Raw genomic sequence first — 72,089 nt, forward strand, 5'->3', positions numbered from 1 at the left:
AGTTAGCCAGAAAATACAATTAATACTATGGGCTTGATACAAAGGCCATTAAAAATTCAGTGGAAATCCACATACTGATTTCATTGAATTTTGAAACCCAGTGTGCCGGCCTCTGTGCCAATGCTGTTTTACCTAGCCGACCACACCATATGACAGCTGCCTAATTTTGGGGAGTCATAGAACGGATTAATTAGGCATAATGGGAGAAAGAAGGATGTCTCATCACTTCCCTTTTTGCCAAGATACACAGAAGGAGAAAAGGATACAACAAAAGATGATTTAACTCTGGGCATCTTCAGAATTAATGCTGTGAAGCTAAGACTACATATCTATTTCCAGGAAGAAAAAAAAAAAGGAATACATGGTATTGACACAAATGATGAGTTACGAATATTGGTCATTTCAAAGGCTGCAATGGTGATAGAAACCAGAAATGGTAAAGGATTTACCCATAATGGAGAGCTACAGTCCGAAGGGGACTACTAAACAAGTCAGAGTTCTTTTCTCAGAGAAAAACAAGTTGTGCAGCTGTTGCCACATAACTGAAGAATTCTAAAGCTTTCTCACAGTCTGTGCATGTCCTGCTGTATTTCCCCATGATATCTTGTGAATCACTGGATGCCTATTGACATCTTTTATTTTGTGGGCTTTCTAGATTTATTAGGATTAAAAAAGGCACATTGTTGAAGTTATGTGAGAGGAAACACTTGGACAATTACAGCAATGACATTTTTAGGTATTCACTGTACTCCTGAGAACTCAGAATATAAGACGAGACTATTCCTTGCTTTAGATTTTTGGTGAAAAAATTACAATTCCTTCAAATATTAGTTCAACGTTTTCAGTGTGGGAGAATGTGGATATATATATATATATATTTTAAATCTCACCATATTGGAGATTTCTTTTGCTTCTTGTTTCCCAGTACTATGCAAACTTTTCCTATGGGTTCTGTTCTCAACGTCATCCCTTTATTTCCTTCATGTGATGCAGCTGAAAGAGCTGAATGAATGGCATTTTTTAAATCTTAAAAATAGTACACATCAAGCCTAAACTGATTTTTGCATGTGTTATCAACATTTTTAAAGAGAAAAATAAACATATTGGACAGCCCCAGATCTTTTTCTTTCCCTTTTCCTTTTCCATTTTGAGTTTTATACCCCCTCTTTTAAAATCAAACTAAAAATTTAAATTAATCAGGTTTTCTTAACAGAAAACCAAAATATTTTGTTTCAAAAATGTTAAAATGTAATGTTTCTATTTAAAAATATCCTTGTGAATTTAGGACAAGAATGGTAAATAATTACAATTTGAAAACAAATAGGTTTGATTGACCCAAAACTGCATTTTTCATTGCATGAACTTGTCATCCTTTTTTGTTCACAGGACTGACCAGGCCAGGAGAATGTGTTCCTTTGTTCAACACATTTCAGGTTCTGGCTAAACATCTGGGGGTACATTTAATGGAAGGAAAAAGAGAGGCCCCTTCTACTACCTTGACCTATTTAGGGAATGAGTTGGCTGTCATGTAGGACATATCATAGAACCCTCCGGATAAACTTCAGGAGCTATTGTGTTTGCTCAGGAAAGCAATAAGAATTTAAAAAATACCCTCATGCTGCAAGTTCTGCAATCTGTTCTGCGGCTCCTGAACTTTTCCTGCAGGGTTGTTGCTCCAGGGTTGGCATTTTGTACCCAGGCAAGCATCAGCTACAGCCAGAATAATCGAGTTACAACATTATACATTAGAAGTATCAGAGAGGTAGCTGTGTTATTCTGTATCTTCGAGAACAACAAGAAGTCCTGTAGCACCTTATAGACTAACAGATATTTTGGAGCACAAGCTTTCCTGGGCAAAGACCCACTTCATCAGATGCATGAGTCGGGAGGGGGGTTCAGAGAAGTATTTAAAGAGTGGGGTCCCAGTAAAAGTGGAGGGCAGAGCTGACAAGTTCTATTCAGTCAGAGTGGAAAGTAGGGCTGTGAATTATATGATTTTTTGAGGATTTTTTTCCCATTTCAGTTGTGGGGGTTATTTTGGGATCAAAGCTGACTAATAAGAGGGTGTGACAACTTAGCAGGGGTACAACTTATCAGTCAGCAAACATCCAGATCACACAGGGTTATGAAATTGGTGAAGGCATTTGTTTTACACTATTTCACCATCAACATCTGTTGTTGTTGTTGGTTTTTTTCCCCCTTCTGACTACATTCCAGGCATAGATAATGGAATAGCGGGTGTCTTGTCTCATTTCCAATTTGATAGATTTCAGGAGCTTGCACCAGGGTCTAGCAGTGAACTCAAGGAGATGCCACTGGCCCTCTGGAACCTTGGAACGTGATGTGGTCGGAGGAATGGAGAAGTTGGCTCCAGGTACATAAATTGGTTGTTTTGTTTTCTGTTAATGAGTTCTGACAATTCAAGGTTCCAGGGTACAGGTCACCCATATAGTTCACCATGGAGTGCAGTTTTTGCAGTTCTGGGGTCAAAGACAATGAACCAGTTGGCAACCCTTACTGTTCTTACATGGAATAATGAGTATTTTCTCCCAAAAGAATCATTTGCCTATCAGGATCACTAAGCAAGAGGCCATTGTGAGATATCTGGGAACCAGTCTGGGTGGCGGGGAGGAAGTAGATGAGCAAATTGCTGGCATCTCCTTGTGGCAGATGTTCAGTGCAGGTACTCCGTAGGGAAGACAACCAGGAACTAAATAAATGACCTGGTAAAGGACTTAAAAAGAGATGCAGGAGAAAGGAACAGAAGGGGGAAAGGGGCTGGGAGATCCTCAGATTGGTATGGCAGGGAGTCAACCCCGCATCCTCATTTCCCACCTTAACCCACACACAAGGGCAGTGGATGGTAAGATCCAAGACATGGGTTGGCCTGGGGACCTGGAGGAAAATTAGCAAGGCAGGGTGGATTCCGCGCAAATGCTCATTTTTACATGTATCATTAGTATAATTACTCAAATTGTTAGAGTCAAATTGAATCAAGTTGACTTTATCAAAACAATTCAATAAGTTTCTGTTGAGAATTTGTACAGAATTGCCCGTGTTCCTGTATGAAGTTTCAATTTTGTTAAATTGGTATTTTCAAAGGGAATACTGTCCAACTAGAAAAAGATGAATTCATTATTTCAGCTGCAAGACTGTTTGCCTAACTTAATCACTGAAATATTTAGGGAGAAAAAGGAACTGTACATGTTATGGCAAGATCCTCATCATATCTTTATTAAAACCAAAGGAATTGCGATGATTGATGCCATTTGAGGATCTGGCCCATGTTCATACTATTACGCTGTAATGAACTGGCTACTTTCTCTGTGTTTGCATTTTCCCTTCAATTCAGCAAGTTAAGTACACTACACAGTTTGTCATGATAAATTGGATGTCAGGATTTGTCAAGCAGATGACTACTAGCATGTTATAGCTGGTTCTGGCTATTTATTTTAACACGTATTGCTACCCTAATCAGAACAGCTCAACTGTATGTCCTTGTTCTCATTCTGCCAGATGCTAGTGGAGATCCTCCTTTAATCTTATGACTTAATATTCTGTGGTTTTGAAGAAGGAGTAAATGAATTCTACCCTAGCTCTCACACTGAAATTGTAAGATGCTTCAGTATGATGGATAGTGACATGTGTGAAGATTCTAGGTGGTTTGAATTTGTTACAACGTATTGTATGAGAAGTAATGAAAAGAAAATATAGCGTCATTTGAGAAACATTGAAAATCACGTGAAACAGATTTCTGTGTAGCACATCTTGATAGAAAGTTTTATATGTAAATGAACTATGGTAGAGATGGTGAAAGATGCAAAGTATTATGATTAGCATATTAAGATGGTAAATGCATACTCTCACTATAGGCTTATATAAATATCAACATACAGTGTAAAGTTTCTGTTTTTCTTACAGGTCTTTTATTTACTCTGTATTTGGAAAAATCTGATATTTTAGGCACACTTGAAGAGAAAGAAGATGAAGAAATGAAGTTATTAATTAAAGAAATGGTTGATGTAACTACAAACTGCACCACCTTGCAGAAATACAAAATAGGCACTATAAAATGAAATAAATAAATAGGAATACATTTTCAAGTGTCTCAGTAACTGAGATCCTGTAAAACACCAGTCGTTAAACCCTCAAACTGCAAGCTCCCTCTGAATTATGCTATGAAATGAAATTAATTTGGTAGGATCTGCTCCAGTGCACGAAACAGCAAATGGCTCAACCCTCGGTGATGTAATTCAGCACAAGTCTCAATACCTGCTCAATAAGGCAGCTGAATCAAGTTGCTTTCAGAGAACCTTATTTGTTGAGTGTTGGGTTTTGAGAAATTTTGAAAATACAACTTGTCCCTTGACCTTTAATAGCATAGATCCTTTTCCCATTCTGGAAAACAATATGCCAGTTTGGTGACTTAGCAGTATCAGCAGTGGGGTTTGCTGTGCGGGGAGGTGCTTAGACTCTCATTCTGTGAGCCAGTGACGCCTGAGTGCTTGCAGATGTAACGCAATTGGCATCAATAAAGAAAGGTGATGATTACACAGTGCAATGTGTTCTCTCCTGCAATCTGAACTACAGTCACATTAGTCTTACTGTGGGAATGAGATGGCTTTCCCCACCCTCACATCTCCCTTGTCCTTGTAGCTGAAGGCGGTCTTTATTCATGATCCAGATTAGAAGCAGAATGCACAGCCACAACAGGAGGTGTCTGAGCACAATGGTCAGGATGGAAAATCTCTGGTGTGTCACTCTGGCTCCATTAAATGACTAAACTCCCATTGACTTGAGTAGGTTAGGTGTTCACTGAATTGATTTTTGATCTGAACAGAAACCAAGGCTGCACATAATCCATCTGCCCTTGCCCACATGGTGCACAGTTAAGTGTGGTGGCAAGACTTCTCCAGAACTAATGCTTTCTATGCACACGTGCGCCCCTCAAAGTGGCCCCCGACTGCCTTTAATTAAGAGAATGACATGCCAATTAGTATAGTACATTAAACAGAACTGGAGTCTGGTTCATCCCGCAGGCTTCCCAAACATGTGCTCTGCCTGATGAGCTCATGAAGCAGATGTGACAGCTCATGCTGACAGGCAAGGCAGCCTTTTATCAATTGCCTATGCATTCCATTACCTCAACTGCAGAACCAGTGAAGGGGAAGCAAGTTAAGGGAAAAGTCCACTTGGAGTTGGCCTGGCTCTGTTTTTAGAAAAGCCATGGATTCAAAGGCAAACATTTTGTTCCAGAAGTACTTGGGAGATTGTGGCACCAGAGCTCCTCCTTTTTAAATGGGCAATAAGTTCAAAAGGGCAATTAGTGTCATTGGCAATCTGGGAATTTACCAGTGAAGCCTCTGTAGGGGGAAGGATGAGTCTGAAAAAGTGAAACTGTAAGTGGGAGTGAAGGAAGCAGCACTGGCCATGGCTGGGACTGAATTGGCTGTTTTCTTCCCTGGTGTCCCTGGCAGTCTGGGGACACCTGCCTGCAGCTCCTGGCAGCGGCTGGTGGGCAGCACATTGCTGAAGGAGCCAGGTTCCTGCTCTGCTCTAACACTGCTGCCTCTCCCGCTTTCTGCTTCTCATCCTGGCTCTGTCAGGGGAACCCTGCCAGCTTCCCCTTCCAGGTCTCCCTACTGCCACTGACTCCACTTGTGGCTATAGAGGCTGCCACTGCCTAAACAAACAAACTAAATTCCATTTTAACTGTGGACATTGTTTAAGCAGCGGCAGACTCTGGAGCTGCAAAAGGAGTTGTCAGCAGCAGCACTCAGAACTGCAAGTGGCTCCTTAAGGAGCTGCATGTGGCTCCGAAACTGCAGGTTGCCAACTGCTGGTCTACTCCAATGAATATTTAAGCTCTAAACACAAAATGGAACAGCTTCAACAGGGGAGGATTTGACCTCTTTTCCTCTTTCTCTCTCCATAGAAAATACCCCACACCTCTCAGTCAGGGTCTCTCTAACAGGAGCTAAACAAACTTGGGTTCAGTTTTCTTCTCTACATGTGAAACATCCGTCAAATAAGCTATAGATCAGGATGTAGTTTTTTTTTCAGAGAGTGTTTTATTCTCATGTAGTTCAATAGGGAAACTGAGGCACGGTGAGATTAAGTGATTTACAGAAGGCTATACAGTGAGTGCGCAGCAGAACTAGGATAATCACTGAGGACTCTTAGACTCCAGCCCCAAATTTATTGGACTAGCTTATGCTGACTCTATTTTCAAATATGCCCTTAAATCATTTAATATTTGCCCAGTGTTTGAAAATGTAAGAGGCCTACATAACTTAATGGCCAAGTGCTCTCACTGTGTCCCAAAATACAGCTGAAACATAGAAATCCATATATACTGTTATAAATAAACATAGGCCCTGGTTCTCATGGGAGACATTGATCATTCAGACATTTGTTGGGAGGCCAATACAGCACTGCACAGACAATCCAGGAAGTTTTGAGAGAATGTTGGGGATAACTTCCTGGTACATGCACTGAAGGAGCTGACCAGGGGCCATACACAGCTTGACCTGCTGCTCACAAACGGTGAAGAACCAGTAGGGGAAATAGAAGTGGCTGGCAACCTGGGCTGCAGTGACCATGAGATGGTAGATTTCAGGATCTTCACAAAAGGAAGAAAAGTGAGCAGTGAAATACAGACACTTGATGTCAGAAGAGCAGACTTTGACTCCTAGAGAGAGCTGATGGGCAGGATCCCTTGCAATGCTAATATGGAGTTCAGGAGAACTGGCAGTATTTTAAAGAAATCTTATTGAAGGCACAGGAACAAACCATCCTGATGTGCAGTAAGAAAAGCAACCATGGTAGGCAACCAGCTTGGCTTAACAGGTTAGTCCTTGGTGAGCTCAAACTCAAAAAGGATGCATATGAGAAATGGAAACTTGGACAGGTGACTAAGGAGGAGTATAAACATATTGCTCAGGAATGCAGTGGAGTGATCAGGAAAGCAAAAGCACAATTGGAACTGCAGCTAGCCTGGAATGTGAAGGGTGACAAGAGGGGTTTCTACAGGCATGTTAACAACAGGAGGGTGATCAGAGAGAGTGTGGGCCCATTACTGGATGAGGAAGGTAACCTAGTGACAGATCATGCAGGAAAAGCTGAAGTACTCAATGTCTTTTTTCCCTTCAGTCTCTATGGACAAGATCAGTTCCCAAACTATGGCACTTGGCAATGCAGTATGGGAAGGAGGTGGGCAGCCCTCGTTGGGGAAAGAACAGTTTAGCTGTGTCTACATGTGCACGCTACTTCGAAGTAGCGGCACTAACTTCGAAATAGCGCCAGTTGCAGCTACACGCGTCGGGCGCTATTTCGAAGTTAACTTCGACGTTAGGCGGCGAGACGTCGAAGTCGCTAACCTCATGAGGGGATCGGAATAGCGCCCTACTTCGACATTCAATGTCGAAGTAGGGACCGTGTAGACGATCCTCGTCCCGCAACGTCGAAATTGCTGGGTCCTCCATGGCGGCCATCAGCTGGGGGGTTGAGAGATGCTCTCTCTCCAGCCCCTGCGGGGCTCTATGGTTACTGTGGGCAGCAGCCCTTAGCCCAGGGCTTTTGGCTGCTTCTGCGGCAGCTGGGGATCCATGCTGCAGGCACAGGGTCTGCAACCAGTTGTCGGCTCTGTGTATCTTGTGTTGTTTAGTGCAACTGTGTCTGGGAGGGGCCCTTTAAGGGAGCGGCTTGCTGTTGAGTCTGCCCTGTGACCCTGTCTGCAGCTGTGCCTGGCACCTTTATTTTGATGTGTGCTACTTTGGCGTGTAGACGTACCCTCGCAGCGCCTATTTCGATGTGGTGCTGCGCAACGTCGAAGTTGAACATCGATGTTGCCAGCCCTGGAGGACGTGTAGACGTTATTCATCGAAATAGACTATTTCGATGTTGGCTTCACGTGTAGACGTAGCCTTTAAGAGCTACTTAGAAAAGCTAAAGGTACACAAATCCTTGGGTCTGAACTTAAGGGTGCTGAGGGAATTGGCAGGTGTCACTGCAGACCCTTTGACCATTATATTTGAAGATTCACGGAGATCAAGTGAGGTCCTGGCTGATTGGAAAAAGGCAAATGTAGTGACCATTTTAAAAAAGGAAAGGACAATCCAGGGAGCTACATATCAGTCAGTCTTACCTCAGTCCCCAGGAAAATAATGGAGGAGATCTTTGAGGAATCCATTTTGGAGCACTTGGAAGAGGAGTAAGTGATCAATAGTGGTCAACATGGAGTCACCAAGGGCATGTGATGCCTGACCAGTCTGATTAGCTTCTGTGATTGGCTCTGTGAACTTGGGGAAGTCAATGGATGTGATATAGCTTGACTTTAGCAAAGTTTTTGATACAATCTCCTACATCATTCTTGCCCATAAGTTAAGGAAGTGTGGAGTGGATACATGGATTGTAAGATGGATAGAAAGCTGGGTAGATGGTCCAGCGGATTGGGTAGTGGTCAATGGCTCAATGTCTGGTTGGCAGTCAGTTTCAAGTGGAGTGCCCAAGAATTGGTTCCGGGCAAGTGCTGTTCACATCTTTATTAATGACCTGGATGAGGGGGTGTATTGCACCCTCAGCAAATTTGCAGATGACGCTAAGCTAGAGGGTCAGGTAGGGAGAGGATCCACAGTGACCTTGATAAATTGGAGGATTGGGCCAAAAGAAATCTGATGAGGTTCAACAGTGGAGAACTGCAGAGTCCTACACCTGGGATGAAAGAATCCCAAGCATTGGTACAATCTGGGGACTGGCTGGCTAATTAGCAGTGAAGCAGAAGAGAACGTGCAGATTATAGTGGATGAGAGGCTGGATATGAGTCAACAGTGTGCCCAGGTAGCCAAGAAGGCTGAGAAGATACTGGGTACAGTAGGAGAAGCATTTCCAGCAGATCTAGAGAAATTATTATTCCCCTCTACTCAGCAGTGGTGAGGCCACATCTGGAGCATTGCATCCAGTTGTGGGCCCCCAAGTATAGAAAGGATGTGGACACCTTGCAGCAGGTTTAGCATAGGGCAATGAAAATGATTAAAGAGCTGAAGTATATGAGATATGAGGAGATGCTGAGAGATTTGGACTTATTTAGTTAAAGAGAAGACTGAGGGGTGATTTGATAACACCTTTCATTTTCCAGTTCCAACCTTTGCATTTCAATCTCCTGTGATGATCAACACATCTCTCTTCAGTATCTCCTCCAGCATCTTTCTCAAGTCTTTATAGATTAATTCAATATCTTCCTCTGTACTGTCCGACATGGGTGCATACATCAGAATGACTGAGATGTTGAACAGTTTTGCTTTGAATCTCGCTAACATCATTCTTGTACTCACTGGTTTGTATCCTAATAATGCTCCTCTAGCTCTTTTCCTAAGAAGGAATCCGACTCCTGCTTCATGCTTTGTTTTGTTCCCAGACTAAATGACTTTGCAACCACACAAATCTCCTGACGCCATCCAACACATCTCCACCAGTCCAATTATATTGTATCAGTATGTCTACATCTCCTTCCAAAGCAGCTCTAATTTTCCAGTCACTCACAGTATTCAGCCATTCCATGTTCCAATTGACAGCATATAGGTTAGTTGTAATTTTCTTTTGGTAGCCGACTGATTGACTCAACTCCAATTGCTTTATTGGTGTTGCTGACTTTGTTTATCTGGGTGAAATCTAAGCTGGCATCTTTTATCATTTAGTCATACTGACATCAGATTTCATTCATATTGTTTTGTCACAGTCAGCGCATCATCACTGATCCAACCAACTCTCCCAATTTATCTAGGTTTGGGACTGGCATGAAACCCCCTGGAGGAATGGTATTTGGAGATAAGGAAATAGGAAGGAAGATCAGTGTCAACGGGATTGAAAAAGAGAACATAGAGAAGTTCACATATCTGGGGAGCAACATAAAGTATGGACTAGACTGTACAAAGGAAATAACGACTACAATAAAGAAAGCAAGGGCAAGTTTGAAGGCAATGGATAAGATCTGGAAAAGCAAAATGATTTGTTTTGGAATGGAGCTGAGAATCTTGAATATGTATATATTCAGCAGCATGTTGTACAGATGTGAGACGTATGATAACAAAAGATTTGAAGAGAAGAATATTGGTGTTCAAGAGGAGTTGTTATCAAAAGATCCTGAGAATAGGATGGATGCAGAAGGTCACCAATGAAGAAAGTTATACAATGGAAGTTACAGCTATTCAGACATATTTGCAGAATGAACGATAAATGAAAAATCAAGACCCTGCTATTTGTCATAATGGATGGTTCAAATAGGAGAGGCAGATCCCACAGAGAATGGGTAGATGATATGGTAGATTGGTGCAGAGCTAGTCTATAGAAACTAAGCCACTCTGCACTGGACAGGCAAAAATGGAAGGAACTAGTGAGAGAGGCATGAGACACCAACCAGCACTGAGCCCATGGTTGTTGTTGTTGATGATAATGATGATGATGATGATGATTCAACTTCCTGAAAGGCAGCTGCAAAGAAGATGAAGAGAGGCTGTTCTCAGTGCTGACAGCAGGCAGAACAAGGGTCAATGGTCTGAAGTTACAGAAGGTAGGGTGTAGGTTGGATATTAGGAAAAGCTATTTCACTGGGAGGGTGGGGAAGCACTGGCATGTATTACTGAGAAGAAGTGGTGGAATCGCCATTCCTGTAGGTTTTTAAGTCCCATCCTGACATAGTCATGGCTGGGATGATTTAGTTGGGGGTTGGTCCTGTTTTAGGAATGAGGCTGGACTCGATGACCCCCTGTGGTTGCTTCCAACCCTAGAATTTTATGATTCTATGATACTCTAACCGCAAATAATTTAAACCAGTGGCATAGTTATAATCAGCTATTTTCATCCATCAAAATCTCCTTGGCTGCAACTACACTAGCAAGTTCTTTCAGAAAATCAGGCTCTTTTTTTGAAAGAACATGTGGAGCATCCACAACAAAATGAGCTCTTTTGCTCTGAAATTGAAAGCATGTGGCACTTCTTCCAGATGAGGAGTACAAAGTATGTGTAGCGAGTCCTTATTTTTTGTATTTTTTTGAAAAAGCAATCCTCATGGTACTAGATTTTTTGATCCCTGGTCCATTCTTTCAAAAGAGCAGAGGCTATGTAGACACTCTGGCTGGGTCTACACGAGCCCCTTCCTTTCAAAAGGGGCATGTTAATGAGTGGGTTCGAAAGATGCTAATGAGGTGCTGCAATGAATCTGCAATGCCTTATTAGCATAATGACGGCAGCAGTGATTCGAAAGTGTGGTTTTTCAAATTGTGAGCCACTCGTGAAGACGGGACCTTCCGAAAGGACCCCCCCAGTTTTTGAAAGCCCATCTTCCTATCTGGTGTTGGGAAGAAGGGCTTTCGAAAACTGGGGGGGTCCTTTTGGAAGGTCCCATCTCCACAGGCGGTGTGTGATTTGAAAAGCTGTACTTTCGAATTGCCACGGCTGCCATTATGCTAATGAGGCACTGCATATTCATTGCAGTGCTTCATTAACATATTTCAAACTAGCTCATTAACACGCCCCTTTTGAAAGGAAGGGGCTCATTTAGACACAGGATCTCTGTCAAAAGGGTGGATTGACCTTTCATTTCCTTTTTTTGCGAGTGGATGTGCTTTTTCCAAAGATGATCTTCCGGAAGATTTTCTTTTGAAGATTGCTGTAATATAGATGTGGCCTCTAAGAAAAATCAAATTAGCAAAAACAGTGTAGTTGTAATTTTCACCAACAGGTGATGCTAGCAATTTCGTCACTGACTGCTACACTGAATTATATACTGACAATATTTTGGCTGTGTTTTCTATTCCTTCACATCCCTTGTGGCTCACTCTCTCAACTTTAACTTAGCAGAGGAAATGAAAAACCTATCTTTATTTGTTGTATTTCTCCTGAACAAAAAAAGTGTCTTCACTGATTTTGAAAAGATCTTTTCTTTTGAGTCATATTCAATAGGTTTTCAGATATTACAGAATTGTAGTGTTAATGATTGTGAACTATTTTAAAGCATTAGAAGCTTCTTAATTCATCACAACCATGTTACCATAACCTTTCCATTCTTTTCATAGTGTTGAACCCTTGGCTGGCTATTGAAAAAATAGAATTTGCTTGACATTCTGTAACCCTAATTTGTTTCTTCCTCCTTTCCTGTCTTATTAAGTTCCACAAAGGCTTTTGTGTCTCTGTATGAAAGGATGTTGCTGGAGATATGCTTACACCCACAAATACAACCACATGATAATATGAAACACTCAAACCACCTTTCTGGAAATGTTATTTGTTTCAGAATGTCTGAACAGATTATTAGTTAATGGCATATTGGCAAATAATATAATACCAGTGTCTGACATTTCCCAAAATGTTATATTTTGGAATGAGAAATTACATGTTACAATTGATTTGACTGTCATTTTACCTGTGCTGTTCTAAATTTTTTGCTGGGTTTCAAGTATAGGAAAAATAGTTCACTGATAAAAGCCCTTAAAGAATAAGGCTTCCTACAATTACATGTGTATTATCCAGCACTTTGGGGTTTTCCAGAAGCATTCCCATTCTGTCTTTCCCCATGTGTGCTTTTTTTTTTTTCCCTTTGGGCAGGAAACTCTTCAGGTACCAAGTTTTCCAAAAGAAGCTCAGATTCTAATTTGCTCTGCTCTGGTAAATTGACTAAAAGAAAACTGTTGTCATTGCCAGCAGATGCAGAGATCATTTGGCTCTGACTTTTATGCAGCATTCTCCTCCACATAAATCTGTCTCTGTACTCCCCTTTTCTGTGAATTCCCCCAAATTCTGCAAGGCCTCTCAGAGGAATAAGAACCTGAAAGAAAACTCACTGAAATAAAATGTAGCACTCCCACCGACTTCAGTGGTCTTTTAATTATGTCCAGTAGTATTCCCTGTACGAGTAGCACAGAAAAGATATCAAGGAAAGAGAAATTTCAAGCTGTCAAGGTAAGAATAAAGTGCTCAGTTTCCTCGAGATAAGGCTAAGCAGCTGAGACTAGAAATACAGAGTGGTGACTAAACCTTGGAGGATGTTGAATAGTAACAGAGAGGAAGCCGTGCTAGTCTATACACTACCAAAACAAAAAGCAGTCAAGTAGCACTTTAAAGACTAACAAAACAGTTTATTAGGTGAGCTTCCGTGGGACAGACCCACTTCTTCAGACCATATCCAGTCTGTTCTGGTCTGGATATGGTCTGAAGAAGTGGGTCTGTCCTACGAAAGCTCACCTAATAAACTATTTTGCTAGTCTTTAAAGTGCTACTTGACTGCTTTTTGTCTTGGAGGATGTTATGTGCTCAAAAAAGCTGCATCTACACTACAAAGTTCTATCAACAGAAGTCATTGTCAACAGATATTTCCCAACAGAACCTCTGTCTATAGAACATGTCCACACCTAATAGAGGCTCCCCTGTCAATGCCTTCTGTCAACAGAGAGTGGCCAGAATTTTAAGCTCTCTGTCGACAGAACAGCCAACCAGAAGCTCTGCAAACAGGGCAGCCTGGTGAACTAGGAGCCCTCTCTTTCAACAGAGGGTCCCCGGATCATTTACACTATTTTTTTTGTCAATAGAATCTGTCAGCAGAGGCACTATGACTCATACAAACAAGACATAACTATGCTGGGAAAACTGCTGTGATTTGTTGACCGTTCTTGGCAGAATATATTTGTAGTGTGGATGCTCCTTAGTTTTGTGAACCAAAGGACTCTTTTATTGACAAAACTCGTGGTATAGACCCAGCTAAAATGAACCAGGTTTGCACTGTCTCATTTAACTCAGTTTGACCTTGTTCTCTGTGGCTACACATCTACATTAGGGTTGTGTCTACATTAGCAAGGTCTTTTGAAAGATTTTTTTGAAAGAAGGGAGCGCTTTCAAAAGATCCCAAGGAACATCTACACACACAAAGGCTACGTCTACACGTGCACGCTACATCGAAATAGCTTATTTCGATGTAGCGACATCAAAATAGGCTATTTTGATGAATAACGTCTACACGTCCTCCAGAGCTGGTGCCATCGATGTTCATCGTTGACGTTGGGCAGCACCACATCGAAATAGGCGCTGCGAGGGAACGTCTACACGCCAAAGTAGCACACATCGAAATAAGGGTGACAGGAACAGCTGCAGACAGGGTCACAGGGCCAACTAGTGCTTCCGAGGCAACAGCTAGCCGCTCCCTTAAAGGGCCCCTCCCAGACACACGCAGACTGCACAGCACGCAGTCTGCAGAGCCATAGTCTCGCACACCTCGAGCGACGCAGTCATGGACCCCAAGCAGCAGCAGCAGCAGCCAGAGGTCCACCCACCCACCCCTGTAGGAGCAGTGGTCGCCCTGCTCCATGCCATGCAGGAGGCAGCTGAGCACATCCTTGCCACAGAGGAGGAGTTGCCCGCAGGGGAGGAGGACGCAACCCCCAACCCTGCAGCACCCTGCTCCCTCCCCGCCTCATACGCCACTGGCTATGGAGCTACCCCACCAGCACCGACTGGTGTAAGCGGCTGGTGCTCAGAGAGTGGGACGACGACCGCTGGCTCCAGAACTTTCGCATGAGCCGGCAGACATTTCTGGAGCTATGCCAGTGGCTCACCCCCGCACTCAGGCACCAGGACACCGCCATGCGGTGTGCCCTCAGCATGGAGAAACGGGTCGGCATCGCTGTCTGGAAGCTGGCCACTCCAGACAGCTATCAATCCATGGGCCAGCAGTTTGGCATCGGCAAGGCCACAGTCAGGGCTGTCCTCATGGAGGTAAGAGGACCCACGTGGGGATGGGGAGGCAGCCCTGGCAGGGGAGGGGAGGGGAGGGGAGGGGAGGGGGGTCCTGGAAGGGAAGGGGAGGGGAGGGGAGGGGAGGGGACCCCTGGCAGGGGAGGGCCATACACACCCTGCACACCCCTCACTGGTGCTCTCCCATGTGTTTCCCCTGCAGGTCGTCCGCGCCATCAACGCACTGCTCCTCCACAGGCTAGTGAGGCTTGGGGACCCAGATGCCGCCATCGCGGGCTTTGCCACCCTGGGCTTCCCCAATTGCTTCGGGGCTCTGGATGGGACCCACATCCCCATCTGCGCCCCGGAGCGCAGTGAAGGACGCTACCTAAACAGGAAGGGCTACCATTCTGTGGTCCTCCAGGCCCTGGTGGACAGCCGGGGCCGTTTCCTGGACATTTATGTGGGCTGGCCTGGCAGCACCCACGATGCCCGGGTATTCCAGAACTCGGGCCTGTGCCACCGGCTGGAGGCAGGGAACCTACATCCCCCAGTGGGAGATCCCTGTGGGGGACACCACCATGCCCCTCTGCGTCATCACAGATGCGGCATACCCCCTCCGGCCCTGGCTCATACACCCATACACGGGCCACCTGTCAGCCAGCCAGAAGCGCTTCAACATGCACCTGAACCATGCGCGCCAGGTGGTGAATCGCACATTTGGCCGCCTCAAGGGGCGCTGGAGGTGTCTCCTCACCCGCCTTGATGCGGGCCCCACCAACATCCCCCAGATTGTGGGCGTGTGCAGCGCCCTCCACAAACTGGTGGAGAGGAAGGGGGAGGCCTGCTTTCAGGGCTGGGCTGTGGAGGCCGGCAGGGCCGATGTGCAGCCACCCGCTGTCCCCAGTCACCAGGTGGATCCCGAAGGGTCCTGGGTCCGGGAGGCCCTGCAGGCCCAGTTCGATGAGGCCGTGGGGTGACCGCTGGCAGACCCCCCACTGCACCCCTGCATCCTCCACAACACTCCCTGCCCCTACGCCCACACCACAGAGCACCCAAGAGCACCCCCCCCACTTTTATTGTAAATAAAAGCAGACATTTGTTTGTCAAATCAAATATCTGTTGAACTCTTATTATTATTATCATGACTAACTATTTACAGGCAAAATCAAAATATATATATGTATTATAAATAAGATAAGATGAAAGGGGAAGACAAGGAAGGGGAGAACTATGTACATGGGGGGGCAGGGATCAGCATAACAACAGGGGTCTAATAGAAGCTATTTACAAAAGAAGATTAAACAGAAGGGGATATATACAAAGGGGGGGGCACATCCTGGGCCCCACATCCCCTAATGTCCAGCACTGGGGGTGGGCGGTCACGATCCACACCTCGGCCTCAGCCCTGGCCGGGGCTGGCTGGGGGCCGGGCGGACCGGGAGATAAGCCCAGCAGGTATCAGGTGGCCCCAGGTCCCCCTCGGCGGAAGGGCCCTCGGTGGCGGGTGGCAGTGCGACGGCGGATGGCGCAGTGGATGGTGCAGCGGGTGGAGCAGCGGGTGGAGCAGGCAGGGCGGGCACAGCGGCGGCCGGCGCGGTATGGGGGGCCAGGTAGTCTGCAATATGGCTGAATGTCCGCATAAAGGCCCCCCATGCCTCCTGGCGCCAGGCCAGCACCCACTCCTGGAGTTGGAGGCGCCGCTCCTCCACCCGCAGCTGCTGCTTGGCGACCTCCAGCTGCTGACGATGGATGGCCAGCAGCTGGGGGGTCCATCGCCGTCCGGTGGTGGTGCTGGCTCTGCCGTCGTCCCTGCCATGGGGCTGGTCGGTCCTCCGCCGAGGGGCTGGCCTGGAGTGATGGCCCTGGTGGGCTGTCCGGGACCACTGACACCTCGCTGGCGCTCTCCGGTCCTTCCGATGGTGCACCTGCGGAACACGGGGGGGAAGAAGAGTGGAGACAGCCGTTAGTGTTGGCCCCGAGCCGTGGCCCTTGTCCCCCCACCCCTCTGCTGCTGGTTCCCCATCCACGTCCCCGGGAGATGCTCCTGCTGATGGGGAGGGGGTGTCCCACCCCCTCCCCCCGGGGGACCCTAGAGATTCCGCTCCCCCCGTCCCCAGGCACGGGGCATGGCACTGTCGTGCTGGGGGGCACGGGCTGATGCACTCTTATGAGGGACATGCCACTGCTATCCTTGGGGCCATGGTCATCTGGGCATGTGGAGGGCCCTGGTCATATCTATTACCCCCGCCCCTCAACCCCGGAAGTGTGCACCAGGGGGGTACATACCTGATGGTCCACTCCCACGGTTGGGGGACACCCGGTGGGCGGACGCCTGGCTGGAGCTCCTCGAGGCCATGATGATGTGCAGCCCCCCATCACTCGAGGAGGACTCCCCCTCCTCCTCCTCCGGTGCCCTGGGGGGGGCTCCTGGGGGGGACCCCGGGGTGCGGGGCTTACCTCCGGGGTGGACTCCGCCTCCGGGGCCTGCTGGGGCTCGTCGGCTGAGGTATCAAGAGTGGCCTGAGGGAAGGAGGTGTGCCGGGGGCCCAGGATGGCCCTGAGCTCCCTGTAAAAGGGGCAAGTGATGGGGGTGGCCGCAGATCAGCCGGCCACATCCTGGGCCCGGGTGTAACCCTGCCGCAGCTCCTTCACTTTACTGCGTACATGATCCGGAGTGTGGGCAGGGTGACCCCGGGCGGCCAGGCCCTCGGCCAGCTGAGCGAAAGCATCCACGTTCTGCCTCTTGCTCCCCATTACCTGTAGCACCTCCTCCTCACTCCAGAGCCCCAGCAGGTCCCGAAGCTCGGCCTCCATCCAGGAGGGGCCCCGCTGCTGCTTCCCGGCCTGGCTGCCAGCCTGGGAGCCCTGACTCCCCTTGGGGGGGTGCCCTGGGGGCGCTTAGGGGGCTGGGGTGTGGCCATCGCAGCACTGGGGGGTTTTTCTGGCTGCAGAAGAGCGTGCAGGCTGGACGCATGGCTGGGCTGCCGCCTGCACGCTCTCTCAGCTTCCTGCACAGGAAGGCAGGGGGCAGGGAGCTTTAAGGTGCAGCTGCACGGGGCGACCATAGAGCTCAGGGGCTGGGAAGAGCATCTCTCAACCCCTCAGCTAATGGCCACCCTGGCAGACCCCGCTATTTCGATGTTGCGGGATGTGCAACGCCTACACGTTCCCTACTTCGACGTTCAACGTCGAAGTAGGGCGCTATTCCCATCTCCTGATGGGGGTAGTGACTTCGACGTCTCGCCGCCTTTCATCGATGTCAACTTCGAAATAGCGCCCAACACGTGTAGCTGTGATGGGCGCTATTTCGTAGTTGGCGCCGCTACTTCGAAGTAGCTGGCACGTGTAGACGCGGCCAAAGTGTTCTTTCAAAAGTAAATTGAAAGTGCAGCATTCCTTTCAAAATCACTCTTCCTTTACAGTTTCAGGAAGAACTCCTACTTTTGAAAGCTTCTTTTGAAAGAAAACATGTAGGCGCTCCACAGGCTAGTGGGTTTTTTTGTTTTTTTGTTTTTTTTAAAGAGCGGCCCTCATGGTTTTATTGATCCCTGGCCCATTTTTTCAAAATAGCAGGGCCTGTATTCACACTCTCTTTCAAAAGAGCAGATCACTCTAGATCCACTTTTTTTTTGTGTGGATGGATTCTTTTGAAAAAAGTTCTTTCAGAAAAGATCTTCCGGAAAGGCTTCTTTTGAAAAATCTCCATTGTGTAGATGTAGCCTAGAAGTAGCTGTCTACAGAAGTTACTGTCAGAAAAGATATTCTGACAAAACTTCTGTCGATAGATCACATCTACCCAAAAAAGTGGATCTAGCTTTTGATCTTCTCTGTCAACAAAAGGGCCCCCTGGAGCATCTACACAGCTTTTTTTTAACTGTTCCTGTCAACAAACACTTTGGCTGTGTCTACACTTGTGTTCCTCTTTCGAAAGAGGAACGCAAGGGAGGGAAAATGAAAATGAAAATGAGGCACCGATTTACATATCATGGGCTTCATTTGCATAATCTCTTTTCAGAAGAGAGTCTTTCGAAAGAAGGAAAAAAAAGCAGCATAGTCAGTGCTCTTTCAAAACTAAACCTCGTCTTCAAAAGTACCCTTCTTCCTGGAACAAAATAGGAAGAAGGATTCTTTCAAAGACTGGGTTTATTTTCGAAAGAGCCGCATCTACATCACTTTTTTTCTTTTGAAAGAATCTCCTCTGACAAGAGATTATGCAAATGAAACATGTGATATGTAAATCAGTGCCTCATTTGCATTTTTAATTTCCCTCATTTGTATTCCTCTTTCAAAAGAAGAATGTAAGCGTAGACCCAGCCTGCGTGCATACATGCTCGATAAGTTTTGTTGACAAAAACATTTTGTCTAAAAAACTCTCTAGCATAGATGTAGCCTGCTTGTATACATAAAATGGCAAAACTTCTATACTGATTTACTTCTCATACAATTCAATTAACTTCAGTGGGAATTGTGAGTACTTATCAACTCTGGAAAACTGGACACTTTTATATAGGGGCCTACAAGTGAATTTAAGTGCCTATGTTTGGACACCAATGGCCAGACACTTGTTTGATGTAAGTCTTCATAACTCAGCACCATTGATTTAAAAATGTAGACTTGTAGGACTGGAAGAGATTTCAAGAGATCTTCTAGTTCAGTTCCCTATATTCAAGACAGGACTAAATATTGTCTAAATCCTTCCCTGACAGGTGTTTGTCTAACCTGCTGTTAATCTCCAATGACATAAATTCTACAAGCTCCCTAGGCCAGTGTTTCCCTAACTAATTTGGCCATGTAACACTTTTGGGCTTGGTATATAGTGATGGAACCCATGTGTGCTGGTCGGGTGTGAGGAGAGTGGGGAAAGAGGTTCATACAGAAAACCTGACATATGTAATGCTCAAAAGTTGACTTGAGGGTTAGTTTTTTTGGATATCTTTTATTTTACAAACAGCAACAACAAAAAGAGAGAAAATTATCTGAATGAATTAATGTCCTTGTGATAGAAGGACAGATAGGAACCCTGGAATTAAGTATTAAAATTAAAAAGTAAGTGCAAACCTAAACCAAAACATCAGTATAACAGCTGAAAGAAGGATGGTTAGTGTCATTCTTTTCTACAAAAATAGAAACGAAAATATTTTTCAAAAAAGGCTTATCCTTCCTTTAAGATTTTTTTTATGAAAAAAGGCAAAACAAATTAGGTATGAAAAATAATTTTAAATTTTGTGTTTTTATAAATTTGCTATTTTTACAGAAAGATACTGGAAAATAAAAATAAGTAATATTTGATTTTTTTTTAAAGGGATGAGTGGTTTTTGCATCTCTGTTTTGGTACAAGTTGCATATGTTATAAATGCGTTATAAATATTAAAATACCTACAATCTAAGTACTATTTAAATACCTTAGTATTTTAGTTGCATACATAATTTCTTATTTAATATTTTAGAAGGAAAAATGTCTCTAGCACTGACATTTTTTCATGGAACAACTATTCAGAACACAAGTACTCCGTGGAACATTGTCTGGGAAATGCTGCCTTAGGCAATTTATCTCTATGCTTAACCGTCTTAAAAGGAAGTTCCTCCTAATGTTCAGCCTAAACTGCCCTTTCTACAATTTAAGCCCATTGTTCCTTTTCCTCTCCCCATACATTAATGAGAATATTTTTTTCTCCCTCCCACTTGTAATAACATTTTATATACTTACAAACTGTTATCATATCCCCTCTCAGTCCTCTCCAGACTAACCCATTTTTTGTCAATCTTCCTTCATAGATCTTCTTTTTCTCAATAATTATTCATATTTGTTGCTCTCCTCTGAACTTTCTCCATTTTGTCCACATCTTTCCTGAAATGTAACACCTAGAACTGGATATAGTTCTCCACTTGAGGCCTATTCAGTGTGCAGTAGAGCAGAAGAATTACCTTTTTGGTCTTGTTTGAAACACTCCTGCTAACTTCTCCTTTCTTGATATTTCCTTTCTCTTCCAATATTGTTACACTGTTCAGTTATATTCAGCTTGTGATTCACTGAGCCTCCCAAATCGCGTCCCTCGGTACTTCTCCCTTGGCAGTCATTTTCTATTTTGTATGTGTGTATGTGATTGTTCCTTCCTAGCTGGAGTACTTTGCATTTGTCCTTATCGAATTTCATCCTGTTTACTTCAGCCCATTTCTCCAGTTTGTCCAAATCATTTTGTATTTTAATTCTATCCTCCAAAGCACTGGCAATTCCTCCCTGCTTGATATTATCCACAATATTTATAAGTGTACTCTCAACACCATTACCTAAATTGTAGAACAGACCTAGTCTCAGAAATGATCCCTGCAGGACCCCATTTAATATTTCCTTCCCTCTTGATTGTGAATGACTGAGAACTATTCTCTGGGCTTGGTTATCCAACCATCTATGCACCCATCTGATGGTAGCTCTGGCAACACTTGCTTACACTGCCTGATGATTTGATCTTGAGTTTGAGAAAGGTCATCTTTTATGTAGGCCCTCTGAGAAATCTATTTCCTTGATACAAATGCTGAATGAACACTTCCAACTGATTCCTCTTCTTGGTATTCAAAAAGTCAAATCCATTTTCATTAGGAGTTGGTTTTATGATATATAAATATTGAGTGTCACTATATGACAGGGTGTGCATACAAATACAAACCCCCTAGGACTCATAGGCTTACGTTCATTTAAATGAAAGTTTCCAAAAATACTAATCAATCTTGTTTTACCTTTCCAAACATAATACATTGTTTAGCGTCATAGCATACTATGAATTTCCATTCACTTGGACTTGTCCGACCAATGAAAGGACTCCATTGCAGAGTCAACGAATGAAAATCTACCTGAATTTGAGCTACGTCTGTGGTTTTACCTCCTTCCCCAAGACCCATTTTGATTTGTATTTGCTTCTAGTATAATCTAGCTACACATATCCTCACTTTGCATAAAGTGGGATAGAGAAGCATCAAAATAAAGGCTGTTTACATGTTATTTTTCTTTGATCTTTCGAAATATTTTAACTTCACCCAACAGTATAATATTAAAACATTGGGGTATCTGAATGCCTAAGCTTTGAATCAGATGATAATACTAGTGGAAATCTTAGAAGGGTATGATTTTATAAGACTGTCACAAAAAAGATCTGCTTTTCATGTCTGGAAATGGATTTCTAAACCAAACCTCTAAATGTTTTGTCTATGTCTACACTAGAAGCAACTGTCTACAGAAATTGCTGTCAGAAGAGATGTGCCAACAAAACTTTGGTTGACAGATAGTGTCTACACATAAAAGCAGATTGATCTTTTGACTCCCTCTGTCCACAAAAGGGCCCTTCAGTGCATCTACACCACTTCTTTGTTGACAGTTTCTCTCAACAAAATGCATTTTGGATGAGTCAAAAAGGTCAAGTGATTTGGAGTCTGGAAGACGCTCTTCCAGACTCCAAAACGGTATGTAGAAGCACAGCCCCGGGGGATCTTCTGGAAAGAAGTCCTCCTTCTGGAGGTCCCTTCTTCCTGAAAAGTTTCAGGAAGAAGGGGCCTCCAGAAGGAGGACTTCCTTCTGGAAGACCCCCCCCCGGGGGCCACACTTCTATACATCATTTTGGAGTCCAGGGCTACGTCTACACGTGAAGCCAACATCGAAATAGCTTATTTCGATGTAGCAACATCGAAATAGGCTATTTCGATGAATAACATCTACACATCCTCCAGGGCTGGCAACGTCGATGTTCAACTTCGACGTTGCGCGGCACCACATCGAAATAGGCGCTGCAAGGGTACATCTACACGCCAAAGTAGCACACATCGAAATAAGGGTGCCAGGCACAGCTGCAGACAGGGTCACAGGGAGGACTCAACAGCAAGCCGCTCCCTTAAAGGGCTCCTCCCAGACACAGTTGCACTAAACAACACAAGATACACAGAGCCGACAACTGGTTGCAGACCCTGTGCCTGCAGCATGGATCCCCAGCTGCCGCAGAAGCAGCCAGAAGCCCTGGGCTAAGGGCTGCTGCCCACGGTGACCATAGAGCCCTGCAGGGGCTGGAGAGAGAGCATCTCTCAACCCCCCAGCTGATGGCTGCCATGGAGGACCCGGCAATTTCGACGTTGCGGGACACGGATCGTCTACACGGTCCCTACTTCGTCGTTGAACGTCGAAGTAGGGAGCTATTCCGATCCCCTCATGAGGTTAGCGACTTCGACGTCTCGCCGCCTAACGTTGAAGTTAACTTCAAAATAGCGCCCGACGCGTGTAGCCGCAACGGGCGCTATTTCGAAGTTAGTGCCGCTACTTCGAAGTAGCGTGCACGTGTAGACACAGCTCAGAAGAGAGTCTTCTGGACTCCAAATCACATGATATTATGCTAATGAGATGCAGTGAATTTGCATCTGTGCCTCATTAGCATATTTTGGACTGTTTATTAGCATGCCACTTTCAGAGAATGTGGTATGTGTAGAAACAGCCAATGTGTGTAGACTCTCCTCAGGGCCCTTCTTTTGAAAGAGCAGTCCTTGTGGCACCTGGTTTTTCAGTCCCTGGCCTGTTCTTTTGAAAGAGCAGGGGCTGTGTGGATGGTCTCTTTTGGAAGAGCAGATCACTCTTTTTATCCACTTTTTTGCGTGTGGACACTCTCCTTTGAAATAAGTTATTTTGGAAAAGATCTTCTGGAAGGACTTCTTTCAAAAGATCTCTGTAGTGTAGACATAGCCTTTGTGTGTAGATGCTCTGAGAGTTTTGTTGACAAAACCCCAGTTTTTTCTACAAAACGCTCTCGTGTATACGTAGCCTTTCTGTTTCTAGCTCATATGAAATTCTATCAGTCTATGTATGGAACAATACACATTACATAGAGTTTTTGATGACAGGCCTATATCGTAGAAATAGCCTCTAACCTAAATTTAAATACAGTACATATCTATACAGATGAAAAATGACCTGTCTGAGTCATAAGCATTTCCTTTCTATAATGAATCCCTACAAAATAATTATGTACTACAGTAGTTATTGCCTGCTAGTTTTTAATCACCTTTTCTTAATTCAGCTTCACAGAGCCAAACGGGATTCATACATATCTTGCACACTTAGGCTACGTCTACACGTGCAGCCAACATCGAAATAGTCTATTTCGATGAATAACGTCTACACGTCCTCCAGGGCCGGCAACGTCGATGTTCAACTTCGACGTTGCTCAGCCCAACATCGAAATAGGCGCAGTGAGGGAACGTCTACACGTCAAAGTAGCACACATCGAAATAGGGATGCCAGGCACAGCTGCAGACAGGGTCACAGGGCGGACTCAACAGCCAGCCGCTCCCTTAAAGGGCTCCTCCCAGACACAGTTGCACTAAACAACACAAGATACACAGAGCTGACAACTGGTTGCAGACCCTGTGCCTGCAGCATAGATCCCCAGCTGCTGCAGAAGCAGCCAGAAGCCCTGGGCTAAGGGCTGCTGCCCACGGTGACCATAGAGCCCCGCAGGGGCTGGAGAGAGAGCATCTCTCAACCCCCCAGCTGATGGCCGCCATGGAGGACCCAGCAATTTCGACGTTGCGGGACGCGGATCGTCTACACGGTCCCTACTTCGACGTTGAACGTCGAAGTAGGGCGCTATTCCTATCTCCTCATGAGGTTAGCGACTTCGACGTCTCACCGCCTAACGTCGAAGTTAACTTCGTAATAGCGCCCGACGCGTGTAGACGCGACGGGCGCTATTTCGAAGTTGGTGCCGCTACTTCGAAGTAGCATGCACGTGTAGACACAGCTTTAGTGTCTTCTACAATATTAATTCAGATCATTTCCACCAGGCATCAGCTCAAAGGTGCTCATTGATCCTTATGGCTGTTTCCAACATCTACCCAGTGTTTGATCTTTTGTTCATATCACATCATACAGCTTGTCAAAAATGTTTCCAGCAGAAGAGTTTTCTGTTGCAAAATGCTGATTTGATGGAACGCCAATATTCTGTGGAACTATGATAATTCTGTGAAACTTCTGACAGAAGTCAAACAGCCACGCTGACCTGCTAGCCCGCCAGCAAGGTCTCTTAGTAGTTCACCTAAATTTCCAGCATTCCCTGCTCTCCCTGGTGAGTTGCAGTATTGCTACACCAGCTCTGTAAGCTCCCCACCTGGCACACATTTGGGCTGTCCAGCTCCCAGACTCCCTGGCTGTGGCCACACTTGGCCAAAACTTTGAAAAGACCATGTTAATGACCAAATTGAAGAATACTAATGAGGTGCTGGAATGAATATTCAGTGCCTCACTAGCATGCTGCCAGCCACAGCACTTCAAAAGTGCTCAGTTTTGCTCACACATAGCTTGTCTACAGAGGGGTCTTGATAGGAATAAGGGGATTGTGAAAAGAACCCCTGTGTGGATGAGCTGCTCAAGTGTAAAACGTGGCTGCAGCTGGCAGAATGCTAATAAGGTGCTGAATATTCTTTTCAGCGCCTCATTAGTATTCTCCAGTTTGGCCATTAGCATGGCCATTTCAAAGTTTTGGCCAAGTGTGGCCAGAACCCTAGTGTGGCTAGGTCCCCAGCTTTTTGGGTTATCAAGGCAAGCAGGGAGCTGGGACTCCAGCTGGCCAGATCCCTGTGCTGCTCAGCTCATGGGAAATCTACAGAACCTTAGAGTCAGGCAGGTCATCATCCCAACAAGCATATTTTGTTTTGGACACACCCAAACATTTCAGCTATGGGAACATTTCTGGGTTTCCAAACATTATTGAGGAATTTCTGTTCTGCAAAAAATAAAATAAAATAAAATAAAATAGTCCATATCCCAGGCAAATCAGATGTGGATTTTAACATAATTTCTTTAGCTTCTTCCAGTGCAATGTATGTACATTAAAACCTGTTGTAGTATTTTATTTCTTCTTTTTGCAGAGAATTTATTTCCAATTACTGCTTGTTTGCAGCTGTCACCAAATAGATACATACTTTTGTTCCCTCTCTCAACAAATTGTTTTAGTAGTTTAATCTCTTCTGTTTTTTATCTTGAGACATTTAATCCGTATTTTGAGCCTGCAAAGATTTCCCCAGAGTAGCAGCAAAACAATATCATCAGTATTCATATATTACAATGATCTGCAAGTTTTAAAATAGAACAGGCTACTGTCAGTCTTGGACTGATCTTTAAAATCTAAGGCATAGCATTGGTTTTCTTTATGAACCTTGTTTAGAGCCTAGTATATTAATTACATAAGAGTGTATAACAGAATTTTAAATTAGACACTTTATTCCACTCTTTTCCTGTTGACCTGGGAGTATCATTTCTTGTGGTTTTCCCCGACATACTTTTTTTGATGTTCCTTTCTCTGCATGGGTACATTTCAAATACCTCGAAATGTCTGAGGCTCAGAAAGAGCCCTGTTCGGTTTGCTCCTTGGCTGATTCTCATCTGAAACTACAGATGACTTGTCCATTGCACATCATGACCCAGATCTCAGTCCTATATAGGTTGTCCTGTAGGGATCTGCCAAGTCAGAGCTGTTACATCCTGGGCTTGTGCCAGCTGCCTTGACACTGTGATTGGGAGAAACACGACCCACAACGTCCTGTTAGAAACCTGGCTGTAGGTACCCACCAACAACCTACATTTTACTGTCCCTCCAGCTACCATTTCCACTCATTTCATTTGCTCCCTCTTCCTGCAGTATCCTCTTTTTGGGAATCTGAAATACGATAACCCTAAACTGATATGCATCATATGCTAGAGAGGGGTCTGATCTGCATGTCAACCAGAAAAATGGGTGGACAGAATAATCCATGTGGTCCTAATTGCCCATCATCACTAGTAATTCTGAGAAAGCAGAAGCAGTGCTGCCAATCACTTACCATACAGTCCTTCACTTTTTGACCCTGCATGCCTACGGCAGAAGAGAAGGGAAAGTATGATTTCTCCATCCATCTTCTTGCGGGTCATCACTTTCTGGAACATTTTGAAAAAGAAAATGACATTCTCACCTGAAATATGCAGGCCACAAATTCAATGTCCCTGAAAGTTAACTCTCATTTTTCTTCTTTTTCTCATCTATCATTATCATTATCACCACCACCATAAGTATATTAGTAATTATGCACCTACAGACAAAAAATAAAATCCCTGCCCCATCCCGACGCCCACAGAGCTTACTGTAATGAGAGACAACAGGTGACTTCAATGAGCAAGTGGGGAAAAGGTAAAAGTTAAATCGCGTGATATAACAAGGATCAGTCACAGCACACTCATTGATTATTCGTGTTCACTTGCTACATGACTTCCCAACAAGTCAGTTCAACATTAAAATGTATCTTCTTATGGAAACCCTTTGCCTCATGAGTTTTTTAGTTCAAGTGCCCAATGGTTCATTTTACCCTGTGGGTCAGACTTCTTGGCCAGGCTACATCTCTCAAGATGTACATATGGTCATGTTACCTTCATGATGAGGCACACCTATCAGTCAGAGAGGGGAGATTGTGTTGTATCAAGGGAAATCAAATGAAACTAGGACCTTTAAAAATTAATTAATAAACCAAATCAGAGAGTCCTGTGCCAGAATAGCCAATAGCCCAGTGGTTTATGCATTACCATGGGACATGATAGGATCCGACAAAGAAAAGACTTTAACCTGGGCCTCTGGCACAGGAAGTGCACATTCTGCCCCCTATGCTACCAGGTAAAAGTCTCTTTCTCTCCTTAAGTTTGAGAAATCTTCCCAGATAAAGTGCCTGCAAAAAGTTTTGGTTTCAATGAATTCTTCTGAGAAGACAAGAGATTATGCAAATGAGGCATATGATATGTAAATCAGTGCCTCATTTGCATTTTTGATTTCCCTCATTTGCATTCCTCTTTCATAAGACAAATGCAAGTGTAGACACAGCCTGTGTGCGTACATGCTCAATGACTTTTGCTGACAAAAGCCATTTTGTCTAAAAAACTCTCTAGCATAGATGTAGCCTGCTGGTATACATAAAATGGCAAAACTTCTATAGTGATTTACTTCTCATACAATTCAATTAACTTCAGTGGGAATTTAAGTGTCTATGTTTGGATACCAATGACCAGACACTTGTTTAATGAAAATCTTCATAACTCAGCACCATTGATTTAAAAATGTAGACTTGTAGGACTGGAAGAGATCTCAAGAGATCTTCTAGTTCAGTTCCTTACATTCAAGACAGGTCTAAATATTGTCTAAATCCTTCCCTGACAGGTGTTTGTCTAACTTGCTCTTAATCTCCAATCACATAAATTCCACAAAGTGCCTGCAAAAAGTTTTGGTTTCAATGAATTCTTCTGAGAAAATTCCTAGACAGCTGTAGAGGGCAGAATCTTAAAAGCCAAACAAGAGAGCAATTGCATGTTAATCTGCAGCACTAATATGTAAATAATATGGCGTGGTTATTGTGTCACAGCAAATAATGAAGATATACTAAAAGATAAAAATATTTCTGCCTCTCATCACAGCTTCACTAATCAAAATATATGATAATGCCTGATTCCAGTGTGCCGAGTGGAAACACATATTAATGCAAAGCTATTTGATTTTGGAACTAACAAATGCTTACTTGAAATGAAAATAATTTATGGATACATTTACAGAGATGTAATTGCTAATGTTTCCTGCCTTTGGTAAGTGCATAGGGTTCTCATTTCAACACTGAATCTGCTCAGCCAAATAAGTGCCAGAGGTGGAGCAAAACTATTACATTTGAATGCAAGGGAGTAAAAGAAATCAGGATACATGGAAATTTGCAGTGGTTGACTAAACACTGCAGAGCACAGAATACTGCTCAACAGAAGACCCCTCCCTCTTAGTTCACAGGTCTGAGCATGACCTGGAAGAAAGGGAAGAGGCATGGCTCATGGAGCATGACCACACAGATTGACTAGCTAAGGATAGGGATTGGGGCAGTGAAGTGGCAGCAAAGACTTGTGGCTAAGGCACTGCTGTGATACTCATAAGGTACAAGTTCGGTTCTTGGCTATGCTGTGGAATTCCTCTCTCACTTCATATGAGCCATCCCCTACTATGGCTCAGTACATCTTTGGTGAAATGGGGGTGACATATTTTCCTGTCTTCCAGTGGTGTTGTAAGGAAATAGGGACTATACAAACACCTAGATAAATAGAGAAGCAGAAACTGCAGCTCTGGAGGTCACACTGAAGACATTCTTCACTGTCAATTAACTCTGTGAGATAGAAAGCTTCTCAAAGCAATGCAGGTTGTGAAAGAAAGAGAAGGAAAAAGCAAAGAGACCTCACTGCCAACAAAGGGAACAAACTAAAGTAAGCTTTGTGGCACAGTGGAGAATGAAACTGGGGAAAAAAATACAGCACAAATCCTTCAGCTAGTGTGCTGCCACCTGATTTCAAATATCTGTTGATGGGCTGCAGGCTTGTATAAGCAGTGCCAAAGGTTTTCTGTATTACTGTTGACATGAATTTCAATCAGATAGGGAAATGCTACTGTGACTTAGGACTTAATAACAGCTTTTGCTAAATACCACATAGCTAGAAATTGTGTTCCTGGTAAGGAGTCATAAACAGATTAAGAAAAAAACAGAAACAATATTTTATGTGATTGAGATTTTTAATTCCATTAACATGTCAAGTTAGTGAGTTACAAGACATACTACGATTCTAAGCAGATACATTCAGAAAACAGATATTCCTTTCCATGGGAAATTCTGACATTTCAAAAATTTAGAATTTCCCCTGGGAAAGAAATTCTCCTTAGTTCAATTTGAAGCAATAAAAAGTCTTATTTGGATATTGCTGAAACATTACAATATAACCCAAATATTAATGATGTTGTATAAGTGAATATTAAACATAATATTAAAACAAAATGTAACAATTTTGACAAAATTGCATTTTTAAATGGAAAAAAAATCTAATTTTTTTACCAGCTCTATTTATGAGTTCTCTTCAAGTGTCTTCTTTAAGTAGCTCAGATTAAAACTGTCCTGCAGTTAATGAGTTTCACAATCCCTATAAATCTACAGTTATGCTATGAACTAGGGCCATGATTCCCATTTCTGTACACATAAATCCTTTTCCTTTAAATGTTTGAGCACTTTGCACTAGCCAGTGAAAGTCAGGCTTTATGGATTAGTTTCATTTTTGCAGCCCGAACAATGATGTGTCCCACAGAGGACAACTGTGTTTCTATCAACATCTTCTGTCTCCTTCTCTGTTGGATCCAAATAAAATAATATTCATGCTAGCTCTCTTTGTCCTAGCGCAAATATAAATAACAATGTGGTTAGGATATCTCTGGCTAACAGCAGCAGCAGAAGCATGTCTGAGCCATGTTGAGTACCTACCAACCAGTTTTAGGGCTGCAAAGAAGAGTGTCCCTAACAGAAAACTTCTTCCAGGGTATGTCTTTAGAGCAGGAATATCAAGACACCTGTGCTTTGAATCACTGCTTTTGGATTAGCCTACCTAGAGGAAGAGCAGCCATGCTGTAAAATTGTACTTAAACTTGTGTGTGTGTGAACCAAAACTTGTAGAGTGTACATTCAGTGGTTCTTTGCACTGCAGGAAAGCGAACTTTGCTATATTATATTGTATTATATTGTATTATATTGTATTATATTATGAAGGTGGTGAAGGGCTAGAACGTGCTACCTAGAGAGATGGTGGTATTTCCATCCCTAGAAGTTTTCATGACACAGCTTGACAAATTCATGTCTGAGATGATTTAGTCGGGGTTGGTCCTACTTCAGGCAGGGAGCTGGATTCAATGACCTCCTGAGTTCTCTTCCAGCCCTAAGATTCTATGATTCAGTTCTATGGTTCTATGATATATTCTCTCCTAGTGAATTACAGGAAATTTGTCAGTCTTTGCTAGATGCATGGGAGGAACTGCGGGAAGGTATGGAAGGATTAGTGGCATTCAAATGCAATTAGCCTGTGTCCACAATGAAGTAGCATGCTAATACAACTTGGCCGCAAACTTCTGCTTCAGTTTGTACCCTGATGGGTCAACCAGTTACAATTAAAAACATCAAAATGCTTGAGTGAAAGGCTTGTTGCGTGTGGAAATTACTTAAATCAGGGGTAACACTCACATTGTAACTTGAGTTAATTTTGCAGTGAAAACAAATCTGTAGAAAATAAAATCTCTGCTTGATGCTCTCCACAAGGGAGACATGCCAGGCAAAGCTGTAACTGTGCTCTTACACTGCTTTATTGCCTGTTTGATGAATGAATTATTCAATATTAATGACTTTCCATTCTCATTTTGGTTCTAAGACTTAGAGAAAACACTCATGTATTGCACAGAGAAAGAGAATTTGTCCTTGAATGTGTTTAACAAGGAAAAATTTCAGTATTTGGGGCTACCTTGATCTTTGCTTTGACACATTAATTTTAACTATTTGGGGATAAAATCGTAAACTGCCTCTTTCATACTGACAGCAGTCATTTAAACATTAGTCACACAATCACACAGGCTACATATACACAGTATGATCCTGCCAGCAGGGTTATGCAAACGAGGGCAGTTGACAATGCAGATGGATGCTCATTTGCATAGTCACATGCTCCATTTGCATAGTCATGCCAAATTGCTGTCCTGGCAAAGGCTTCTGTTGTCACAAAACAAGCCATGTATACAGGGCTCTGTCAACCAAAACACCCTTTTCAACAACCCCTTATTCCTCATTGTTTTCAGGAATAAGGGGCTGTCAACAAGGGGGATTTTGGTCCAGAGAACCCTATCTACACAGATTGTTTTGTGATGCCAGAAGCCTCTGCCAGGATAGCGATCTCATGTGACTACGCAAATGAGGCATGCAAGTATGCAAATGAGCATCCATTTGCATTATCGAGTGGCCTCATTTGCACAACCCTGCCGGCAACAGTGTGTGGTGTAGATGTAGCGAAAGGGACTTAGGGGTGTAAATGACACTATAGCTGCGTCTACACGTGCACGCTACTTCGAAGTAGCGACACTAACTTCGAAATAGCGCCCGTCACGGCTACACGCGTCGGGCGCTATTTTGAAGTTAACTTCAACGTTAGGCGGTGAGACGTCGAAGTCGCTAACCTCATGAGGGGATAGGAATAGCGCCCTACTTCGACGTTCAACGTCGAAGTAGGGACCGTGTAGACGATCCGCGTCCCGCAACGTCGAAATTGCTGGGTCCTCCATGGCGGCCATCAGCTGGGGGGTTGAGAGAAGCTCTCTCTCCAGCCCCTGCAGGGCTCTATGGTCACCGTGGGCAGCAGCCCTTAGCCCAGGGCTTCTGGCTGCTTCTGCGGCAGCTGGGGATCCATGCTGCAGGCACAGGGTCTGCAACCAGTTGTCACCTCTGTGTATATTGTGTTGTTTAGTGCAACTGTGTCTGGGAGGGGCCCTTTAAGGGAGCGGCTTGCTGTTGAGTCTGCCCTGTGACCCTGTCTGCAGCTGTGCCTGGCACCCTTATTTCGATGTGTGCTACTTTGGCGTGTAGACGTACCCTCGCAGCGCCTATTTCGATGTGGTGCCGCGCAACGTCGAAGTTGAACATCGACGTTGCCAGCCCTGGAGGACGTGTAGACGTTATTCATCGAAATAGCTACATAAGCTATTTCGATGTTGGCTTCACGTGTAGACGTAGCCTTTATGTGTCTAAATCACAGAATCAGGCCTTACAGGTATTCATGCAACACTTGATCAGCTGCTACTAAACTCTCTACATGCCTAAACTTGCTTGGCATCTAAGATTTTGTGGTAGACATTCCCTAAGCACTTTTGTTTCTCCCTCTGAACATGTACATTGTTTTTTTAGTTCCATTTTTGGCATCCAGATATTTAAGCTGTAGTCTGATCCATGAACCAGTGGAGGATAGGCATTCCTCTGCCTATCTCACCCAGGGGTGAAATCTGTAAGGCATTTTATGCATGAGCTCTTCTCTCGATTGGCCATTACAGGAGAGCTCATACAAATTGGTATTAGGTAAAGGGGAAGAAAGAGGATACCCTTTGTCGTGTTTAGCTGAAGAGTTAGGTTCATGATCTGAGAGATTTTTAGATCCCTGTTCAAATCCCTTCTGCCCCTTAAATGGAGAGATACACTAAGTTGTGGTGTACTACATTTGGGTTGAATACGTGTATGGTGGAGCTAAATATTACAAGGGACATGCTCTTCCATATCCAGCCCCTCAGCTTCTTGCAAAAATGTCATAAACATCTAACTCCAAGAGTTTTTAGCTGTGAATCTCAAACGGAGATAGGTGCTGTTGTCCCAGAGAAAGGAGAAGCTCAGGACACATGCCCCTGCCATGACATCACCATTGGTTGCCTTTGCCAGGAGACACCTAACAAACTGACTTTGTGAATTTCAACAGTAGGCACCCATTTCCATTCATCAGACAAGAATCTTCAGGATCTAAAGTCTATGCTATAGTAAAAAAGGATGGTTGATCCAGCTACGCCACTCAGAGGTCTGAAAAATCCACCACCCAGACCACATAGTAAGCTGATCTAACCCTTGATAAAGAGAGCACTAGGCTGATGCTGTTCTACTGATGTACCACATGTGGGGAGGTGGAGTGATTATGCTAACAGAGACCCTTCCCATCAGTCTGGAGAGTGCATATGCTGAAGTGCTACGAAGGTGCAGCTGAAGTGAAGCAGCTGTACCATTGTAACATTTCAAGTGTAGACAAACCCTATTGCAGGCTTTGTGAAACTCATTGAAAATTCCTTTCTGAATCTAGTCCTTGGTAGAGGAAGGTTTTGAAAGAAATTGATAGACTTAACAGTAACGAGTCACTGGGAGCAGATGGCATTCATGTGAGTTCTAAAATAACTCAACTGGGAATTCATGGCGCTATTAACTGTGGTTTGTAACCTGTCCATTAAATTATCTTGTGACTAGAAGATAGCTAATGTAATGACAATATTTAAAAAGGCCTCTAGAGGTGATCCTGGCAATTACAGACCAGTAAGCCTAACATCAGTACCAGGCAAACTATTTGAAACAATAGTAATGAATAGAATTGTCGGACACAAAGATGAACATAATTTGTTGGAGAAAAGTCAACATGGTTTCTGTAAAGGGAACTCAGGCCTTACAAATCTACTAAATCTTACAAATTTACTAGAGGGCATCAAGAAGCATCTGGACAAGGGTGATCCAGTGGATGTAGTATACCCAGATTTCCAGAAAGCCTTTGACAAGGTCCCTGACCAAAGTCTCTTAAGTAAAGTAAGCTGTCATAGAATAAAGGGGAAGGTCCTCTAATGGACTGATACCCGGTGAAAAGACAGGGAAAAAAGGGTAGGAGTAAATAGCCAGTTTTCAGACTGGAGGGGATTATTAGTCATGTATCCCAGGGGTTTGTACAGGGACAAATCTTATTCAATATATTCATAAATGATCTGGAGAATGGGGTAAAAAGACAGGTGGCAAAATTTACACATGATACTAAACTTCTGAAGACATTTAAGACCAAAGCAGACTGTGAATAACTTCAAGGGATCTCACAAAACTAGGTACTTGGGCAACAAAATGACAAATTAATGTTAATGTTGATAAATGCAAAGTAATGCATATCAGAAAAAAATTAGCCCAACTATACATACAAAATGATGGATACTAATTTTGGAGTATTTGTCACTAGTTCTCCGGAAAAAACAAACAAACAAACAAAAAACAATGTGCAGCAGCAGCCAAAAAAACAAAATAGAAGATTAGGAATTATTTAAAAAGAAATAGAGAATAAGGGAGATAGTATCTTACACTGTATAAATAAACAGTACACCCACATCTGGAATACTGTGTACAGATGTGGTTACCTCATCTTAAGAAAGATATCTTGGTCTTGGAAAAGATTTAGAAAAGAGCAACAAAAGATTAGGGGTTTGGAACAGGTGCCATATGAGGAGCAATTAAAAACACAGGTGTATTGTGAACAAGACACAAGACACGAGAAGTCACTCTTCCACTCTACTCTGTGCTGGTTAGGCCTCAGTTGGATTATTGTGTCCAGTTCTGGGCACCGCATTTCAAGAAAGATGTGGAGAAATTGGAAAGGTCCAGAAAAGGGCAACAAGAATGATCAAATGTCTAGACAACATGACCTACGAAGAAAGTCTGAAAGAATTGAGCTTGTTTAGTTTGGAAAAAAGAAGACTGATGGGGGGACATGATAGCAGTTTTCAGCTATCTAAAAGGGTGTCAGGAGGAGGGAGAAAACTTGTTCTTCTTGGTCTGTGAAGATAGAACAAGAAGCAATGGGCTTAAACTGCAGCAAGGAAGGTTTAGGTTGGACATCAGGAAAAAGTTCCTAACTGTTAGGGTGGTCAAACACTGGAATAAATTGCCTAGGGAGGTTGTGGAATCTCCATCTCTGGAGATATTTAAGAACAGGTTAGGTAAATGTCTATCAGGGATCTTCTAGACAGTACTTGATCTTTAGGACTATAACAGAATTTAAGAAAGAGCTAGATAAATTCATGGAGCTTAGCTCCATAAAAGGCTATTCGCCAAGGGTAAAAATGGTGTCCCTGGCCTCTGATTGTCAGAGGCTAGAGATGGATGGCAGGAGACAAATTGCTTGATCATTGTCTTCGGTCCACCCCCTCTGGGGCACCTGGCACTGGCCACTGTCGGCAGACAGGCTACTGGGCTGGATGGACCTTTGGTCTGACCTAGTAAGGCCGTTCTTATGTTCTTATGTACCTGGTCCTGCCATGAGGGCAGGGGGCTGGACTTGATGACCTCTCAAGGTCCCTTCCAGTCCTAGCAATCCATGATTCTATGATTCTATGATTAGGAGTTTTCAACTTAGAAAGAGGAGAATAAGAGGGATGAGATAGATGTCTATAAAATCATGACAGAATAGAAAAAGTGAATAAGGAAAATATTTACTTGTTCCCATACAGAAAGAACCAGGGACCACCACAAGAAATTAAAAGGTAGCAGCTTTAAAACAAATAAAATGAAGTATTTCTTCATGCAGCACACAGTCAACCGGTGGAACTCCTTACCAGAAGATGTTGTGAATACCAGAACTTTAACAGAGTTCAAAAATGAGCTAGATAAAATCATGGAGGATAGGTCCATCAGTACTTATTAGCCTGGATGGGTAGGAATGGTGTCCCTAGCCTCTGTTTATCAGAGGCTAGACATGGGTGATCACTTGATGATTACCTATTGTATTTACTCCCTCTAGGACCTTTGGCCTTAGTCACTGGTGGAAGACAGAAGACCATGTAGCTGGACCTTTTTGTCAGATCCAGTATATGCATTGTTATGTACCTATTTTTCATAAGAACAATAGCAGAAACACCACTTACGCATCAGAGTCCCTTGCATCCTCCTTATCACAAATGCCATTATGGCATGTGAAGGCAGATAAATATGCTAACCTTTTCACAGTATAACATAGAAGTTTTAGATAACACGATTGCTTTCTTCTGATAATACATGTTGCAAAGAATATTAAAAACAGCAGACTATTTTCAAATAATTTGACCAAATTTTGCACTGGCTAAATGCTATTTAGCCAGCTCCAATAAAACTACTGCTTACACTTCAGTTATGTTCTTTTCGGTCCCTCTTTCTCCTTCAGCTGTCTGCGTCTGCTCGATCAGGATTTCACCAGATATGTTTAGCAATCTCTGGACAATGTAGAATCAGGTCTTTCTTGTGCAAATGCAACAATTTTTAAATCCATGTTGGATTTTGACAACATACTGTATTTTCCCCCATTACCTGATTTAATAGCTCATGCTCATTTAAACACAATCATTTTGGAATGGGGCTAAATATTTCATAACCTTGATTTAATTGCTGTCATAGTCAATAGCTTCTTTATCCAGGCCTTGCTCTTTGCTTAAGACTCTATTGACTTTTTTTCTGTCAATATAAAACTTCCTAGACATCATTAATTCAATATTTTAAGGGTGAATGAATCCCTACAACTTTCCCTCTGATGATTGTAAGTTTCAAACCTATGTATTTATTCCTCCTGCAAAGCTTAGATTCAACTCATACTTAAGAAACCAAAAAGGAACCACACTGATATGTTTTTATTTGCTTGCTAAAAATCACAGAGGTCTCATATGTGGTATCTTTTGCCATAGGCATTTTCAACATATGTACCTGGGCAAAGAGAGAAAAAACAAGACGAGTGATACAATAGGAAAAGTATCGGAGGGGTAGCCATGTTAGTCTGGATCTCTAACAGCAACGAAGGGTCCTGTGGCACCTTATAGACTAACAGAAAAGTTTTGAGCATGAGCTTTCATGAGCATAGACTTACTTCATCAGATGCTGGTCTTGGAATCTGATGAAGTGAGTCTGTGCTTATGAAAGCTCATGCTCAAAACTTTTCTTTTAGTCTATAAGGTGCCACAGGACCCTTCGTTGCTGTTACAATAAGAAAAGAATACAATACAATGCTGTGTTGTCAGACATATAATCAACACCAATGCTCTTGTAACTGCCAGACAGACAGACTCTGAGCCGGAACTTCTGGAGCTTAATGCAGGAGCCTCTTCGGTTTGAGCTAAATGCCCACAACTTCTCAGCTCAGGCTGTAGAAGATACTCATTCTCTTGGTGGCTGGGTCTACACAAAGCTCCGCTCAGCACTGCTGCTGGCAGAGCTATGCAAAGTGAGCTTCTCAGGATTGCAAATGGCTGCTTATTGGTATATTCCCGAAGCTCATTATCATAGACACGCGAGAGTTCTATGCCGGCAAAAGGGGATGCCATCACTGCAGAGGCCATGTAGATGTGCATGTGTGGACATGCTTCTATGGGCTAAATCTGCCCTCTGTTTCAATCAGCGACTGGCAGAGCTCCGTGTAGACCGAGCCAGTAAGTGATTTAGGCACGACAACATGGGACAGCAAACCACATGTCTAGATATGTGGTTTGCACTCTCGTCATGGATAGATTTTGGCCCATTCCTATTATAAGATCTTTAATGAAATCCAAATTCCGGCTGGGAATGTATCTAAAGCTATCTATAGTTTCTAGGTGCAGTTCTGCAGCAGACTTTAAATATCTTTCTATCATAAGAAAAGACACTTATGTTAGCCTATTTCTAAGCAATAAGATTTACTATACTACACATATAAGTTTTTGAATACCTTGAAAAAGCCTTTCAAATGCCCTCTCTTTTGCTATATTAAGGAAGTTTATTTAACAAATTCAGTATGCCAAGGAGTGACAGATGCCATAGATTTACTTTGGTATAGGCTATAAATGCAAGGAATAGTGACTCTGTTTCATTACTAACTGCTCTAAATATGTTGCTGAACTCTACTACATAATCCTACATTTCATTTTTCACCCTTAAAACTAAGTGGACCATCCAAGCGGGAATCCAAATCATACTTTCAAGCTTTTCAAAGCTTTATTGAACTGTTACCAATTATCATGGAGCTGTCTTTCCATTGTTTTTGGTTTTATGACTCTATACATGGCCAAATCAAATAGTTATCTCCCAACATCCTCATTGGCCACTGTGCATTATTTTATCCTTCCTGTACCTGCCAGGCCATTCAGCTGTCAATTATTGCGGTGAACAGGCATCAGACAATTTATATATGAATGAGCATCTGGCTTGGACTGGTCATGGTTTTAAATTGAAACCTTTCAGGGAAATACAAGGAAGAATGGTAGTGTGGAGGGCAAGTGTGAGTTAAATAAACAAACTTCATGCTTTTTTCTTGAATATTAAATCTGGTAAGGCTGCAGTAAAAAAAAGATTTATGTTCAGAAATAGTTGTTTCAAAATTCATTAATTTATAGTTTAAAATATATAAAAAGGGTCAAAAATCAAAATGAAACATTTTAAATCTATTTAAACAAATAGTTTCATTTAACCAATTTGTTTTTTATTTACTGATTTGCAATATCTTTAAAGATTTTCATGCCAGATTCTGGGGGCTCATCTACATTAGCACCTTCCTTCAAAGGGGCTATGTAAATGAGCCATACTGGTGAATAGCAATGAGGTGATGCACTTCATATGCAGCACTTAATTAGCATAATTCTCTCCATGCAAACTTTGAAGCGCCAAGAAGTGATTGAGCCACGGGCACTTTGAAGTACCAGTGCTACTTTGAAGTGCCCTTACTCCCAAAATGTTTTGGCCATTCATTTGCATATCTGAACAGCTCATTTGCATATTCACAGCAGAAAACAAGCAACGAAGATATGGTTCTGCCAGCAAACCCCTCCCCCTTGTCAGCATCCCTTATCCTTGATTTTTCCCAGGTATAAAAGGCTGGCAACAGAAGTGTTTTTTTAGCTGGCAGAGCCACGTCTTCACTGCTTGTTTTCTGCCATGAATATGTAAATAAACTGCTCTGATATGCAAATGGTGGTCATTTTGAATTTTCTAGAGTGCTCATTTGCATCAAGCTGCCAGCACAAGGGGGAGCGTAGCACTAGCTTGTTCGTTTTTGCTTAAATGATTGCACCTATTCTTAAAACAAGAGTGTTGTGTTTCCCTTTCCTTGTAGGTTTCTGTTAAGGTTATTTAAATGAAAGGTGATGTCCACCACGCAGTGAAATTTCTGTAGACAGATAGGATCTGCTAGCTCTGCATATTCACAGCCCTTTTCCTGCGTACTATCAAAACAAAAAAAGCAGTCAAGTAGCACTTTAAAGACTAACACGAAAGATCACCTATAAATTATTTTGTTAACTTTTCCTGCATGAACACCTCTCACTTCTTCCTGGCAGGCTGCAAAATGCATAAGCACATTTCCCCTGGAAAGCCACTGTGCCTTGTTATACTGGAGAAGGACACAATATTGACAGATCACTTCTTCCAGAAGTGTGAAGAACTACCAGTGGTTCAAGCCTTTTGCCATTATTTTGTCGACAATCTGCATTACCAGGGTCATCACATCTGTGATCAAAGGTGAAAATGTTTGTGCACAGAGTGCTTCTTGATGAATTATGCAGTGAACAATATCACATTATGATCCAGCATTTTCTGCAGCAGAGAAACAAACTCCTGGTGTGCCCCTTTTATACTTGGGACCCTGTCAGTTATGACTGAGATGATATGTCTGGTATTCATTGATATCATTTTTAGACAATTGAAGGGAGCCAAACAAAAATCATCTCCCCTTGTTTGGCCACTGTGTGCCAGCAGCTTAATAAGCTCCTCTTGGGCTGCTTCAGAATTCACATACCTACCATGATAGGCAACTTACAAAATACCGATATCACTCGATTCATCACAAGCAAGAGAGAAGCCCAGAGCTGTATTAATATGCTTAGTTTGCTGGCTGTTGATATCTATGGCCATTTTTAGAGTTAGGGCCCTCACCATATTTCAGGCAATAGCAGATTTCAAATTTTGTGAATATTTTTGGTTTTGAAATCACTATATAGCCTGATAACTTGATAAAGCACTCTATTATATATTCACCATCCATAAATGGCTTTTCTTGTTTCATGATCTCTTGAGTTGTCACAGTTGCATTGCTTGGTGATTTCACCCATTTAGTGAACGTTACTTTGATCTGCTTTGCGTAGCAGTTCCCTCATGTTTTTTTTGTTTGTTTTTTTGGGGGGGGGCATCTCCGGCTGGGTACTCTTTGGCAAAAGTAGTGGGTTCTTTTGGGAAAACACATCTTGAGGTGGCATTTTTTGTTGCCAGCAAATTTCTCATTGCAATTGAGACATAAAGGGAGCCCAGACAAGCTCAAATTCAAAGCATTGGGTCCATTCAGTTTGGCATTCTCTGTTTTCATCTTTGATTTTCCTCTTCTCTGAAGCCATTCTACTTTGATAATGCCACTTTTATTTCTCATTTAATTTGAGTTTTCGTTCTTAAAATGTGTGTTGCCCTTTGCAGCAGGAATTCTTCAAGATCAATTTTCCTTTTCAAAATCAAGACTTTATTAGCAGCACAATCAAAACACAGATATAGTGTTATATCCCACAATGCATTGCACATATTAAAGGAGGAGTTATTTAAAGTTTTGAGATCACATATCCTTTGCTACAAGGATATAAATGATTCATTGCTGGGCTATTAGATATTCACTATTTATCAAAACTAATCAGGAGGGTTTTTTATTTTTTTTTAACTTTGCAGTTATAGCATCAGGAGCCTCAAAGAAGTCCTCACAGAGTCTCATGTGGCTCTGGAGCTGCAGGTTGCAAAGCTCTGCGCTAAACAGTCACTAGAAGCTCGTGACCCTCAGTCTGAGTATCACTGATACAGAACATAGCCATGAAGGCAAAAAGGCTAATGAAAATGGGTTTATAAAAATGGAAATTATCACATAAAAAGTGGAAGTAAAATGTGAAGATCTGCTTGACACTTATATCAGGGGGAATGAATAATTTCCATCCCAGCATACTGAAGGCACTGGCACATGAGACTACTAGTCCAGTAGGAATAATTTTAAAAATGTCTCTCTTTGAAAGCGGTACAGTAAGACTGAAGACCAGCTAATATCTTCCCTATATTTTTTTAAAAAAGAAAAAAAAAGTGATCTGGTTTCTTATAGATGTGTTAGTCTGACCTCTGTATCATGCAAAACTTTGGAACAAGTTTTGAAGAGAAGAGTCATTAGATTAATTAAATTAATGGAGATAAAGAGACAGTGGGATGTGAAGCGATAAGGTTTTGCCAAAAGTAGATCATGCCAAACAAAACTGATATGTTTTGAGAATGAAACTGACTTTTGAGATAAGGGCAAAACAGTAGAACTACTATACTTTAACTTCGGTAAATAATTTGACACAGAACCAAATGGGAAATTATTAGTTAAATTAGAGAAAGGGGGGAATGATACAAGAATTATAAGGCAGGCAAATAAGTAGGTCAAAGGGAGAGGGCAAGAAGTTGTGCTGGAAGATATACTATCAAACAGAGGGGGTTATTAGTGGAGGTCCTCAAGGATCAATTTCTGAACTAAACCATTAAATATTTGCAATGACTGTGGCATGAAAAATAGGAGTGTGTTAATGAAATTTTCTCGTATCAAGCTGGGAGTCATTTTTCGTACAAAGGAGGATTGGAACAATATTATTTAGGAAGAACTGCATGACCTTAAAATAGAAGTAAGAGAAATGGTATGCAATTTAATAATACAGAGTATAAGGTCAGTCAGTTGGCTTTCTAACAGTTGAAATTTCACCTATAAACTGTGATCTCATCATTTAGAAGTAAGTGAGAAGACAGACCTGGGTGTGGGATCTGATCCCTGGATGACATGAGCCAACAACATGATACTGATGTGAAAAAAAGGCAAATGTGATCCTAGAAAGCCATTAGGAGAAGCATTTCCAGTAAAATTAGAGGAAGTATTAATGCCATTGTTCAATACACTGGTAAGATCTCATTTGGAATAGTGTGTGCAACTTGGGTCACCCATGTTCAAGAAAGATGAATTCAAATTGTACGTGGTGCTAATTCAACATTTTGTTGTACTATCCAACAATGTTTTGTTAAAAAAATAGAAAAGAAAAATTTTGTGATTTAAAAAAAAAATTATTATATATTTATTTGTGCCACGGGTGCAAGGTCTCTGGGGTAGATTTAACAAATCACTCAAGCCCAACAAAAAATATCATTGCAGTATTTTCCAAAAAAGCTACATATATCCTGGTAAGCTATCACCAAAATATGGGTCTTCTGGGTGTTTTCATAAGATGAACTGGCAAGACAGCCAGGAACTTTAGTCTTTTGCAAGACACAGCCTGGAACAATAAGATATGGTCACCTAAAGTGAAATTCTGTATTTATGCATAGCTCAGAGATAAGGCTGACTTATGCTGAACATACCAAAACAGTCAAATGCTTTTGTATCTGATGCTTCAGTGAAATTCTTGTTATAAGATGGGAAAGCGGGGTGACAAATGTGAAAGTATTAAATCATGCTCATATATCATTCATGGGAACAGTGATTAGTAAAAAAAGAGTTGGTGGCTTGGGCAAGTCAAGTGAATGACAGCATATAGAATCCCAAAGCGTGTGCTCCTGTGAAACTTTCAGGTCTAGAAATAAAAGGAGACTCCTGCACAGATATCAGGATGCTTCCAAGGATGACTTAGTTCCGTGCAGATGATTCAGAAAAGAGTGCAGAATGCTACTGGGGCTACAGGAATCAGCTTATAACTGAAGAGAGGCATTACAAGGAGGATTGAATCAAGGTGTGCAATGACTGGAGTCAGAGGAGAGAAGAGTCTGATGCTTGGAGCAGAGAATTGCTAGTGCATGGGTATGTCCTACCTGTGGACAAGAATGTCACTCACACTTTGGACTCATCCACCATCAAAGAACGCAATGGCCCATACACCATGTTCTGTAAAGAGTAATAATACCATTGATTGATTGATAGGAGACCCAGTCATGTGCTAGCCCAGAGGTGGCCAACACATGGCCTGTGGGTTAGAATCCAGCGCACAAAGCTTTTTCATCTGGCCCACAAAGCCAGCAGCAGCACCATTTTATCCAAGCCAGCAAAGTGAGTGTGGGGTATGGGGTCAGCAACCTGTGCTTCCAGAACCATGTGTGGCTCTTTAAGGAGCCATTTGTGGCTCCACACACTGCTGCCACTGATTCCTCCTCCTGCTCCCTGCCCTGCCTCGCTGAAATAATAGAACTACATGTAATTGGTTTAACAGCTGGCAGGGCAGTGGGAGGGATCCGACCATTAAGCCAATTAAATTTAGCTCCATTATTTCAGTGTGGCAGAGCAGGGAGCTTCCCATGCTGCAGGAGGGAGAAGGGCATAGGAGAGCTGGTGGGTGGTGCGGCTGAGTATGCCCCTGCCAGAGCCTCATAGCTGTGCTGAGGAGGAGACAACCTCAGCTGCTGTGAAGGAGCTGTGGGGTGGGGGAGCAGTCATTGTCTGAGGTAGGTTAATCCTGGAGTGAGGCTGAGAAGGGTTCAGCCTGGGGGTGGGGGAAGCAATTTGGGGCTGAGAGGAGATAAACCTAGGAATGGGATGGGTGGGTTGGGGCTATTCTGTGTTTGGCCCCCAAAACATGTAAAAAATTGTCATGTGGCCTCCAGTTAAAAAAGATTGGCTACCCCTGTCACTAGGGATGTGTGTAGCACTAGCCACATTGTTTTAGAGAGACATTGAGTCAGGTTCTCTGGCTCATTTGCCATCACTGAAGTAATTCAAAGAGGCAACAAAGTGAGAGTTTAACATTGCGAAACTAAAAAAAAATGTAGTACTGAATATGCAAAAAGCCTTTGTGGGGTCATTTCAGGAATTTAGAAAGGAAAAGGCAACTTTGTCATTTGTGTTGAAACTGCGTTAAGCTGATACCTCTGCACTCAACTTTTCAGCATTTGCAGGAGTGGATGGAGCAGAACTGGAACTGGCCAATTTGCAAGACAAGGACATGTGGACTTTTAAATTCAGAAGATTGGTGACTGAACTCAAAGATCAAGAAAGACAGAAAACAATCATGTCACTTCAACACAGATCGACTGAAATGCTTAATCTTTAAAAAGAGGACCAAATTGCTTTTCTTGCTTTTTTGATTGCTGACCCGACTTAGAGTTTCAACAAAAATCTGCTTTACTAAAAAATGGAAACATTTTGATTTTGCTCCAAAGTAGAAAAAAAAAAAACTTGAAAGTTGTCATTCTCAAGCCAGCTCACCTCTGCAGCTTTCGTTTGGCATCGAGCAGAGACTGACGTTCTCAGCATCAGTGACTGCTATTTTCCCCATTTCTTACTGTTCTGTGACCTTGCTTCAGAATAGTATTGCATATCACATGGCTTTTCTGAACTACCAGTAAGCATGTTCAATTGCAATACAGCGATGCAAACAAGCTTATTTTCTGATCATTTTAAGAATACCACACACATATAGGCTACATCTACACTAGCCAAAAACTTCAAAATGGCCACACAAATGGCCATTTTGAAGTTTACTAATGAAGCGCTGAAATGCATATTCAGCGCTTCATTAGCATGCGGGCAGGCGCGGCACTTCGAAATTGACGTGGCTTGCCGCCGCACGGCTTGTCCAGACGGGGCTCCTTTTCGAAAGGACCCAGCTACTTCGAAGTCCCCTTATTCCCATCTGCTCACAGGAATAAGGGGACTTTGAAGTAGCCAGGGTCCTTTCGAAAAGGAGCCCCATCTGGAAGAGCCGCGCGGCGGCAAGCCACAACAATTTCAAAGTGCCGTGGCCACCCGCATGCTAATGAGGTGCTGAATATGTATTTCAGCACTTCATTAGTAAACTTTGAAATGGCCATTTGTGTGGCCATTTCGAAGTTTTTGGCTAGTGTAGACACGTACATAATGTCACTTCTCAGACATCTTATTTAATGATGAGGATTAAAATATATCTTTTAAAATAATCCTACAGAAATGATTATTTTGTTATGTATCTTTGCTGATGTGAAAGCCTGCAGATAGATTCTCATTTACTTCAACAGGCGATAATCAAATCCTTAAATAAAATCTTTAAATAAAATGTTTTGCTAATAAAAAATCTTTATAAGTCCAATTCAAGAATATGTCGTTAGCCTTCTTGGCTACAAGGGTACATTGTTGACTCATATCCAGCTTCTCATCCACTAATGCCTAGGTCCTTTTCTGCAAAACTACTGCTTAGCCAATCAGTCCCCAACCTGTAGCAATGTTTGAGATTTTAATGTCATAAGTACAGGAGTCTGCATTTATTCCTCTTGAACCTCATCAGACTTCTCTTGGCCCAATCCTTCAACTTGTCTAGGTCACTCTGGACTCTAACCCTACCCTCAAGTGCATGTAACCTTCCCCCTAGCTTAGTATCATCCACAAACTTGCTGAGGGTGCTATCCATCCCCTCATGCAGGTCAGTTATGAAAATGTTGAACATAAACAGTCCCAGCACTGACCTTGAGAAACTCTGTTTGATCCTGAGCAGAGGTCAGGCTTGCTCTAAAATCATACTTAGGTGTCTACAATAGTGACCAGATTTTCTAAAGCACTGAAAATCTGGAAGGTATCATTAACTTTACTGAGAGGTTCGGCTATACCATTCTATATAGGTTTTTACCCTGCCCTCAACACTGGATTATCTAAATGCCTTCTGACCATTTTTAAGAACCCAGTATATATTAACTGTCAAATACGGAAGTCTTTTTGAAAATCTTGGCCCAGATACAGAATTTTAATTTCCTCATGACTCCAGCCTTAACTGAATAAAGAACTATTGCTGATAGGTAAATTGGTCTAAAAATAATTAGAGCACAGTTTTTCAGTTTTGCTAACTATCGAAATGATAAAAATTTTGCCTTTAAGAATAATTATTAGTAAGTGTACTGTAGCACAGCACACCATTTTAAATCTTCTGCTAATTGAAGCAATTATTGTCACACTTTCAAGTATACACTCTGATTCGTTTCAAACATTTCTCTCAGGTTTGACAGGAATGCCTACACATAGGAATGCTAACTGGTATGGCACTGTGTGGGGGAGGTCTCAGGCAAAGATGTTAAAATGAGCACATCACTGAAATGATGCTAAGGGATAGACCTTGCACTGGGAGTTGGGCTCCACTCAGTTGAATTATAACTTGGATGCCAAAGGAATAAGATAGGAGGTGACGTTACTTCCTCCCATGTTCTACTTACAACTCCAGAGCTGGCTGGGAGGTTCAATATGGGACTTCTCTGTATTTGAAAGACATTGGTGAAAACTGGTGTATTTCTCCTTTCAGTAATAATGATTGAGACTGTCTCCGTCTGTGCTCATGGAGGCTATGTCTACACAGCCCCAGATCATGGCTCAGCTGCCAGCAGCACTATGCTCATAAGCTTTGTAGAAATTGGAAATGGTTCAGAGAATCTTAGAATTCTGGGGCTGGAAGGACCCTCAGGAGGTCATCCAGTCCAGCTGCTCACCCAAAGCAGGATCAACCCCAACTAAATCATCCCAGCCAGGACTACGTCAAGCTGGGACTTAAAACCTCTAAGGGTGGAGATTCCACCACCTCTGGAAGTAACACATTCCAGTGCTTCACCAGCCTCCTGGTAAAGTACTTTTTCCTAGAATCCAACCTACACCTTTCCCTCTGTAACTTCAGACCATTACTCCTTGTTCTTTCATCTGTCACTACTGAGACTAGTCTGTCTCCATCCTCTTTAGAGCCCCCTTTCAGGAAGTTGAAGGCTGCTATCAAACTGCCCGTCAGTCTTCTCTTCTTGAAACTAAATAAGCCCAAATCTCTCAGCCTCGTCTCATAGGTCATGACCTCCAGCCCCTTAATCACTTTCATTGTCCTCTGCTGAAGCCTCTTGAATGTGTCCACAGCCTTACTATACTGAGGGGCCCAGAACTGGACACAATACTCCAGTTCTACTACACTTCTCTAGATCTGCTGGAAATGCTTCTCCTAATCCACCCCAATATGCCATTAGCCTTCTTGGCTACAAGGAAACACTGTTAGCTCATATCCAGACTCTCATCAACTGTAATTCCCATTTAGCTCTGCATTTGCATACTTGTGTGGTTAATTAGCATAGCCATGTGAGATTTTGCTCTCAGCAGACGAGGCTGCTGGAAGTAAAGAGGCCATGTAGCTGTGCGTCTGCTGGCTAATACCCCCTGTCACCAGCCCCTTATTCCTGGAAAAAATGAGGGATAAGATGCTGCCGACACAGGGAGTTTTTGCTGGCAGAACCATGTCTTCGCTGCTTGTTGCCTTCCATGAATATGCAAATGAACCACTCGAATATGCAAATGAGCATCCATTTTGCATTTTCAAGACTGCTTATTTGCATCAAGTGCCAGCATTAGGGGTGAGTGTAGCACTAGCTAAGGCTTTAAAGATACTTTTTGAGATGGAGATAATGGAGAAACCATAATCCATGTAGCAAGGCAGGGTAAAATTGATTTGCATACAATGAGAGGAGTATAAAGCCATTTACATTCACAGAAGATTAGACAGAGTAAATACTATGAGGATGAATAGTGTTCATCTCTAAACCAAATGTCACTAAACACTCAAAAAAGCTTAGTGGCAGAAAATCTTAATAACAAATGATTTTAAAAACATCGACAACTGATTAACTAATCTTACTCCACATTCTTAAAACGTGTTTCAGAAATGCTTGTGTAGGAAGCAATCTCAAGTAGTCAACAAGAGGCGTTGCACACTGTATATGTAGCAAATGAAATGTGACTAACACTATCACAACAAAAGAAATACATTCAACTACCTATGACTCCAGGAGATACTTCAGTAAAATTAGCTTTCTAAAATTTACAAGGACTCTGGTGGCATCTGAAAGACTAACAGACTTGTCAGGGCATATGCTGTCATGAACTGCAACTCATCAGATGCATAAAGTGAAAGAATCAGATGGTAGGAATACAGTGGTAGGAATGTTACATCCTCACTAATTCAATCAGGATGGACGTGGCATACTTCCAACAGTGATAAGAAAGTGCGAATACCTAAAGGAGAAAATTACTTGTGGTAATGAGATAGCCATTCAAAGTCTGTCTTCAGATTCACTCTGATGGTATCAAAGTTCCACATGAATTCCATCTTAGCAGTTTCACCTTGCAATCTGTTTATGAAAGTGGGTTTTTTTGTTTGCTTGTTTGTTTATTTTTTGTTTTGTTTTGATTTGTTTTTTTCTTAAGAATTACAACTTTCAAGTCCGTAACAGTGTGTACTAGAGGTTTAAAGGGCTTTTGTGCTGCTTTTTGCATGTTACCATTCTTGATGTCTGATTTATTTCATTTATTCATTTGTGTGGAAACTGTCTGGTTTGTCCAATGTGCAATGGCTTAGATCACAGGGATCCTCTTGGGGTTGTCACTCAGTGTACTGATCAAGCCACTGATGCCCCCACCTACCTGGTTTCTGGGGCCTCCACATCCCTCTCCAGTTAAACCAGAAGATTTGGTCTCCTGCAGCTAATGTACAGAAGTGGGATTACCACCCCCACAACAGAAAAACACAGACACTAAAGCACTCAGCTCCAGGAGGACTAAGCTATAAGGCTGCTGACAGCACCCAGGAACCCAACCCCCCAAAATGGGACAAATCTCCAAATAAGTCCATGCAAAAGCAACGAGGGGTCCTGTGGCACCTTATAGACTAACAGAAATGTATGTGCATAAGCTTTTGTGGGCAAAGACCCACTTTATGCTCAGACATTTCTGTTAGTCTATAAGGTGCCACGGGACCCCTTGTTGCTTTTGCAGATCCAGACTAACACAGCTACCCCTCTGATACCTGACAACAAATAAGTCCATTTTACCCTTTAGCAATGAAGCAAGATATACACATTGGCTGCTCTCCTTCCTGCTCCAGTTAACAATTATTTACACTCGGCTTCATGATAAAGAGAAGTGTTTTTTATTAATGTGCCAAAGTCCTGAGCAATCCCTCATGTGTTCTGTGATTACGGGTGGTTAAGGTAATGCCTCAGAGGCTCACTGTGCCCCTTTTTTACTCTGCCTCCAGGGTCGGGTACAGCCTACAGAGCCGTACGCATCATAGGCACAGTCATAAATGGGCAAAGTCCCCACTTGGATGTTGAGGCTCCCCCTGCTCCTTCTGAGCTGTCCTGGGGAGTGTGGGGTGGTATGGGGGGAACCTGGTCTCCTCCTGGTCAATCTGGATTCTGGCCCAGGGACCCTGGGCTGCTGCTTGGAGAGGTTGTTTCCCTCAGTCGAAAGGGCAACAGCTTCCTCCCTAGGCCACTTCCCCAGACTCTTCCTCTGGTACATTATTGCCGGTCAGTTTAGCAAGCCTTCTTTCTTCACAGACCTTTTCTCCTTCCTGGTCCGCCCCCTTCCTCCATCCCCCTCCCTACCTGACAGAAACCTTTTTCAAGGGCTCCACAGGCCTTGATTGGCTGCAGGTGCTTAATTAGCCCCAGGTGTTTCAATAATTGGGATAAGGAGACTTTGAAAGATGAGGGGTCCTTTTGAAAAGGACCCCTGTGTAGCCACACTGAGCCACGTGCTTTTGAAAACAGGGATTTTGAAGCACCGCAGCTGGAAGCATCCTAATGCTAATGAGGTGCTGACTATACAGTTCAGCGCCTCTTTAGTAATCTTCGAAATGGCCATTAGCATGGCTATTTTGAAGGTTTGTGCCCATGTAGACAGACCCTGGGGAACATAAAAGCACAGACCCAACTGCCCACATACGTGCCCTCCAGTAGGCTACTATATCCTGCTGTGGGATGTGGCCTGTCACATTAAGTATAAAAAGTGGGATTTAAGTGATTGCAAATGATAACAGCCAGAACAAAGTAAGTTAATAAGCTAAAGTAAACAAACACACCAGTTAATTCTAACACACCAAGGAAAGTGGTTTAAGCTATAGTTCTCACGCTTGTTCATATCTTTAATATTTTTATGATCTGGGCCCAGAAGCTTTGCCTTCACCCTTTCACTGCAGTTCTTTGTTTACAGGTCTCTTCATGTGTAACCTCCTGGATTAGGGGGAGGTATTTTCTCAAGGCAGATGAAGACAAAAATCTGGTTGTTTTCCAATCCCTATATAGATTTTCTCACAGGGTGGGAACCTTATGTTTGGTCTTCTCATCTCCATTGCAAAAATTGAGATTCAAGATGGATTCCAGTACCAGGTGGCACTGTCACATGTCTTTCAAGGATCAAACACAGTTTGGGCTTACAGGAAAAATAAAACCATTCACAGGTTGTAGCTTTGAGTACTGCGCCATTAAGTTTCTAAAATATCACTAATGGTCCTCATTAGCACATTTAGAATTGAAATGAGATTTCCACTTCATACTTCCAACTTCCCATACAAGAATGCTACATGCATAAATAAGGTATATGCTAATTTAGCAGACAGCAAGTTTAAAAATGTTATGTAACATGAACTGTTTTTCATCTTTTGCTTATGCATATTCATATTCAGAAACCAATTTTCATAAAGCACAGGGGGTACCATAACACAATGCACATGGCAGATATCTTCCAGGAAACAAACTCCTTGCCACTGTAGATGTAGAAGATCTCTACTCCAACTAGCCACACAGAGATAGAGTACAAGCTGTAAGGAACCTTATCGCTGATGATGTCAGAGCACATTTAGTTACTGAGCTTTGTGACACTGTTCTCAAGCACAACCACTTGAGAACTGGGAACAGTTTATACCTCATGCCAGCAACACCACTATGGGTATTTGCATTGCTCCCCAGTACATCAATATTTTTATAGCTGAGTCAGAAAAATGCTTCTTTAGCTGTCATCACCAAGAGCCCCTCATCTATTTGTGCTACTTTGATGACATCATCATCATCATCATCCAGACCCACAGGAAGGACGCCTATGGGAAGAATTCTATTGGATTTTAACCCACCATCAAACTCAGCATGGATCAGTCCACACAAGATGTTCACTTCCTGGACACAACAGTGCAACCAACTGATGGTCATTCTCTTATACCAGAAACCTACTCACTGCTACACTTACCTGCAGCATTCATTCAAAAAACCTGAATTCATTGGCTAGAGCCAAGCCCTAACATGCAACCACATTTGCTCCAATCCCTCAGACAGAGACAGAAATCTATACGATCTCTATCCAGCATTCTTAAAACAAGAATACCCATCTGGGGAAGTAAAAAACATTAACAGAGTCAGATAGATACCAAGAGGTCACCCACTACGGGACAGACCCAACACACTAAGCAACAGAAAACCACAGGTCACTATCTACGACCCCTAGCTAAAACCTCTCCAATACATAGTCAAGGATCTACAACCTCTCCTAGATGACAACCCTTCATTCTCATAGATCGTGGGAAGCAGGCCAGTCCTCCTTTACAGACATCCCCCACCAAACTGCAACACATACTCCTCAGCAAACACACAGCTTACAACAGAAGCACTAACCCAGGACCCAATTCTGGCAACAAACTTCATTGCCAACTGTGTCCACATATCTGCCCTAGTGACACCATCATAGGACCTAACCACATTATCCGAGACTCTTTCACCTGCACATCCACTAATATGACATATGCCATTATGTCCCTGCAATGGCCCTTTGCATATGCATTTGACAAAGTGGACTGTCTCTATGCAAAAGAACACATGAACACAAATCAGACATCAAGAATAGTAACATAAAAAACCCAATGGAAGAGCACTTTAATTTCCCTGGACACACAGTTGCAGATTTGAAGTTACCCCTCTTAAATAAAATCTTCAAACATAGACTACAATGTTAAACCGCTAAACTAGAATTCATATGCAAATTTGACACCATCAGAATGGATTTCAATAGACACTGGGAATGGCTATCTCATTACAGTAAGCAATTTACCCCTTTAGGTATTCTTACCTTCTTATCTCTGTTGGAAGTGGGCCATATCCACCTGGACTGAATTTGCCTGATATAACACTCAAATTTCTGTATCCGAAGCAACTGATTCTTTCACTTCAAGCATCTGAAAAAGTGAGCAGTAACTCACAAAAGCTTATGTCCTAATATATGTGTTAGTCTTTAAGCTGTCGTTGGACTCCTTGTTGTTTTTCCTGGAATAGTCTAATATAGTTACCTCTCTGAAACTTTGGTAAAATGGCCTTCTTCTTATTGAACTGGAATTATGAAGGGTTGAATTAACATTATGCCTGTTGGATACATAGTTGCTAGGAGACATTTTTGACCATTTGCTTTTGTTGGAAATAAATCAAAGTTAATTTTCCTTTGTCACAATTTTACACACTGCTCTTAGCTCTCCTATTACTTCAGTAGCTCTTTTGGGTGCTCTTTTGGTTCATCCTTCCAGGTACTGAGCACTCTAACTTTAAGCATATACATCATCCTATAGTAACAGAGAGGGAGCCGTGCTAGTCTATATACCATCAAAACAAAAGAGCAGTCAAGTAGCACTTTAAAGACTAGCAAAATAGTTTCTCAGGTGAGCTCTCGTGGGACAGACCCACTTCTTCAGACCATAGCCAGACCAGAACAGACTCAATATTTAAGGCACAGAGAACCAAAAACAGCAATTGTATGTTAGCATGTGGGTTTCAGGATTGAGGGCAGAGAGCTTTGCACTTGGCAAGTTAGAACTGTTAAACTGCTGTGGCAGTGAGAGTCTTCAGGACAGTCCATCATCTATAACTGCGCACTTGGGAACAACATGAAAAGTACCCATATTTCCTGCCTGATCTCACTCCCATTGAGGTTAATGTCAAAGCTTGAATTAACTACAATGATTGCAAGATGAACATCATACTAAGTACATCTGCAACTAAAACAAGAAGTCCTGTGGCACCTTATAAACTAACAGATATTTTGGTGCATAAGCATTCGTGGGCAAAGTTCCAAAATATCTGTTAGTCTATAAGGTGCCACAGGACTTCTTGTTGTTTTTGAAGATACAGTCTAACTCAGCTACCTCTCTGATATCTGCAACTAAGGCATTTAAAGTACCCCACCCACCATTTTACCCTAAAGCCAGTTAATTCTACATCTGCCTATCAGCTCATAGACTTAAATACTCACAAAAGGATAGAGAACAACTGAGGAAATCATGAAATAAGAGATAAAAAAGTGAACAGGAAAAACAATAAATGCAATTATAAGTATATCAAATACATCAACAGAGAGAAAAAAACCCAGAGATTATTTGAAAGCATCCTCACAACACGACTGCAGGCCAGACTGCAAATATGCAGGAACCATACATGATCAATCTGTTTTCAGAATTCATTTTTTAAACAATTTTGATTGATAATATTGATGTTCATGTTGAAGCATTTTAAGGATTTTGTACAAATTGTAACGATTTCAGTAAATGATGGAAGGCCAGGTAATTATCTAATGACAGTAAGCATGGAGTTTCAGAATGCTAAAGTTTCATAAAACACAAAATGTTAACATCACATGTCAAATATCCAAAGTTGATATACTTTATTTATCAAATTGTACCTGTTTTTTTTTAATTCATTCACTAGTCCATTTGTAATAAGCCTTGTTTTGACCAACGAATTTTGAATCAGGATTTCTCTTACTTTGCCTATCTGTAAATTTTGACACATTTCTTTTTCATTGGTTTGCATTCTTATGGTGAAAGAATCATTTGCCAACATTTACCAATAAATACCTAATCCTTCCAAGTCTAATCATTGATAATCAGAGCTACAGCAAAGATTTCAATAACATTAACAGTACTGTGAGTGATTGTAGCCAGACAGAGTCTCCCCCTTACAAGCCAGCCTGCTCGTTGCCCCACCCCCCCACTGAGGAGCACACAGGGCACGGAAATGGCTGCTGACAGCACAGTCTTTGATGCCTTCATTGAGGCCCAGATATGCTAGCTTATCGTGACCCTGAGAAGCAGAAAGTACAGATGGAAGGCTAACAGGCCAGACTGTCAACAAGAGCCGGGGGGGGACCCTCAGAAATCACCCCAGCTGGCATTGATCAATATGATGCACACACACAATCACCCAGAAGGGGACGTGCCCCGCCCACACAAAAGAATGTCCTGTACTCCTAAATTGCTTATCTCTTGTCTTACAAGTGCAAACTAAGTAGAAATGCCCTTGTAACAAACTGGTGTCACAAAGACAGACCAGTATGATCTGGCACCATAGATAAGAAAGAGAATACATAACCCAAAAGGGGTATAAAAGATGGGTCCAGCAGAACTCTAATTTTGAGTGCATTCAACCAACTTCCTGCTGGTCGGGTCAGGTGATTGCCTCCCGAGGTCCACAACTGGGGACGCCCAACCTCGTATTCTTCTTTCCGCGGAACTGAGTGACCGATCCGGCTTGGCTACACTGGTATCGAGAGATGCAGAGAGGGTAAGATATACCCATGCTAGGTCTCTGACTTTTTTTGTGCACAGCTAAAGAATTAGAGCTCTGTAACTAGATGTCATTGTATCAAGATATCATTGTGTTAGATGGTAACAGATATCTTTGTATTGGATTGTAACGTAACTTGTTAACACCTGTACTTTGCTAGCATATAAGAAGTAAACAATAGCCTTTTGTAACTGCACGCTTATAACTGTAGCTTAAATAAACTTGTAACTAGTTAAGCTTTGAGCCTAACCATTTTGTTAACCCTTTTGTCACTGCAACACAGCCGGCACAACAAAAGAACTTTAACCGTTTGGTTACTACAGCCTGGCCGTGGGTGAGTGTGCTAGGAGCTTCCTGCTCTAACAGTAAAAACTGGGTTGTTTAGGACCCAGGGGAGTACCTCACCGCACATTACCTGGCCACCGGCTAACAGTGATCGGACTCACATTATACAGGCAGATCCTTCATCTTCAAGCAAAAAAAGTCACTGTAAATCTAAATCCAAGTCTGAAGAAGACGAGATATGCTGCAACTATTACTATCTCTCCAGCATTAGGGGGTATATGATAATCTTGCTAAAGGACTGCCCTTTGAAAAAAATATTAAATCAATGTTTTGTCTATGTTGAAGTCATTACAGATAACGACATAACTAAAAGGAGATTAATAATTATTAGAAATCCCAAAAAGACCATTAAACTGCTGCTTGTCAGCAGTTAAATTTTTAAGTACATCGGAAGCAGGAAGCCTGCTAAACAACCAGTTGAGCAACTGGACAATAGAGATGCTAAACAAGCATTCGAGGGTGATAAGGCCTTCAAGGCCATAGCTAAGAAATTAAGAAAGGCAAGAATTGAATGAGCAAAAACTCTTAAATGAACCAAACTGTTCCAAAGAATCTCTATGGATAAAAATTCCATGTGTTAATAAGAAGAATATAGCAGAATATATTACTGACCAATGGATCAGGATGGTGATAGTGACTGTGAAATGCTCAGAGGGATTAGAGAGGGTATTAAAATAAAAAAAAAAACAGATGAAATTAAATTGCCTCCTTGTTGATTGGGTACATGTCATCACAGGAGGTCCAAGAGGTGAATATATAGGGACTACTTGGTAATAGTATTACGTTTAACAACACAGTGCCAGGAAAAACACCACAGCTCCACAACATTGTAGCATTTAATTTCAGAAAGGGACACTATGCAAAAAAAGAGAAGATTGGTTAAGTAGGAATTAAAAGGTACAGTACCAAAAGTTTAAAAAAAAATCTTGAAGACACCATAATAGACTTTTACTTAAATATATATTCCAAAGAAAAAAAAAGAAAAAAAAACAGTGTCACTGTCGCTAAAAAAAATGTAAAAGAAACAGTGAATCTATGTCTACACTAGCATTCCTCTTTCACAATAGGCATGCAAAAGAGGGAAATCAAAAATGTAAATGAGACACAGATTTATGTATCTGGCATCTCATTTGTGTATTCTTCTTCTGAAACAGCATCTTTTGAAAGAAGAAAAGCAGTGTAGACACAGCTTTCTTCTAAAGTAATCCCCATCTTTGAAGAAACCCTTCTTAAAAAAATATAGGAAGAAGGGTTCTTTTGAAGATGGCGATTACATTACTTTCGAAAGAGGCATATCTTCACACTTTTCTTCTTTCGATAGAAGCTCTTTTGAAGGAGGAATATGCAAGTGAGGTGTCAGATATGTAAGTCTGTACCTCTTTTGCATTTTTGTTTTCCTGCATTTCCATGCCTTTTTTGAAAGAGGAATGCTAGAATAGACACAGCCTGAGAGACAAAAAGGCACCATTTAGACAGTGGAAGATAAAATCTTGTCAAGAAAATAGAAAAATGCATAAAATCTAGCTAATGAAGTGTAAAAATATAATTAGATAGGCCAAAAATCATTTGAAGAAGACCTACATGAAGATTCAAAATACTAGCAAATTTCATATAAGTACATCAGAAGCGGTAAGTCAGATAAACAGCCACTAGCATCCATGAACAACTGAGGTGCTGAAGGAGCACTTCAGGATGCCATGCCATTGTGGAAAAACTAAGTGAATTGTTTCCATCAGTCATTACAGTAGAGGATTTGAGGGAGATTCTCAAACTGGAACCTCTTTTTAGGTGATAAATGTGAGGAACTCTACCAGATTGTGGTGTTATTAGAGGAGGTTTTGGAACACATTAAAAACAAACAATAATAAATCATTAAGATCACATAGTACTCATTAAAGATTTCTGAACAAACTCAAATATCAGTTGCAGAACTACTTCCTGTGGTATGCAATCTAGCCTTTAAATCAGCTTCCATACCAAATGGCTGGAAGATGGCTAATGTGATGCCAATTTTTCAAAAGGACTCCAGAGGTGATCCTGTCAATTACAGGGTGGAAAGATTAACTTTGATAATGAGCAAATTGGTTAAAATTATAGTAAAGACCACACTCTGAGTACTGTGTGAAAATATGGTTGCCCTGTTTCAAAAAATATATAGGAATTGGAAATGGTTCAGAAAAGGGCAACAAAAATTATTAGGGTTATGGAATAGCTTCTGTATGAAGATAGATTAATAAAAGTAGAACTTGTCAGCTTGGAAAAGAGATGACTAAGGGGCTATATGATATAATTAATCCCACGCAATTTACATTAAGTAATATAGAGCTGAATATGCAGTATGCTTGGCAATGGAGAAAGTTCAGAGAGGAGCAAGGGAAAAAACAATGAAGGTCTAGATAACGATCTATGAGTGAAGATTTTGAAAAAGGCTTTATTAAAAAAAAAACAAAAAGACAACAAACAGGAGTTCAGTGACTGTAAAGAGTAACAATTTTATTACGGAACAAATAACTGTGAGTTGCAAGTCATTTTATCAGATGTACAAAGTGAACATATAAAAACATTCCAGCTCAGCAGTTTCTTGTTGAATCCTGTTTTTGAATGTTTTTGCTTAAGAAATGTAACTTTCAAATCTGTAACTGTGTGTCTAAGGAGGCTAAAGTGTTCATCCTATGGTTTTTATACAATTTTAATGTCCTGTGTGTGTACATTTATTCTGTTGCACAGAGACAGTTCAGTATGTCCAATTTACCTAGCAGAGGTGCATTACTGGCATATGATGGCCTATGTCACATTAGTAGATGTGCAATGAGTGAGCCTAGGATGGCATGGATGATGCAGTTAGGTCCTATGAGTACATGTGTGGACACAGCTGGCAAAGCAGTTTGTTGCAGGGATCGATTCCTGGGTTAGTGTTTCTGTTGTGGGTTATTTGGTTGGTGGTGTAGCCTGACAGCTTATAAGGCCTATTAGTTGAGTTAAAGCTTCTCCATGGGCTTATCTACACAACCCTCCCTCCTTCAAAGGGGACATGTAAATGAGCCGGATCAGTGAACAGCAATGAGATGCTGCACTGCATATGTTGCACCTCATTAACATAATTCCCATCTTTCCAACTTCAAAGTGCAGCAATCAGTGTAGCCACGGGCACTGTGAAGTAGGCTTACAAGTCTGAAGTTCCCTTACACCCTATGCATATTCAGGATGACACCTCAAATGAATGTCGCCAATCACATCTGCTTACTCCATAAATTCCTAGAGTGCCAATGCCTAATTTGGTATTGGAAATGTGGGGTTAAAGTGTTGTAAAAGGGACTATAAAACCCCATGGCAAGTGGGAAAAGTAGGCTCATAAGATATTCCTCAAAAGGTTTCTCAGACTCTTGCCACACTTTAATTTCTTTTCTCCAGTACTGGCTTTCTTTTTCTAACCTCAACCTCCTTGTCCTACTATCATGTACCTTCACCATCCATTACAATGTTAGCGTCGCGCATATCCTGTAAGTCTAAGGTGCGGGAAGTGCTCATCAGAGACATGCTGTTCGCAGATGATGATGCTGTAGTGTCTCACACAGAAGACCAGCTTCAGAAACTGCTGGATCAGTTCTCCAAAGTGTGCAAGGACTTTGGGCTTACCATCATCCTAAAGAAGACAAACGTACTAGGTCAGGATGTTGCTGAATCCCCATCAATCAGCATTGACAACCATATGTTAAATGTCATCCACGAGTTCGTCTACCTTGGGTCCACCATCACTGACACCCTGTCGTTGGACACTGAGCTAAATAGGAGGATCGGAAAAGTGGCCACAACTCTGTCCAGACTCAGCAAGAGAGTGTGGAATAACAACAAGCTGTACACTCACACCAAAATGCAAGTCTACAGAGCCTGCATCCTCAGCACCCTCCTTTATGGAAGCAAGACTTGGACCCTGTATGCCCTCCAGGAAAAGAGGCTGAACGTCTTCCACTTGTGCTGCCTCAGGCACATCCTTGGAATATCATGGAAGGACAGACTGACCAACACCACTGTCCTCGAGCAAGCTGGAATCCCAACCATGCATACCCTCCTCAGGCAGCGTTGGCTCCGTTGGCTTGGCCACGTCCACAGGATGAATGATGGAAGGATGCCAAAAGACATCCTGTATGGTGAGCTAGCCTCTGGCAAAAGACCTCCTGGACGCCCCCAGTTGCACTACAAAGATGTCTGCAAGAGAGACCTCAGAGAGGTAGACATTGAGCTGGACAACTGGGAAGAACTAGAAGACGACCGCAGCAGATGGAGGCAGGGGTTACACAAGGGCCTTCAGAAGGGCGAGTTGAAGATCAGACAGCTAGCAGAGGAGAAGCGAGCACACAGAAAGCACACTAAGGACTTGCCAGACACCCACCACATCTGCAAGAGATGCAGCAAGGACTGTTACTCTCTTGTGGGTCTTCATAGTCACAGTAGACGCTGTAAATGAAGTCCTCAATTGAAACTATAAAGGGCGTGATCCATAGTCTATGCAGACTGAAGGATGCCTACCCACTCACCGTCCATGGAGCAGATTGGGTCTCAACACCTAGGATCCTTGGGAGGGAGGAAGTATTGTATCCACCAAAATATAAACTGTGATAACTGTAATGCAAACCATAACCACTTTCCTATGCTAAAATAGTGAGAAAGTATATAGTCTGCAAGTCTATATTGGCTCTCTCTATTATTCAGTATCCTTTTGTACTTTTATATTAATTCAACTATTTGCTTTAAATAAACCTGCTGTGAAAGAAAATAAGGGTCTTGTTAAATATCCTTGTGCAATCATTGGAAATTCCAGAACTACCTTTAGTCCCAGAGCTTTTCTAGCCCTGGGGTGTTTAAAGTGATAGGGGTGTAGCTATGGGTCTTTAATCTTCAAGTCAGATTGTCAAGTATAACCTAAATTAGTAACTCCTTCCAAATATCCTTAAATCCCCATAAGTATGTGGTGAGTATGTGTTTCAAGTTGGGGGGTTGTCTGTATGTGAGGACTGGCCTGCCTCCCCAGGTCTGGAAGAGTGAGGGATCATCGTCTAGGATGATTTGTAAATACTTGATGTGTTGGAGAAGTTTTAGCTGGAGGGTCCAGATAATAGCCAGTAGTATTGTGTTGCTTTGTTTCTTGGGTTGTCCTGTAGTAGGTGACTTCTGAATACCTGCCTGCTCTGTCAATCTGTTTCTTCACTTCCCTGATGGATATTCTATTTTTAGGGGTGTATGGGGTTTCCAGGGAGGGGTAACATCTCTGGTGTGGGAACTTTTTGTGTCTCTTCGGAACAGTTCGTGCACCTTTGGTCACCACCTGGCACCCAGCTGTCACCTGTGGCTCCAGGAAGCTGTAGCACACAGTGGCCACACCCCGATAAACCACTTTGACAGGAGGACTAAACCAGCTGAGGGTAGCCGGCAGGTCTGAAACCTGTGGTGAGATAGGAAATTGCCTATCCCAGCATGCAAACTTGGCCCCAGCGGACTGGGCAGAAAAGATCAACAGCAAGATCCAATGACCAAGAAGGCAGTTCTGCAATGCTCTGTTGAGAGCAAAGGGCATGACAAGGCACCAAAGATAGCATGGCCATCCACTGCAGGCTAGGAAGTCCCAGCTGTGATGACTTTTCGTACCACTGGAAATAGGTTTCTGAAATCGAGAGAGTGGAACTGCCCCTGTCCAATGGCTTTTCCACTTTACACATTCTCCCACACAGTTTCTTTGCACATTGTCATCACTTCTGTCTACCTCAAAGTCTTATGTTGATGGCGGAGGGGCAAAGAGACAGGTGGAGGTGACCACTGGGAGTCGTAGCTCCAAACCTGCATGTAGGCAGCCTGTGGACTTTGGTTGCTCAACTCTGATCCTGGGACAGCAGAGGAGTTAGGCAGCATCCCAGGCGATTGAGCAGGCCTTTTTTGGAACAGCACTGCTCACCCTCAAAATGAAGGAGGGGACCATCAAAGGTGTCCCAAAAATTGCTTGTCCCAAACAAAATGGTCAGAATGCCACAGCTGGCAGTTTTACCCTCACAGCGGTCGAAAAACAGTGAAAAGAAAGATGATATTTGCAGCATGGAATGTTTGCACCTTCTTGGACAGGGAGAATGCTATGAGGCCTGAGAGAAGAATGGCCCTCGTAGCAAGAGAACTGGCACATTATAACTTTGACGTAGCCTCCCTGAGTGAGACCAGACCGGCAGAAGAAGGGTTCATCTGCGAACCAAAAGGAGGTTTTACCTTCTTCTGGAAATGCAGGCCAGAAAATGAAGACAGAATCAATGAAGTGGGACTTGCCATCAAGACATCACTTCTGCACAAGCTCCCTGACCTACCAGCTTGCATCAGTGAGCATCTGATCAAGCTCCGCTTCCCCTCAACACCTCTCGCCACTTTACAGTCATCAGTGCTTATGCCCCCACACTGACTAGCAGCAACGAAGCAAAAGAAAGACCTTGACCATCTTGTGATAGCAACTTCTCCAAGTGACAAGCTTCTCTTGTTGGATGATTTCAACTCCAGGGTCGGCAAGGACTGTAGGACCTGGAAATGGGTGCGGGGTAACATGTTGGTGTTGGTAACATGAATGCCAATGACTGCCTTCTGCTGAGCTTGTGTGCAGAAAATGACCTGATGATTACCAACACTCTGTTCAGGCAAGCCGATAAATACAAGACCACATGGATGCACCTGAGATCAAAACAGTGGCACCTGATTGACTATGTCATCAGTTGCGGGTGGGACATTCAAGATTGTAAGATTACCAGGGCCTTATGGGGAGCTGAGTGCTGGACTGATCATAAACTTGTCAGATCAGTCCTTATGCTGCACATTACACCACTGCACCACGAGAAGTCCAAGGTTGTCGTACCCTCCTTCAACATTGGGAAGCTGCAACATACCGGTGATTGTGAGAAATTCGCAACCTGCCTTGACGAAGTGCTGACATACTATGGACTTCTGACTGGAGACCCAACACAAAAGTGGGACCACCTCAAAACCCTGGTGACGGAGTCAGCCAAGTCAACACTAGGACTGAAAAAGAGAGTTCACCAAGACTGGTTGATGAAAATGACGAAGCCATGATGAAGATTTTGGAGGAAAAACAGAACACATTTCTGCTATGTTAAAATGATCAGTCCTCAATCTCCAAACGTGATCGTTTCAAACACCTTCAGAGCCAGGCGCAAACGGCACTTTGCAAAATGCAAGATGAGTGGTGGGAGAATAAAGCTGATGAAGTCCAATACTACGCTGACACCAAGAACTCCAAGATGTTCTTCAGTGCTATCAAAGCTATATATGGACCTTCAAAGCCAAGTACTACACCTCTCCTGTCTGCAGATGGCATGACCCTTCTGAGGGAGAAGAACAGCATCAACAATAGATGAAAAGAGCACTTCAGCAACCTTCTCAACAAACCCTCCATTGTCGACCCTGTGGCCGTCGACCAGACCCCTCAGAAACCCATAATAGACAGTCTTGACCTGCCCCCTACAATGGATGAGGTCAAAAAGGCAAACAGCCAGACCAGCTCTGGCAAAACTGCTGGGATGGATGGTAACCCTGCTGCAATTTTCAAAGCAGCAGGACCAGTGTCACTTGAAGCCTTTCACAACATCTTGATCAGCATCTGGGAAGAAGAAGTCATGCCCAAAGACTTTAAGGATGCCACGATCATCTTGCTCTTCAAGAGCCAGGGCAACAAAGCTGACTGTGGAAATTCCCAGCGCATCTCTCTTCTCTGTACTGCTGGAAAGATCTTGGCTTGAGTCATCCTCAACCATCCGATCACCAGCATCTCAGAGGAGAATCTACCAGAGGCACAGTGTGGTTTTCACCCAGGCCGCAGCACCATTGACGTGATCTTTGCTGTTCCTCAGGTCCAGGAAAAGTGCATAGAGGAGAACTTGGATCTGTCCGCTGTCTTTATAGACCTGACCCAGGCATTTGACACCTTCAACAGAGAAACCCTGTGGATTATCCTATCAAAATGTGGCCACCCAAGAAGATTCATTAACCTCATATCCCTGTTCCATGAGGACATGATTGGCTTTGTTTTTTCAAATGGCGAGTCCTCAGATTCATTTGAGATATCCAGTGGTGTGAAACAAGGGTGTGTGCTGGCCCCAGTGTTATTCAACCTTTTTTCACGTGGGTCCTTAACCACACCGTTAGGGACCTGGGCCATGGAGTCTACATAAAATACAGACTTGATGGGTCACTTTTCTATGTTCTTCATCTGAATGCTAAAACCAAGATGCTTGAGAGGCTCATCCTTGAAGCCCTTTTTGCTGATGACTGTGCACTTATGGCACACAAGGAATCTGATCTTCAGCTCATCGTCAACAAGTTTGCTGATGCCACTCGCCTCTTTGGTTTCACCATCAGCCTAGGAAAGACCAAGGTATTGTTTCAACCTGCTCTAGGATCTGCTGTTCTCCCCGTTTCAATCTTTATTGAAGGAAAAGAGTTAAAAACAGTAGAGGAGTTCAAGTACCTTGGCAGTGTGATCGCCAGCAATGGCTCACTTGACAAAGAAACCAATGCCAGAATCTGCCAGGCCAACTGGGCACTAGGATGTCTGACAGCATAAGTGTTGAATCAACACAATATCCCACAGTCCACTAAACGAAAAGTGTACAAAGCAGTAGTCCTGACCTGTCTCCTGTATGGCTGTGAAACCTGGACTTTGTACAGAAAACATATAAAACTGCTGGAGAACTTCTACACACACAGCTTGAGGTCAATACTGCACATTCAGTGGCTGGACAGAGTTACGAACCTGGAAGTCCTGAACAGAGCAGGAACCACGAGCATCGAAGCCATGATTCTGAAAGCCCTGCTTCGCTGGACAGGGCACGTCACATGAATGGAGGAGTCAAGAATCCCTAAGCAACTCTTGTATGGTGAACTGTCCCAGGGCAAAAGGAATCAAGGTGGGCCTCGCAAGGGGTATAAAGACTGCGTGAAGGCTAACTTTGCTCATGCTAGTTTAAAACCAGATCAGCTAGAGCAGCATGCAAAAGACCGAACAGGCTGGCATGCTCTTGTACGACACGTGTATGATAACTTTGAAGAGCAGCGACACATACGCCTCATTGATGCTCGTGAGAGGAAGAAAGGAACAGCAGCAGCCACACCAACAGAGCCAGGACAATTCTCTTGCCCCCACTGTGAACGCCCATGCCGTTCAAAGCTTGGACTCCTCAACCACATGCAAGTCCACAACCAATGAGTCTGTGCAAGCTCAAGATGTCATTGTCAGACACAACGGACTATCTACATTCTATTTTTAAGAATGCTAGATAGAGCTCCTGTAGGTGCTTGTTTCTCTTGGAGGGATTGGCACAAAGGTGATTGTATCTTAGGGGTTGGCTGTAGGCAGTAGATCATGTGTTATGACCTTTCAGTTCAAGAAATTTCCACACTGCTCCAGCAGCAGCCATAGTGAATTAATATGGGATCACTGCAAAAATGGTTCAGACTACACAAACCCTGGTTCTGCTGCCTTTGGAATTGAGCAAGTGCTAAAAACACTGGCAAAATATTCACTACCAGCACCCCCTCTCCCCACTAGACATAAACCACTTGGTGCTGCTAGATCTTGATTAATTAGAGTTCAGAGATCACAAAGGATGACTTGTAGGTTCCACACCAGCTACCTGTATAAATAAAAGAATCACAAATGGGAGTGTTAGTTGGGCTATCTTACCTGATAATTAATTGGTTGCATCAAAGTAGACACCCAGAAGTCTCAATCTCTGTCTGCTCAGTTCCCAATGAAATTTTGTTTCAAAGAAGATCTATTACCTTTGGTGTACATCTCTCTCTCTCTTATAGCAGGTGAGTCTACTCGAAGAAGCCAGAATACGAGACTCACTTTATTATTAAAGAGCCAACTCTTGTGTTTTACCCTACTCACCTTGCTTCGCATGCATTGCTCACAGAGGAGGAGGATAGCATTAAACAAGTGATCCATGAAATAGAAATATAATGCTGAATGCTAAGGGGGAATCAAAATATTAAAGAAGCAGTCTACTAAAACTCATTTGATTTTCAGATACATAATACTTGGATAACAACATGGGCTGCTACCAGTGAAAGATGAGTGGACTTCAAATAATTGAAAATTGCAGTTTTATTTCTGTAAACACAAGTGATGGGTCAGAATCAACCCTTAATTTGAGCAACCTGAGCTTTGGTGAAACTGTGATCCTGAACTAAATTTTGGGATGAAGGCATATCTCTAAAAAGTGGCTGGATAATTCTGTGAATATTATTCCAATTATCCAATGTCAAACCTGAGTTACAAATCTCCAGGTAACAAGTACTACGTCTTAAGAATGTAAGAACATACATAGTAGGCCATGCCAATAACTCGTCTACACCAAAATCCTCCTTCCAACAATAGCCATCAAAAGGAATGAACAGATCAGATCCGCTCCCAGTTTCTGGTAGTTGGAGGCTAGAACACTCCAGGAATGGGGGTACATCACTGACGTTCTTGGACAACTGACTTTGACCTAACCCAACTTGTCTTCCAGGAACTTACCTAGTTATTCTTTGAAACATGTACGCTACGTCTACACATGCACGCTACATCGAAATAGCTTGTTTCGATGTAGTGACATCGAAATAGGCTATTTCGATGACTAACGTCTACACGTCCTCCAGGGCTGGCAACGTCGACGTTCAACTTCGACGCTGGGCAGCACCACATCGAAATAGGCGCTGTGAGGGAACGTCTACACACCAAAGTAGCACACATCGAAAAAAGGGTGCCAGGAACAGCTGCAGACAGGGTCACAGGGCAGACTCAACAGCAAGCCGCTCCCTTAAAGGGTCCCTCCCAGACACAGTTGCACTAAACAACACAAGATCCACAGAGCCAACAACTAGTTGCAGACCCTGTGCATGCAGCATGGATCCCCAGCTGCAGCAGCAGCAGCCAGAAGCCCTGGGCTAAGGGCTGCTGCACATGGTGACCATAGAGCCCCGCAGAGGCTGGAGAGAGAGCGTCTCTGAACCCCTCAGCTGATGGCTGCCATGGTGGACCCCGCTATTTTGATGTTGCGGGACACGGATCGTCTACACGTGCCCTACTTCGACGTTCAACTTCGAAGTAGGGCGCTATTCCCGTCCCCTCATGGGGTTAGCGACTTCGACGTCTCGCCGCCTAACGCCAATTTCAACTTCGAAATAGCGCCCAACAAGTGTAGCCGTGACGGGTGCAATTTCGAAGTTGGCGCCGCTACTTCGAAGTAGCGTACACGTGTAGACGCGGCCGTAATAGTTTTGGCCTTTATAACAATCCCTGGTTCCACAGTTTAATTATGAGTCATGTGATGACCTACTTCCTTTTGTTTGTTTAAATTTGTTGCCCATTAATTGTCATTGATTCTTAGATTATGTGAAAGAGTAAATACTATTTTCCTCTCACTCTCCAGCTCATCACATTGTCATGGCGAGTGAGCTTGTGTGATCCAATGAACCTTAGAGTGCTGCTGTAAGGAGTTTCAAACTCCCAGTAGGGTCACCCATGGTAACAAGGTCAAGTGGGAGGATCCAGATGAAGAACGATCCTTAAAGTGCTCAGTGGTAGAAGAGGCAGAGGATAGCAAGGGTGATGCTATAATGACTGTGAAGGCAGATTAAAGCTTCAGTGGACAGGAGACTCCCAATCATCATGGATCCAATGCCACTGAATCTCAGCCTTCTATCCATCAAGAACCATGTGGTGGCTGCAGTGCAACATTCCCCCCATGTTAAAAGAAATTGCACGCAGGCATCTTCCTCTGTATACCACTTTCCTAAACTTAAGACCTACAGTGATCAGTGAGGGGCAACAGGAGCAGAATTGTCAAATCTGGAAGCTTTTAATAAGGGACCAGCATGTAGTACGCGGATGTATGTATCAGTCATGCTGTTTCAAGGACTGAGGTGGAAGAATGGCTCAGCTGCTACATTCATGACTGAGCAGCTCTATTTAAGGATCTGCTCTTCTTACATCACAGAGGGGAGAGCTAGAAAAGGTCCCCTAACCATAATCCACTTCAACCCTGCCCCCCCGACTGGATAACTGTGTCCAATGGTTTCACCTCTATGCAACTGAAATCAAACAGTAAAGTTTGGAATATGGAATATTCAGACTCTAATGAACAACCCAGACAGTGAGTGATCCAAAAGACAAATGGCAATTATCACCCATGAGTTGTGATGATTCAGTATTGATATAGCTGCCCTGGCAGAAATGTATAGACCAGAAGAAGGAGAACTAAGCGAAGAAGGCATAGGATACACATTTTTCTGGAAAGGAACTCCAAAAGAAGAAAAACAAATTCATGGAGTAGGATTTGCCATCAAAAACCAACTGACAAAGATCCTACCTGAAGTCCTGTCAGCATCAATGAGCATCTCAAGACTCACTGCTTGAAGCTTGCCGGAAACCAACAAGCAACAGGCACCAGTTTATGCACCAACTTTAGACCTCAAAGATGACATGAAGGAGAAGTTCTACACCCGTTTGGGCACAGTCCTGAAAGACATCCCCAAAGAAGACAAGATTATTTTCTTGAGGGATTTCAAAGCTAAAGTCAGAAGAGACCTGGACCTCTGGCAGACAACTATTGGGAAAGAAGGAGTTGGCAACAGCAACTCCATTGGAGTTCTCCTCCTTATGAAATGTGCGGAACATGAGCTCATCAACATGAACACCCTCTTCCACCAGAAAAACAAATGTGAGGCCTCCTGGCAACATCCTCAATTGAAGCAATGACATCTCATAGATGATGTCATCATCTGCACTCAGGAGTGGTGTGATGCTCTTCTTACATGTGTGATGACTTGTGGTGATAACTGCTGGACCAATCACTGCTTTACCTAGAAGATGTGGAAGAACACTGGTGTCAACTAAAAAATGCCATAACTGGAGCTTGTAGAGAAATAATTGATTACCAGTCCAGGAAATATCACGACCAGTTTGATGAGAATGGGGGCTTGAGGGCAGTGGGAAAGTCCTCTGAAGAGGCATGGAGCTGGAGGCCCAGCCACAGGAGGACAGGTGCACAAACACTTGCGTCCTCAAAGAATTAAACATAACCAGAATTGAAGCCATTATCATTCATCAACAACTTTGCAGGACTGCTCACATGGCTCAGATGTCCGATCAATGCATCCCAAAACAAGTTCTGTTTTCCAAGTTGAAGGAAGGCCAGAGAAGTGTTTGGGCCAGCAGAACCAATATAAGGACATTTCTAAGGCGTACATGAAAAACTGCAACATTGGTCTAGACCGGTGGCTCCCAAACTTTTCAGCATCACACTCGCCTTTTGATTTTTGAGAAAACCTCATGCTCCCCAATTGTTCTTCACTATCATCCAACCCCTCTTTAAAAATCAATTTGTAATTTAAAATAAACACAAAAACTTGATATAAAATGTTATTTAAAATTTAAAATAAGCACAAATATTTTTTCTTGGCTCCTTGTGGTTGCCCGGTGCAGCCCCAGCTGGCCAGCTGCCTAAGCCCCATGCCAGCCTCCAGAGCTGCCTGAGCCAGCTGCCCACCTGCATGAGACCCGCCTGCACTACCAGAGCTGCCCACCCAATCTCCACACTGCTGGGGCCAGCCACCCGCTCACCGATCAGCTGCTGGGGCAAGCTGTCCACCTGCCCGCTGGCTGCCCAAGCCCTGCGCTACTGGGACCAGCCACATGCCAACAAGCCAGCCACCCCGGCCGTGGGCCAGCCGCCCAAGCTGCCCACGCAGCCCCACGTTGCCAGGGTCAGCTACCCACCTGCCATCCTAAGCTGCCTGAGCCCCATGCTTTGGGGGCCAGCCACCCAAGCCCTGCTCTGCTAGGGCCAGCCACCTGAGCCTGATGAGTCCCACAAGCTGGCCAGTTGCTCAAGCCCCACAAGCTCTGTAAGCCACCCACCTGAGCCCCTCCCCTGCCCTCCTACCACACTAGGCACCCCCAACCCCACATCTAACCCCATCCTCCTCCTCCTCTCCCCCGCATCCCCGCCAAACCACACTTTCGTTTGCAGAAGGCAGCTAGCTCCACTTGGGTCTTTGCCGGCTGCCTAATTTTTATAGCAGCTGCGGTGGGTCACCCACATAAAAAGGAAGGGGCTGAGAGCCAGAAGCAAAGCCCAGATCTTTGTTCAGTTGTGGGGAATGGTGGGGGTGGGGGGTGGGTTGCTTCATCCCCCCTCCCCAGAATTTCTTCATGTCCCCACAGGGGGTCACTCCCACCAGTTTGGGAAACCATGGTCTAGACACTTGGGAGAACTTTGCCCAAGACTGTCCTTGGTGGAGAATGGTAATCCGCCAGGGGGTGACGTAATTTCAGAGGTCCCACTGCAGTGCAGACAAGGAAAGATGGAGAAGAAAAGAGTGTCAAAAATTGTTCCTTACCCCTCCAACAGCTATCAGCACCTACCCCTTCTGTGATAAGATTTGTAGCTCCAGAATTGGACTGATCAGCCAACAACAGACCTACTCGTTATCGAGTGACAGCCAAGAGAGAAAGAAACTATTTTACTATTCACTTTCTTCATACCAGTCACAGTTTTTTTCAGGTTTCTATCATATTTTCTTACTTATCTCTTTTCCAAGCTAAAAAGTTACAGTTTTTTCTCCTGCCCTTACACAGGAGCTGGTTTGTAACCTGAGTCGTTTTGGTACCGTTTTTTGGTATACCTTTCCCAATTTATTTATTTATTTATTTATATTTTTGAGATGGGGACGATCAGCACTGCATTCAGTGTCAAGGAGTGGGTGTGCCATGGATTTATATTGTAGCACTGTGGCATTTTCTGTCTCATCTGTCTCTTTCTTTCTGGTTCCTAACATTTTGATATCTTTTTTTGACTGAGGCTACACACTCATTACGTCTACACTAGGACGCTACGCCAAAGTAGGCTGAATGTCAAAAAAAAGCTGCTCCAGAAGGAAAAGCAGAGTGTCCACACACACAAGCACCCCCCCCGTTTGAAATAAGGGGCCAAGAAAGCTTGCGGATGGGGCCACAGGACAGACTAGCCCTTCCAGGGCAACAGCATGCCGCTCCCTTAAAGGGCCCCTCCCAGACACACTCGGTCTGCATGCAGGCACGGATGTCCAGCAGAAGCTGGAAGCCCTCCAAGCCTCCTCCTGTGAGGCAGAGGCCCTGGTAGATGCTGCATGGGCGGCCACCCAGCAACTCCTAGCTGGGGAGCCCTCCCCAGGGGCACAAGGGGATGCCCCAGAACATCGGGCCCTCCTGCTCCCCGCCGCCAGGTGCCCCACCGACTCTGGAGCTAACCTTCCAGCACCAAGTGGTGGGAGCACCTGCTCATGGGGGAGTGGGATGAAGACCAGTGGCTGCGAAACTTCCACATGAGCCAGCAGACCTTCATGGAGCTCTGCCAGTGGCTCACCCCCGTCCTGAGGCACCAGGACACCCGGGTGAGGCGTGCCCTCACCGTTGAGAAGAGGGTCGCAATAGCTGTCTGGAAGCTACGCGCTCCAGATAGCTACCATTCCATGGACCAGCAGTTTGGTGTTGGCAAGGCCACAGTCGGGGCTGTGGTGATGGAGGTAAGGAGGCCTGGGCCTGAACCCAGTGGGGGTGTGTGGGGCCCAGGAGGGTGGGCTAGGTGCGGGGGGGCCGCACTCTGCATACCCTCACAGGCACCCATGTCCCCTCCCTGCACATGGTGTATGTGCTCAATGCCCTGCTGCTGCATAGGGTCATCCGAGTTGGCGACCTGGACGCGGCCATCATGGGATTTGCCGCTATGGGATTCCCTAACTCCTTCGGGGACTTCAATGGGACCCACACCCCCAGCCGTGCCCTGGACCACAATGGCGGGTGCTATATCAACAGGAAGGGCTATCACTCCATGGTCCTGCAGTTCATGGTGGACAGCTGTGGCCACTTCCAGGATGCATATGTGGGCTGGCCTGGCTGTACACATGATGCTTGTGTGTTCTGCAGTTCGGGACTCTGCCGCTGGCTGGAGGCAGGGACCTATATCCCCCAGAGGGAGATCCCTCGGGGAACACCATCGTACCCCTATGCCTTGTGGTGGATGTGGCCTGTCCCCTCCAGCTCTGGCTTATGCATCCCTACACAGGCCACCTCAATGCCAGCCAGGAGTGCTACAATACCCAAATGAACCATGCCTGCCAAGTGGTCGAGCAGGCCTTCGAGTGCCTGAAGGGCTGGTGGCTTTGCCTCCTAACCTGCCTGGATGTGGGTCTCCCAAACATCCCCCAGGTTGTGGGTGCCTGCTGCACTCTCCACAACCTGGTGGAAGGCAAGGGGGAGGCCTTCGTACAGGGCTGGGCACTGGGGGCCGGAACAGGTAACCCCCAGCCAGCAGTTGCTGCTAGCCACCAGGCCCACCGGGACAATACCTGCTGGGTCACCCACACACTGCCCCCACCAAAAGCACACGGGACATGGGGTTTTTGAAAAATAAAACTGCTTCTTTGCTTAAATAACCAAAAACATGGCCTCTGTGCATATAAAACTAATAACAAACAGCATCCTGGAAAATAACTATATACAGGGGGGACAACTACATACATGGGGGAGATGTGGGCAGGCCAGCCATCGGCCCATCAATCCGGGAGGGGGTGGACAGGTGTGATCCTCGCCTTGTCCAGGTGGCTGGTCCCCCCCTCACCTGGGGTTCCCAGCGAGGTTGGCTGGGGGCCAGTAGGATGGGGAGGTATGGCTGGGGCAGGTCCTTGGCCCAGTCATCGGCCCCAGTGGGCTCCTGCCCTGCAGAGTTGGCAGGTGGGGCAGCAGGCGGGATGGCAGGTGGGATGGCAGGAAGGACATCAGGCTGGGAAGCAGACAGGACATCAGGCAGGACGGCAGGTGGGACATCAGGTGGGGTGGCAGGGAGGGCAGCACAGAAGACAACGGTGGGGGATAGCCAGGCCACCAGCTCCTCAAAGGTGGAGGCCACATGGTTAAAAGTGGCCATAAAGTCCCGCCAGGCTTCCCGGTGCCAGGCGGCCTCCTGCTCCTGGAAGTGCAGCCTCCACTCCATGATGTCTGCCTGGTGCGGGAGGGCAGCAGCCACCTTGGGTTCATGGGTGGTGCACTTCTGGCCCCAGCACCCATCCTGGAGCTGGCGGTGCCCCCAGGCTGTGATGGTCCAGGAGTCTCAGGCAGCTGTCTGGGTCCACAGATAGTTCTATGCTGTCCTGGCCCTTGGATGTTGTGGCTGCGGAAACCGGGGGCGGGGGGGAAGGAG

This window comes from Carettochelys insculpta, chromosome 1 (assembly GCF_033958435.1).
Source record: "Carettochelys insculpta isolate YL-2023 chromosome 1, ASM3395843v1, whole genome shotgun sequence".
Lineage (NCBI taxonomy): Eukaryota > Metazoa > Chordata > Testudines > Carettochelyidae > Carettochelys > Carettochelys insculpta.